Source organism: Carassius auratus, chromosome 14 (assembly GCF_003368295.1).
Source record: "Carassius auratus strain Wakin chromosome 14, ASM336829v1, whole genome shotgun sequence".
Taxonomy (NCBI): domain Eukaryota; kingdom Metazoa; phylum Chordata; class Actinopteri; order Cypriniformes; family Cyprinidae; genus Carassius; species Carassius auratus.
In genome coordinates, this window is record NC_039256.1 from 2,615,077 (window position 1) to 2,672,740 (window position 57,664).

General features: G+C 39.0%; 1 protein-coding gene across 2 annotated transcripts; it reads left to right on the forward strand.

Annotated features, from left to right (window-relative positions):
- The first annotated feature begins 5,615 nt into the window (after positions 1 to 5,615).
- Positions 5,616 to 47,833, forward strand: LOC113113425 (meprin A subunit beta-like). 2 transcript variants are annotated; one of them, XM_026279604.1, is made up of 15 exons: positions 5,616 to 6,353; positions 8,461 to 8,494; positions 11,093 to 11,123; positions 11,266 to 11,297; positions 11,386 to 11,458; positions 11,556 to 11,673; positions 38,750 to 38,928; positions 39,077 to 39,295; positions 44,723 to 44,878; positions 45,017 to 45,241; positions 45,333 to 45,776; positions 45,890 to 46,057; positions 46,611 to 46,719; positions 47,017 to 47,049; positions 47,464 to 47,833. In XM_026279604.1, the coding sequence occupies exons 1-15, from the start codon at positions 6,088 to 6,090 to the stop codon at positions 47,531 to 47,533; spliced, it is 2,157 nt and encodes a 718-aa protein (XP_026135389.1). In that variant the 5' UTR covers positions 5,616 to 6,087; the 3' UTR covers positions 47,534 to 47,833. The 2 variants fall into 2 exon arrangements, with proteins under 2 accessions (XP_026135389.1, XP_026135390.1); XM_026279605.1 differs by lacking the exon at positions 5,616 to 6,353 and adding an exon at positions 8,164 to 8,319 and having other exon boundaries at positions 8,427 to 8,494.
- The last annotated feature ends 9,831 nt before the right edge of the window (positions 47,834 to 57,664 follow it).

The window sequence follows — 57,664 nt, forward strand, 5'->3', positions numbered from 1 at the left end:
TAAGTCGCAATGGCAATGCACTGTCTTTAACCCACCCAGCAAAAACTTGTTGAAAAGATGTCATTGGCAGACGTCTAAACAACGTTCAAATTTAGATGAAAAGTGAAAGGTGAAAAGACGTCTTTTTCAGGTCGTCGAAAATACGTCTATAAAAGACGTCCAAATTACGTCTAAATGTGGTTGTGAAGTTAAAGTTTCAGAAGGCCACATGGCCATCCAAAGCACTTTACATTTTGCCTCACATTCACCCATTCACACACACATTCACACACCGACTGCGGTGTCTGCCATTTAAGGCGCCATCCAGCTTGTCGGGAGCAGCTGGGGTTAGGTGTCTTGCTCAAGAACACCTCGACACTTGGTCAGGTGGAGCCGGGGATTGAACCACCAACCTTCCGGTTTGTAGACAACCTACATGAACCACTGAGCCACTGCCGCCCATATTGACACATTTAGTGACACATTAAATACATGTTCATATTTTTAAAAAAAACGGTGGACTCTTCTCACTTAAACTGCGTCCTGTGCACTCACAATTCTCTCTATGCTCATGTGTTAGATATTAATTATTTTTGCACGTTTTTATTTCTAGCCTTTTACCGCGTGCAGTGTGAACGCTCTGATCCATTAAAGTTTTAAAATTGTGTGTCATTTCCACGTTATTCATGACTTTACAGACTAAATGCAACAGGTGCATGCTCTTAAATCAAAAATTGCGCGAATGTTCCGTCACATGCCAGATCCCTTACCCCTCTTTGTTCCGGGACCTCGCAATGTACAAATTAAGCACTGGTTGTTTTTGAAAAATGGTGTGCACCAATGGTGTGGAAATCCATTACTGAAATGTCTTTGTTGTAACAGATATCGCAGCTGATGGATGCTTAGCAACAACAGATGCCTCAGGAGCGCAACTGCCTGAGTGCTTTGGAAAGGAGGGGAAAACGGTGCGCGCGTGTGTGACATGCACAACACACGCGCAACAGACATATTTAATTCAGTTAAATTCAAGTTGATTTGTATAGCCCTTTTTACGATACAAATCATTACAAAGCAACTTTACAGAAAATTATGTTTCTAAAATATTTAGTAGTAGTTTATAAGTGGTGACTGTCAGTTTGTGCACGTATGACAGGATTTTTAGAAAAATTAATACAAGATGTAGTCAGCCAGACGATGAACATTATTAATATTATTAATAATTAATCATTATTATATGATGCAGTCACAATTGTAGCAATATTTGTTAGTTCTGTTTGTTGATTTAGTTTTAGCATCATTGGGGGTCCTCTGAGGGGTCAGCATCATCTCTTCTCAGGTGTTCTGGATCCAGACTGGAGCTTGTGTAAATCCTAGTTACCAAAACATAGAAATAAATAGAGACATCATTAGCATAGCTGCTGATCCAACAAAGTAAAATTCATTAGTTTAACCCAAGCTAAAGAATAAGAACGTGCATTTGATCAGATGCAACTACACTCACAATTTAAGAGATACATTATTTGATTGCTTGACCATGATCATTGGCCACATTGAGGCGTTCGACGAGTCAAGAGAGCAATGTATGTAGAACGTCTTTAACACTTTGTTGATGCCAATGACATTAACGTAGAAAATAAAGTGCCAGTGTTTCTCAGCGTAATGGGGCCATCCACTTATGGACTCTTACGTCGCCTCATTGCAACAGAAATGCCTGGATCTATGGAATATGATGATATTGTGAACACGCTGCAAGCACATTTTACCCCCAGGCCCATTGTGATTGCTGAGAGATTCAAATTTCATAAAATAATTCAAGCAGAGGGGGTGTCGCACAATATGTTGCGGTGTTAAAGAGATTGGCGGAGCACTGTGAATTTGGAGACAATTTAAACGACGCATTAAGAGACAGATTAGTGTGTGGCCTGAGTAGCGAGTCAATGCAGAGAAAGCAATTGACTGAATTGACGTTCACGTATCAAAAAGCTGTTGATATAGCAATGTCAATGGAGGCTCTATCTAGAGAATCACAGCATCTGAGCAATTCATTGAAAGTAAATGCTATGTCAGTGTTATCGGAATTGGCCAAAGAGAAATGTTTCAGATGTGGAAAGAGCAACCATATCCAAAACGACTGTTTTTACAAAGACTAATTGTTTCATAAATGTATAAAGAAAGGCCAAGTTGCACGGCTGTGTAAATGTAAAAATACAGAGGAGAAAATACCTAGATCTATGGAAAAAGGAAAATGGGTTAGAAGAAAAGGACACTGGAAGAAAAGTCAAATTCACAGAGTGGATGCCAATATGAAAAAGAGTGAGGAAAAGACAAATTCGGACATGGATGCCAAACTTGCACTACACAAAATGACAGCAACACTTCACAACCCTCCATGGGTGAGCATCATGAGAAGCAAAAACGATTTAGTATTGTCTGTAATAAAGGTGCAACCAAAAATTGAGGAATTACCAATCGAGTTGGAAGTCGATACAGGTGTGGTGGTTTCTATCATCTCAAGAGAACTGTACAGAGATAAACTGAGTCATGTTTGTCTACGCCATACAAATGTTGTTCTCAAGATGTATACAGGCGAAGCAATCCTGTCAGAAGGTGTCATCAAGGTGCGTGTCAAGTTAAACAGACAAAGTGTACGTTTATCCTTGTATGTTATCACAGGAAAGGCAGCTCCTCTGTTGGGACTGGAATGGCTTCGTAGAATTTGTCTAGACTGGAGGGAGATCAAAACTGTAAGAACAGTACACCATACTAATGAAGGGACATTGAACAGTCTCCTAAAAAGGTATGACAAAGTATTCATACAGCCACTTTGAATTTGAAACCAGGACCTCTACCGACATTTTTCCAAGCATGTGTAGTACCAATACCATTAGATCCAAGGTGGAGGAAGAAATTGATCATCTGGTGCAGCAAGGTATCATCAAACCTGTGTGATTCAGTGAATGGGCAACCCCAATTGTGCCTGTAATGAAAAAGGTTGGAAATGTCAGGATCTGCGGCGACTTTGAAATAACAGTGAACCCAGCTCTGTGTGAAGAAAACTATCCTTTACCCTGAATAGAAGATTTATTTGCTTCACTGGCTGGGGGACAAAGATTTAGCTAATTAGATCTTTCACATGCCTATTTGTACATTCCTGTGCATGAAGATTCACGAAAATACCTTATGATCAAGACACACAAAGGGATGTTTGTATATAACAGATTACCCTTTGGCATCATGTCAGCCCCGTCGATATTCCAGCGAGTTAGGGAACAAGTGCTACAAGTGCTACTGTTTGTCCATTGTTTTTTGGATGACATCCTAATCACAGAAAAAAATGATGCTCATCATCTGTCTAACCTGGAGGCTGTGTTGAGTAGACTGGAGAAATGTGGTCTTCGTGTTAAAATAGAGAAGAGTGAGTTTTTCAAAAGTTCGCTGGAGTATCTAGCACATATGATCGATACATCAGGGCTTCACAAGTCCACAGACAAACTGTGTGCTATCGCAGAAGCACCAGCTTCCATAAACATTAACCAACTCCGATCATTTCTGGGACTGGTTAATTATTATGCCAGATTCGTGACAAACTTGTCCACATTGATTCACCCCCTGAATGCAATGCCACACAAAGTGGTCTTCAGAGTGTGAGAAGGGGTTTCAGGATGTTAAAATGCAGCTATTAAGGCCCAACGTACTCACACACTTTATCCCAAGACTTCCACTTCGTTTGGCTTGTGATGCTTCGCCCTACAGGGTGGGAGCTGTACTTTCACACATGATGCCGGATGGGCAGGAAAGACCCATAGCCTATACGTCCCGAACTCAGAGTAAATTAGAACAAAATTACGCACACCTAGAGTGAGAAGCACTATGAATAATTTTCGGAGTAAGGAAGTTTCACACTTATCTATAGGGGCGTCACTTTACATTACTAACAGATCATTATCCACTAACCACCATACTCAATCCTAATAAAGCAACTCCGTCCATGGCTGCGGCAAGACTTCAGAGGTGGACCCTTCTGCTGGCGGCACACAATTACACAATTCAGTATAGAAGTGCTAACGACCATGGAAATGCTGATGGGTTATGTCAATTGCAAGTGCCTGCACAGCATAGTGACAGGAAAGATGCAGTGGAGTTTTACCTCATTAAAAAAATGGACGCACTTCAAGTGTGCAGCAGTGACATCAGGAAGGAAACCAGAGTAGATCCGATTCTCTGTCGTTTAAAAGAGATGGTATCCACAGGATTACTCCCACCTATCAAAGACTCCGAAAATGCACTTAAAGCATATCTCATTAGGAAGGGAACTCTCACTAATGCAGGACTCTGTGATGTGGGGGCAATGGGTCATTGTTCCACCAAATCTGATGCAACAAGTTTTGAAGGATTTACACACAGGACATCCAAGTGTAGTAAAAATGAAGGCTCTGGCATATAGCTATATTTGGTGGCAAATATCGACTCACAAATTGAAGAAAAATAAAAAGAAACTCCATTGATTTCTTTTACCCCTGGGCATTGCCAGAAGCTTCTTGGCAGTGGATTTACATAGATTTTTGCAGGACCATTTGAGGGACGAATGTTTCTAGTAGTTGTGTCACAAATTAAGGTGTCACAAACACTCTTTCTTTCGTTATTTGGGTCGGCTCGGTGTTCATCTTCAGTTCTCTCTTCACAGCAGTTCAGTCAGTGTACTGTTTGAGTGCATGCATTACTCCGGGATATTGGTTTGTTTGAACTCAGAGGGAGTGTCAGCCACATTAAAAAAGTTAACAGCTTAAGTTATTTGTGGATTAATGATTATTGGAGAACCGAACCATTTCAAATTATTCAGTTCGATTTGGTGAACTGGTTCAAAAAGATCCGGTTAAATCGAATGATTCGTTCGCGAACCGGATATCATACACTGCAGTGTTGTGAACGGGATCCAAACAGACCCGGAGGAGAAGACAATGCTGAATAAAGCAGTAGTTTTTGTTATTTTTAGATCAAATTGTATTTTCGATGCTTCAACAAATTCTAACTGACCCTCTGATGTCACATGGACTACTTTGATGAGGTTTTTCTTAACTTTCTGGACATGGACAATTTACAGTACATACATCTAAATCTAAAATATCTTAAACTGTGTTCCGAAGAAAAACGGAGGTCTTACAGGTTTGGAACGACATGAGGGTGAGTCATTAATGACATCATTTTCATTTTTGGGTGAACTAACCCTTCAAGATCACAGACAACCTCCGCAATTATTAAAATGACTGGAGGTCACCAGGTAAAACTAATGCTGTGTGAACAAGGCTTAAGAAAAGTTTGGATATTTTACCTTAATTCTACAGTTTTTGTTTGACAGACACTTTTACCATTCAATGACCTATCTGTCTTTTTATTTTTTAACAGTCTTTACCCATTATTGTTAAATGTTTAGCTCCCTCCGCTGCCATGCATTTAACAGTTTTTTTTTTACAGTGTAGATATACTTTCAGTTGAGTGACTTGTTCCACTTGTTACAAGCAGGAAGTCAGCACATTTATGCACAGAAGGAAGTTTTAGTAAAACAGCTGTACATATTTTCGTCATTCAGCCTAAGGGGCCATTCATACTGAATGTTCTTTTCCATTCTACAGATTTTTGCATTCCACTGAAGTAAGTTAATAACATAGGGTTTCGAAAAATGTGGCTGTACTACTTGCTCTAAATGGCTGCCTTTAATTTGTAAATTCCCTTGTTAACACCCCCCTGACCCTAGACTAAGGAGGCATGTAACAATTAGGAGCTTGACATCATGAATATTGATACGAAATCTTAAAATTATTTTAAGAAATCTTTTATTATTATTATTTTATTGCAAACTCCGCTGACTTGTTATTTGATCTATACTGTAAGTTTAGTTTGGCTGCTTTAAACTTTGGTTTTGTCACAGTTGGTAAACCGTGATCTCGGGTTGTTTACACTTTGTGGTGAATTCTGTGTGTCCCGCATCTGCACTGATTAGTTGTGGGCGTCTCCGTTAATTGTATCAGCAACAGCTGCCACTCATTACTCATCCACTATATAATGGCTTGTCTCACGTCTTGTGTTTGTGAGATCGTTGTCTAATGTTTGATGTGGTTCCCCTGTTCGTTTGGCTCTCAGTGTTGTTTGCGTTTGGATGTCTGTGTTTCCCTAGAACCTCATCCTCTCTCCGCACATTCACTCAGCCAAGGACACTTACCTTCGGGTCTATTCCCCGCAGTTCCTGTGCCATCCTCTCCTGCTGCCTCACGCCGTCATCATCCGGATAACTCACCTTCTCTCCGCCATCAGCTGGATTCCTCACCTCTTCACTATCCCCTCGGAGTGTCGCTGTCTCATTGTCATTGTTTGTTGATGTACTCATTCTATATCTTCTCATTAAATAAGTATACTTGCATTTGCTTCCAGACTGTCCTTTCACCCACCGTCACAGGTTTGTGAGGAGATCCCATATTATTGAAATTTTTTTATTTTATTTTATTTTTTATTAATATATAATAAGATAGTTTCTAGAAGCACAAATAAACAAGTGATTAAAGATGAGTTACCGTATTTTTCGGACTATAAGTCGCACCTTAGTATAGGTTGCATCAGTCCAAAAATACGTCATTACGAGGAAAAAATCATAAATAAGTCGCACTGGACTATAAGTTGCATTCCTTTAGAACCAAGAGAAAACATTACCTTCTACAGCCGCGAGAGGGCACTCTATGTTTTCAGTGTAGTTTACTGGAGAACTGAGCAGCATAGAGCGCCCTCTCACGGCTGGAGACGGTAATGTTTTCTCTTCGATCATTTCTCTTGGTTCATGTCAAATTAATTTTTGATAAAAAAGTTGCACCTGACTATAAGTCGCAGGACCAGCCAAACTATACAAAAAAGTGTGACTTATAGTCTGAAAAATACGGTATATGACAAGTTAATAGAGGCAGGTATCTTCCTATAGACAACATTAGAGCAGGGGGATGAAGCTGACATTGACACAGAAGCTGACTCAAGTGTTGTAGCTAGCGTTAAAAACACGGCTTCCTTAGATCCTCATGTAGCTGTACAAATTAAAAGATCTTGATCTCACTTTAAAGAACCAGGAGCATGAAACACAACTTCTTTGTCTGAGAGCTCAGATTGTGAAATTAAGTTGGGTTAGAAGTGCAAACTCCACGTAGCAGCCCAATTCTTACACCTCTTTTTAGTCCATCTTCTTCTAGTGATAGCATTGTGTCTAAATCTGAATTTGATGATGGTATGTCAAAATTTGTGCTTGTGCAAATCAGGAGTAGATTCTTATTTTATTGCTTTTGAGCATGTTACCGCAAAGGTATATTGGCCAAAAAACTGTGCCGCTGCAGTGTAACCTTGTTGGCAAAGCCAAAGAGGTGTGCGCCGCTTTTCCAAATGAAGAATTGTGAAACATTGTGAAAGCAGCCATTTTAAGAGCACACGCTGTCACGGGGTGTTTCTGTGAGGAGCACGGAGTGAGGAACGAGGAGAGGTGATGTCCAATTACATTTTTTTGAATGAATCCAAAGGAGACAGGAGAACACATCTTGTTAGATGAGCATGGCCTGTACATAATTGTAAAGTCAAATAGCACCAGATGTGCTGCCCATCGTTGTTCTGCCACTCCCCAATTTGGCCATACATTGGTAGCAGAGGGTATTGTTGTCATTAAACACTGTAAATCTAGTGTCAAGAAGGTAATCTCTTAACTTTTCTCTTAACCGACCATTTAAGGGGGGGGGGGGGGCGTAGTTAAGCGAAGTCTACAGCGGGAGAGAGAGTCGGGAGATAAACGGTGAGGGAGTGGGTTAAACGAGTATATAATGCCAGGAGAAACAGGAGTGTGTGTGAGAGAGAAGGACTGCTGACGAGAACCAATTCCTGAAGAAGCCTCAAGACTGTGAAAGTTATTTAGATAATTGTGTATATAGTTGGTGTTGTTTACATTGCGTTTAGTGAAAGAGTGACTTGTGTTAATAAAAGATCGTCAGCAGTCAAGTCAACCCTGTCTCTTCCTTTCCACCCACGAACATATTACAGCAGAATTTCCGCGGGTCATTAAAGAGCATTGAAGCCAAGTAGAAAGACTTGCTAGACTTGAATTTAGATAACAGACAATGTTTCTCAGGACATTTCAGCACACACGTTGTCTGTGATGTTGATCTTGGAGTTTAGCAAGTTTTTCTACTTGGATTAAAGGCGAGGTTTAGTGTTGCACTGTAGGGTTAAAGTATAAAAGCTTGAGGGACTCTATCTAGGCATTGACTTAAACTTTATTTTACATTTTAAAACATTTAGCCTTATTATACTGACTGGAAACTGGTATTTATCTGTATTTTAGTTTTGAGAGTTAATCACATATATTTTAATGGTCTTGTTAATCTTGTAAACTTCATTTAACTATCAAATGTGATCATTATGATTTCCAGTGACTATGCATTTATTCAGTTTTCTTCTGCTAAGTTTGGCTTTGGACCTCTGTCATGGATCACCTATTGTAAGTTGGATAGTTGACATATTATGTTATAACAAATCTGCATTTCTAAAGTGTTACAAGTGTTGATTCTCAGGCTAAATGTATGTTTCTAAATGTCTGAATATAATTCTCATATCTCATGATATATTTTTTCTTAGTACTGCACACTCACTAACATTATTCAGTTGTAAAGTTATGACAGCGATTTTGTTTACAGTAAGTGAACTGTGCATATTTTCTTGGTGATAGATTCTATTAACACTATGCAAAAACAGCAAAACATTTTTTTGTAATGAGTGTAAACTAATGAATTAAGTTTAAATAGTAGTTAAAGGGGTCATATGATGCTTTTTTAAAGATCATTATTTTGTGTATTTGGTGCTTAAATGGTCAAAAAAACTCCACTGACTCCACTGTGATGTGGTCTCTCTCTCTCTCTATCTCTCTCTCTCTCTCTCTCTCACACACACACACACACACACACAAAGGTGTGTATGCAAAACTCTGCATTTGAACAGTCAATAGCACGTTTAAACTAATAATAAAACATATTTAGAGTAGCTGATTCAGAAGTGCCAGATTGTCGTAGCAAAGTCAGAATTACCTATTCTCCTAGGTTCATGAAACAGTTGCCCACAAATGTGTTGCTGTTCTGTTGTATGTAATCTTAAAGGGTACATAACATACACAGTTTCACTTAATCTCATGTTAATCTTGAGTACCTATAGAATAGTACTGCATCCTACATATAACCAAAACGTTTTTAGTTTAAAGAAAAATACAGCTTTCAAATTCTTTCCCTTTTCGGAAAAAGGCGAGCTCCTGGAGGCGTGCCATAGGCGGAGCTATAATACTGATGTTTCGTGTTTTTTCCATTAACATATCTTCACTTATGTGCAGATTTCCAAAAAAATACAGAAATCTGATGCAATTGTACTTACCTGAATGGGGTCTTTTATCACAGGGATGGCTCCATGTTTTAATAGCAAACAATGTGCAAATCCAGCGTCGACTTGGGCCTTTTTTATAAAACATTCATCACTCAAATGTCAAAAGCACTTGCTACACTCTGTTGCTGCCCTGGAAAAACAACCTGCATCCACTGTTCATGTAACGGTGGGTTCTTGGGGAAGATGAACATGGTAAACTTTTCCTCACATCCAAAAACTCACTTATTTGGAGGCATTCTTGAACAAATCCTACGCAGCGCTATCGACAATTTTAAAGCGCGTTGATGTGCGCGGCCTTGCTCTCTTCTGCCCAACGCTTTTCCGACAGAAATGCTCATATAAAGAGTTCCGCTCTATGTTCCACTCTTGTCTACATCATTAGATCCACAATCTAAAAAAAAAAACAGTTGAAACTTGTAATAATTCGTCAAATGGGTGAATTTAGCCAGGATGCCGAGGTCACACCTCTACTCTTTTCGAAAGACATCCTGGGATTATTAATGACCACAGAGAGTCAGGACCTCGGTTTAACGTCTCATCCTATGGACGGTGCTTGTTGACAGTATAGTGTCCCCATCAATACACTGGGGTGCTAGGGCCCACGCAGACCACAGGGTGAGCGCCCCCTGCTGGCCTCACTAGCACCTCTTCCAGCAGCAACTTAATTTTCCCAGGAGGTCTCCCATCCAGGTATTGACCAGGCTCAGCCATGCTTAGCTTCAGTGGGAAACCGGTCTTGGGCCCCAGAAGTACATTTTTTTACAAGAATTCTCAGTCATTCTTCTAAATTATTTTTTACAACTTTGGCCATGTTTAGCATGAGAATCCATCTCTTTAACACTGTGAACAACTCTGAATACACAAAACACCATTGTACCCCCCCCCCCCCAAAGATTCCTAAATGCATCTACTTTCTGAACGTTAAATAAAGTGCTTTTGCTTTCGCCTAGAAACACACAGCATCTCCCTGACTTCTTTCTTTGCATGAACATTTGCGTGGCATTACGCAAATATTTCCACATCAAGACGTAGACATGTGGGGGCAAGTTTGAATAAGCCATTTTAGGGGAGTGTAGCAGAGTCTTAAATTTGATAAATATTATATCTTTGGTTTTGAGACTTTGCAACTTCAGGGATCTTATCTATGCACAATCAGTTTCTAACACTCTAAAGATAAAGGAAAACTTAATCGCATAATATGACCCCTTTAATAGTAAATAGTAAAACTCTTGATATCCGGCAACCACAAACATGCAAACTCACGTTTTCGAGGCATGTACAGTAGTCCAAAATAATTTTTTTTGTTCGTTTTTTTGGACAAAAATAATAAAACAAAACATTGTTAAAGTTTTTGTTTTTTTTAGATAAAATTAAGTCTTGTCTTTTATTGTCAAGGATATTGCATGTTGATCAAACCAGTTATTGTTTATTGACCTTGTCGTCTCATCATCATCTCATTTTAGTAATAGACAAAAGCTTGTCAATTAAACTTTTTAATCATAGATTTTGTTAAGGAAAAAAAAATGCACTTAATGTAAATAGACTGTATAGTCATTGGAATGTTTACATTTACATTGTGCAGGATGAAAGATCCTGTTTTGTATACTGTTTTAACTGGTAATTACTGCCTGATAAGTCGCTTACTCTTTTGTCATTTAATATTATAAAGGAATGGAAGGATATTCCAAACATAAACATAGGTAAAACTACTACAGTACATTATCTCAAGACCTTAAATACACACACACACACACACACATGGTTTGATATATTATTACTTTTTAACTAATGTTTATTTTATTCAAGAATGTTTACTGTGAACTTAACTCTCTTGTGCTATAGGTTTAAATCTCACAGAAGGAGACATCATGATGGTGAGTTCTGTTTGTTGTGCAATGTACTGTATAAATACAATACTGAATATTACAGTTGTTTTATAGATATACTTATTCTGCTTTAAAGCCTAAAGAAAGGAGTGCCATTCTTGGAAATCGGTGGGATATTCCCGTCCCCTATAAACTGACTGCAAATCTTAGTGAGAAAACATACATTTCTTACTTACAGCTTTTACATACTTAATTTAACTTTTATATTGTTTTCCAGCCTTCATGTGTTTCTTATTGTGGTTATAGGTTTGAACTATAAAGGAGTTATTTTGAGAGCATTTGAGCAGTACAGACTGAAATCATGCATTGACTTCAAGCCCAGAGCAGCAGAAGACTTTTACATCTCTGCAGAGAGTCATACAGGGTACAGTATGGTTCTAGTTAGTGTTCCACAATGTTAATATTATCTTGGACTATTTTATATAACCAGCTAATACACTCCCAGTTAAAAGTTTGGACACACTTTACTACTCCTTGTAAAGGCTTTTTCCAAGCAAAGTTTCAAGGTAAATATAATAATAATAATATTTAATTTTATTTATTATGTGCTTTTCTTAACCCAAAGCACTACAACTGCAATCATGGGTAACAACAACAAACATACTCAGTTACAGTAAGCAACTTTAAAAAGATATCTCCATCTCTATATCTCTTCTACTTCGTTCATTGCAGTCCTCTGATTCTCATCTTCTCGGCGTCCCTCAGTATCCACCTCTCATGTATGGGTGGCAGATTATTTAGTGTTGTTGCCCCCAAATTATGGAACTCTCTTCCCAGATCTCTCTGTCTTGTTACCTTTCCTATGTTCACTTCTGTTTATTCAGATTTATGTCGTCTTATCCATATATTATTCTCGCGATGTCTGATGTTCTCCTTACTTTACTTTCCGTATTATTATTTTTTTGTTTGTATATTATCCTCACAATTGTTTGATTCACTGATATTCATTGTAAAGTGTCCTTGAGCTCTGGAAAGGCGCTATATAAATAAAACATTATTATTATACTTATTGTATCCTTTGGCGTAATTTTTTTCTTCCGCTGCAAGTCTAAGGCAGCCCATAGAACCGCTTGCGGTAAAGTTGTATAATTCGGCACACTGATAGAGCACAGTCCCAACATTAACTATAGCATATTTGAAGTCTCTAACTTTTGAACTGTAAGCCAGAAAATGAAAATTCTTTTTTTCCTCTGAATCCTTGGCTCATGCCTATTCGAATTAACCCAAAAATTTAAAAATCGCAAAGTTTAGTTTTTCACTATTTTCAATTTTTTTTTTAAACCTACTTTTTCAAACTCATTCTAGACAGTCTGATTTTCCTGAAAATTAGCTCAGATCATCTTCAGAAAATGCTAGCAAAAAGTTATGGCATTCAAATTGATTCGTCCAACCGTTCTTGAATGACACGTTAACAAATTTGACAAAAAGCACGCAAAAGTGCATGTGAGGCTATATCTCGGCAACGGTTTGACATTTTGAAACCATACTTGGTGTGTGTTATAATAACCATGAACTGAGACTACCTGCATTGTTTCGACGCAGCGCCACCTAGTGGTCAGGATATATGAAAAATGTAAATTTTTGCTTATAACTTCTGAATGGTTTGGCCAAAAATCACACAACTGGTCTCTTTAGATTCAGTGAGTCATGTCAAGTCGAATGGTATCGAATGGCAGATTTCCCATGTCAGCCATTTTGGGCGTTGGCCATTTAGAATTATGTTTTAAAATGCTGTATTTTTTTAACGCATTATTGTATCATTACGAAAATAATTAAACAAATATTCGGCTCCATGCCCTGAAGGTACTCAAAAAGTTTGGTGGCCTTGTGGTCAAGAGTTATAATGAAATATCTAAAAAATTCGAATAACTTTTGAATAAATTAGACTATTGAAATGAAAATTATCTCCCTATATTCTTTTTGTCATGCCGAGAACATTGATACCAATTATTCCAAAATTGGCCATACGTCCTGTCCGCCATTTTGATTGATGTTGAAAATCTATATTTTTGAACTCCTCCTAGACTGTTAGTCCAATTTTCACAAAATTTGATGCGGATCATCTTCAGACCCCAATGGCCAAAAGTTATGGATTTCGTGTCGATTTATGAAACGGTTCTCATTTAGCACATCAACGAATTTGCTGGAAGGATGCCAAAATGTATTTGAGGCTGTATCTCAACAAAGCTTTGGCATATTTGCACCAAACTTTGTATGTGTCATTGTCACCTCACACTGACCATGCCACATCAATTTGGTGACAGCGCCACATATTGGCCAAGAGTAATAAACCATTCATTTACCAAAAATGCTAATAACTTTTGATTGTATTAGGCTATTGTGATGAAACTAATCTCAAAATATTCCTTGGGTTGTGCCGACAATAGACATACTGTACCATTTTATTAGTAGGATCTCTGGACTCCCTGTCCGCAATTTTGATTTATGTTAAAATCCTATCTTTTCTAACTCCTCCTCAACTGTTGGTCCGATTTTCAAAAAATTTGAGTCAGATAATCTTCAGACAGTGCTGACAAAAAGTTAAGCATTTTGTGTTGATTGACATAACCGTTTTCATACAGCACTGTTACAAATTTTAGGCAAGGTGCCAAAATGCATTTGAGGATATATCTCTGCAAAGCTTTGACATATTTGCACCAAACTTTGTATGTGTCACTGTCACTTCACACTGACCATACCTCATCAATTTGGTAACAGCGCCACCTATTGGTAAAGAGTAATAAACCATTCATTAACCATTAATAATTAAATTTATAAAAATGCTAATAACTTTTTATTGCATTAGCTTATTGTAATGAAACTGGTCTCAAAATATAAAAAAATGGTTTATGCCGACAACCTAGATACCAAATATGCCAGCTGGACTTCCTGTCCGCCATTTTGACTTATGTTGAAAACCTACTTTTTCGAACTCCTCATAAAACATTGGTCTGATTTTCACCAAAATCGAGTGAGATAATCTAGAGACTGTGCTGACAAAATTTTATGGATTTTGTGTCGATAGACAAATCCGTTTTCGTATACTACAGCAATGAATTTGAGGCATGATGCTAAAATGGCACTTGTAGCTGTAGCTCTGCAATGCTTTGGCATATTGACACCAAACTTAGTGTGTGTCAATGTCAGTCACACAGAACACACCATATCAATTTGATAACAGCGCCACCTATCGGTCACACTTGATAACCAATAAATCATGCTACGAGAGGTTGTATTTATGATTTTTTCACCATTTCGATTACAATCATCCTAAAATTGCTGCAATTGCTCATTGTTGCATTTGGTGACCAAGTCTCGAGGTGTCCTTGAGCAAGACACCTAATCCCAGCTGCTCTCGACGAGCTGGATGGCGTCTTGAATGGCTGACACCGCAGTCGGTGTGTGAATGAGTGTATGAATGGGTGAATGTGAGGCAAATTGTAAAGCGCTTTGGATGGCCATGTGGTCTGTTGAAAGCGCTATATAAATGCAGTCCATTTACCATTTATTATTATTATTATTATTATTATTATTATCTTTAAAGATTTATTTTAAAATTCAAAGAAACCTCTAATTCTGGCTGGTAAAGCATTCCACAATCATGGAGCTGAGACAGAGAAGGCTCTACGACCCATAGTTCCCTTTCAGTTGGTAACTCTAAACGTACCGACGAATTTTGATATCGCTTCGATAGACCAATTTACTTCGAGCGTAAACTAAACGAGCCAATTCACATTGCTATGCAATTATTGCACCCAGCTGCCGCTGATCACAGTGTGAGTATAATAAGGAACTGGGTGCAATGCATAACAGCTTTTCGCTTCGGAGCCAAGCGACAACATCGTTCTGCTCCATCCAAGTGTCTTCAGTGAGCTACAAGTTCAGTGCGCTCTTGAAAGCTTTTGGTGTTCCGATACGGTGCTTCAGCAGTGGTCATTCCTGTGTAGAGTGGGTTGCACACTTCAGGATGCACTGAGCCTTCTCAAACAGACACTGTGAAAAGTCCGGGAGGATGAGGAGCAAGTCTTGCTAGTGGTGCCGTATTGGCCCACTCTATCCCATTTCCCCAAACTAGTCCTCCTTGTTCAGGAAGAATGAGGTGTCCCTGTGTCTCTGTTCCCAGTGGAACGGGTATGTTTTCCCAGTTTTGTCCAATCTCACAAAGTGAGAGGAGCTACTTGTTCCTAACTCCCCGGCCTACATAAAATAGGGGCACAGGCGGCTCGCACGGGGCACTGGAAGGGGCAGCACCCATGGTGTTATCAACACCTTCATTAACCTGTTAGCCAGCACCCCCCCATTATGGGACTCACAGCTGAAAGTGCTCTACCTAGCTTATAATTGTAACAGTTTCCTACTTCAGTGTGTTACAAACATAATTTTGATGTCTTTGGAAAGAAGACCCTTTGGGCTTTACTTTTTATCAACCATATTTGATAATGCTCACAAAAATTAAAAGTTATAGACACTGAAGTGCCTTGAATTTTTTTTTTTTTACCACACTTAAATATTTTTTTTATTTGATATAAAAATAGATGAAATGAGTCCTGGTGCAATCAAGAAAAGTAATGGGTTGAAAGCCACATGTCTCATGAGTTTCTATTTCAAATCTGAAATGAAAATTCTGATATGAAAAATGAGACTCCTGCAAATATTTTTCTGAGACTATGTCTAGAACCCCCACCCCCCAAATATAAGAAAATATATTTCTCAATAGTATTGAAGGCTTCTACAAACTATTTAGTCAGTAAACATACCACTGCATAGTTTTTTCAATTATAAAACACTAGACAGAAACATCATATAAGTGATTTATTTGAGCACTAGAAAAATACAATAAGAATAATTAGAGTAAGAAAAATAAGAATAAATATAGCTGCAAGCAGCAATTACGGGGCCAAGCACTCCAACGGCAAATGTAGGAGCTAAGCATGTCTGAAGATCTGAAGATGATTCACGTCAAATTTGTGATATTTCATTATAACTCGTAACCACAAGGTGGTGCTGCCACCAAACTTTTTGAGTACCTTCAGGGCATGGAGCCGAATATTTTTGTAATTATTTTCGTAACGATACGAAACAGGTACTCTCAGGTCAGGGTTATTATAACACACACCAAGTTTGGTCTTAATATGCCAAACCATTGCCGAGATATAGCGTCACGTGTATTTTTGCCTGATTTTTGTCAAATTTGTTCACGTGTCATTCGAGAACGGTTTGACTAATCAACTTGAATTGCATAACTTTTTGCCAGCATGGTCTGAAGATGATCTGAACCAATTTTCATGAAAATTGGACTAACCATCTAGGACGAGTTCGAAAAACTAGGTTTTGGGGTTCATTTGACTTGGCTTGATTCAGGATTCAGAGGGAAAAAGAATTTTCATTTTCTGGCTTACGGTTCAAAAGTTATTAGCATAAAAATGTTTAAACTTTGGACAAGTGGTGGCGCTAGAGAGTTGGAGTTAGAGACTTCAAATTTGCTATAGTTAATGTTGGAACTGTCCTCAATCAGTGTGCCAAATTATACAACTTTCCCGCAAGTGGTTCTATGGGGTGCCATAGACTTGCGGCGGAAGAAACGGAAGAAGAATAATAACGCCAACGATTACAATAGGTGCCTACGCACCTTCGGTGCTTGGCCCCTAATAAGAAAAATAAAAATTGATTTAACTTTTTTTGCCAATTACAGAACATCCTGAGATTGCTAGAAATGCAGAATTATGATGCAAATAAGTGCTGATGTGCTGATGGCCACTTATACAGATGGTAATAACACAAAGTAAATAATCCACTCTCTCTATTCATATAGACGCGTTCACTTTGATAGCCGTGATCATACAGGAATAGCGAGCTGATTTGGGCTGATTTGCAATCAAACAGATGGTAATCATGCAGATAAATTCACATTCAACATAAAACACACTCTCACATATATAAAAACTGTTGAAAAATAAAACAAAGAAAAGGCGATTGCTATAAGTTCCGCCTCCATCAGCTGACAGGTGCGTCAGAGCGCGTCACGAGGGAGAAAATTCAATTCAAAATTCAAATAAACTATCTTTCGCCTATCTTTCATTCATTCTTTTTTTTCCGGTGGATCACCTCATTCGGTTTGTGACACTGTAAACTTGTGACAATTTTACTACAAACACGCAGTTTCTGACCGTGAGTTATTCCATAATAGAAACAAAAAATTTTGTCTCTGAAGAACTGAAACGTAAACAAAGGAATTATCATCCATATTAAAACGTTATTGTTTCGTTGGACTGAACATGCTCCATGAGATGTAATTCAGTGGACCCTTACCTTTCTAACTAAACTGGGATTTACAGCTGTGGATGTGTTTATGACTCATTATTACGATGAATCTGGTATGTACTGTGTTTTTATTCTTCATGTTTTGATGTGTACTGCTTACACAAATTTAGCAAATACATTTTTATAAGCTTTCCATTGAAAAACAGCAATCTGTCATCGATGCTTGAGGCTTAGATCTTTATTATGATATATAGTTTGTCAAGATTAATTTTGTCCCATTTCTTTTAATCTATTTGTAAACATTGACACGTGCAAACGAGGAGAGTTCAGTAAGCCGGGGTCCAGGTGCATTTTAACAGGTTAACTGCTGGAAGGTCGATGGGGTGTTGCAATGACCAAAGAGCATAGTTTTAAATTAAAAAAGGCCCATCCCTATAAAAAATGCAGGCTTTGGGCTTGCATCTGCACTTAAGACAACCAGCCAATAACCGCTCTGAGAATCACTTGGACCCAGTAATTTTTTTCAATACATTGTCACCTCGCAGAAGTTGACAATTAATGTTCATCTCATTCAGTTGCCTGAATTTAACGCAAAAGTGCCAATTGCCATCCTTCTTAGGGACCAATTCAACTGGCCCATGAGCTTTCCGGTGGATCTATAATTTCTCAAGGCAGCGATAAGCAGCTGCCTGCTTTGTGGAGAGCAACTGTCGCAGATGCTGCTGGATGGGATGGGCATTGCCTGTGTTTAGTCAATGATGTACCAGTTGCGTCTTGCTGACATCATTGGCTGAGGTGACAAAAACAGCATTTTGACGTTCCAGCATTCTCCACAGTTTCTAGTTCTACCAGTAAGACTCGGGAGGTGATTAAAAGAAATCAATAGAATTTACTTAGCAATAAACAGCAAATTGAGCAGTAATGATGGAGTTCTTTGGCATAGGCCCCATCCATAGCTCAAATCTGGAGGGTTGTAGATTCTAGCTTCTCCTGCCTGAAGAAGCCAGGGGCAGAGACTTCCCCCCATGCATGGTCAAGTGCTAACCTTATGGTGGAAGGGAGGATGGAAGTTAACACAGATGTCAGCATCTGCAAACGCAAGAAAGAGTGGGTACAGAACTTATTTATTGTGGGTGTCAAGTGATAATTGGTTATATATAAATGTAATGTAAACCAACAATGTTCCATTCCTGCAAAAGAGAAAAGACAATGTTATTGAGATATTCTTAATGTAGCCTGCTGGCTTGCAGAGGGATATTCTCCCCTCTAATGAGCCAGATAATAGCAGGCCTCACTTTAATCAAAGTAGCGAGTTATATAAATGAAGGGTATTCTCTCCAGCGGGAGAACTGCAAAAACAAGCAGCATGTCCCTGAGCTCCCTGCAAAAGAGAAAGACAATTGTATTGATTTGTCCTTAATGCAGCCTACTGGCTAGGAGAGAGGTATTCTTCCATCTAAAAGGAGGGAGAGAATAGCAGGACCCTCTTTAATTTAAGTAGTAGGGGTGTTCATCCCCAGCAAAGGGGGTTCTCTCCAGTGGGAGAAAACAGCAGGCTCTTTTTCTTTTTGAGGGGTGTTCGTCCCTTGTTGAGGGATAGAACAGCAGGCCCCTATGGTTATAATAGCAAGGGTGTTCTCTCCAGCAGGAGAAAACGGCAGGCCCTTTTCCATTTTTTGGTGTAAATGTATATTTTATACGAAATATCCACTTAGTCATCACCAACTTCCTATATTTAGCTATAGATCATGCTGTATACCATTACTCTGCCTCAGAAGCCTGTCCAAAATCAGTTCATGAGGTTGAAAACAGAAATGTTAGCCGGACACTTCAGCTCCAGTTAGTGACACTCCCGCAGTGTTTGCATACTGTAACAATGTTTGTTGTATAGGAAGGAAGACGGCAAGGTCGGCTGTTACTACTAACTGCTTTTATTTACAATTCAAACAAACAGTGTCCAAAAACCGGCAAATAAGAAACAAAACCATCAACATAAATTAGTCCATGCGTGTAGCAGCCAGCAGTCCTTCTCTCTCTCCCTCACTCCTGTTTCTCCTGGGGTTTTATACTCTCTCCACGCCAATCACTGCAACAAGAGAGAGGTGTTATCCCAGATGAAGTAAATAAAATGCAGTATTTGTCAAATACGCAGACGTTTCAGAAACGTTTTCATGAGCAACAGAAACACTTTTATATACTGCTTTATACAGCGCCATATTTTCAAGAATAAAAGTTCAACATAATCATATACGGTTTAAATAATAATACAGTGGGGTATATACGCTTTTATCTGTGTTGTATGATAAACATGACTCAATACAACAGTGCAACTACATTAAAAAAGGCTTTTACCATTCTAAACACAGATTTGTGGCCATTATTGGAACTGCAAATGTTGAATAAACCCCGTTCCCTGTTGTTCAGAGAATAGTACCCCAGGGTTCTTACACCTTCAAAAGTAAAATCCAAGCACTTCCAAGGAAACTTTACAACTGTTGTAAATTGCCTTTTTACATACATACTCTTACCTTAGTTAAAGCTCACGTACAGATACCACACAGACACACCTTACTTTGTAAATCATTTGGATTTTTTAAGGAACATTAGCAATTTGCATTTTTCTAAACAAAAATCTGCAAATTGCCAGCAGGCGGTGCATTTGGACCGGTACAAAAGTTTGTATGCACAAATAAATATCTGGCCTAATGGTTAGAGAGTCAGACTCCCAATCGAAAGGTTGTGAGTTCGAGTCCTGGTCCGGCAGGAATTGTAGGTGGGGGGAGTGCATGTACAGTGCTCTCTACACCTTCAATACCATGAATTAGGTGCCCTTGAGCAAGGCATCGAACCCCCAACTGCTCCCCGGCGCCGCTACATAAATGGCTGCCCACTGCTCTGGGTGTGTGTTCACAGTGTGTGTGTGTGTTCACTGCTCTGTGTGTGTGCACTTTGGATGGGTTAAATGCAGAGCACAAATTCTGAGTATGGGTCACCATACTTGGCTGAATGTCACGTCACTTTCACTTTCAAATGTCGAGAGCTAGAATTGTAATTTGTAAATAATAACATTTATTCATTTACTTTTTATTTAATTAAAGTTCTATTTTAAACCCTATAGTAGATGTTTTTTCCATCATCATATTTGAGGAAAGGGGGCACAACAATACAATCCTGCTTAGGGCACCCATTTGGCCAGCAGCAGCCCTGACTATAAGCAGATGACCTCTGCAATATTAAGGGACTCCATAACTGTATCACAGTTCAAGGGCCAGCTGTATCGATATTCATATAGTCAAATCTCTGTGATGATACATTGTCGTTTCAATATTTTGAACACAGCCTTACTGTATAGAGCTGAAGATCTTTGCCCGAACCCAATGGGACCCGACGGGTTCAGTCGGGTTTGGGTTTAATTTATTTCATCTCATGCGGGCTCGGGTCAGGCTTGGGCTTGCACTCCGGTCATGTGATGTGTTTCGGTGAGCGCGAGAAAGATGCGAAAAGGGAGAAAGATGTGAAAATGGATACTGAGTAGGTGTAACGGAGGCTTGCCTCTGGTGATTACATTTTTGTTGCACCAGCAACTTAAGCAAATTCTGAGGTGTGGAAAAGTTTTGACCACATTTATAATGAAAATAATTAGTGAATAATGATGCACCATCAGTGAGCGCAGGAACGCGCTGAAGCAATCTACAGTGGATTCAAAAATATTTCTCCACAAAAACATGTAGGCTTAGCCTAACTGCTGTGAGTTAAGGTTTTTCAAATGATAACTAAATATTAATTGAGTCTTAAATGTGTAACAGAAATGAGTCGAACCAGACAAATTAAAGAGTCTATCAAAGCGATGTTTGAAACACTGAGCCGAATTGCTCAGAAAGTCATAAATCAGTTCTAGTGCCACAAGAACCAAGCAAGATGACCAACCAACTTGTTCACACAACAGCTTTCAACATTTACACCACTAGAACAATTATTGACAATTTCAATTTGAATAAGAGAAATTTGGTGTCAAATGTGTTGTTCGTAATGGAAATGCAACGCTGGACATCACATGTAAGCCCATGAGATCGAGTTAAACACTTCCATTGACTTCCCCCCACCTAGCAGAACCAGACTGAAATTCCTAAGGGGGGGAAGGGGCTTTGAACCTCTTCACAGAACATCCCTATGTCAGAGAGTGACAAAGAAACTTATTTTTGTACATATATATGGACCAGAATGAACTCAAAAGGATTCATAAATTAATCAGTCCATCGCTTCACTCCATATTCATTTATGTGTAACCCACACATTTGACTATCATGTTATAATCACTTATTGTGTATGTTTTTTTTAAATAACTATGGCATAGCTTAACGATTCATAATTGTGTTTGGTATGTGTGTGATCGAATCTGCTTGCTTGATATTGTCCTGACAATCATTTATTTGTAAAATATATCATAACCTGGTAATAGGAATCATGTCCAAAATTAGACCCTGCAAGGCAGGAAAATTCGGACCACATGCTTGGTAAGATAAACATATGATTTATGATACCCCCGAGCCAAGACAATATCTGATTGGTCAAGACAACATTTGAGGTGTGGCCAACAGGCCAGTTTAAATACTGAGGACACCATAAAATCTTTGCTTTTAGTCTCTGGCTTTTAGTCTCTAGCTATGCTGCTGCTATTAGCCATGTCTGCTTTTAGTTCTAGCCTTGCTTGTGCTATCAGTCAAGCCTGCTCTTAGCTTTTAGCTTGTAGCTTTGCTACCTAGCTTTAGCTTCTCTAGCCATGCTGTTTAGTCATCACTGTTTGAGCGCGGTTTCAGCGTGCTTTGGCCTGCAAGCCTGCTGCTACTTAGCCACGATGAGAAGGAACACAACCTTGTCTCGTCAAACTTTATTTCTTTTCTTTTCCGTTTGAGAGTTTCGTGTTCTGAGTTAAGTTTTGTAACGTCGAGTCTCCTACGCCTGACCTCGGGTGCCCGTTCAACTTCAACCAGCGCACACGACTCTGAACTTTCAGCCAACGCCCAACAACCACGGGCTTTCCAAGACGTCACTCCAGCGACTGAACTTCCAGCCAATCAACGACCTCGGGATATGCCCTTTCACCGAGACTCCTTTTCACAGAAAACCAAGGCAATGTATTCTAAGACATTTGTGCTGTTAGCGCAGTGGATAAGCGCAGTGGATAAGACACACGACTGTGGTGTGGGAGACCTGGGTTCGAATCCACTGTGAGACACCAATGTGTCCCTGAGCAAGACACTTAACCCCTAGTTGCTCCAGAGGCGTGCGACCTCTGACATATATAGCAATTGTAAGTCGCTTTGGATAAAAGCGTCAGCTAAATGAATAAATGTAAATGTAAATGTGCTGGTGTATCTAATATAATTTTAACCCCATTGAGGAACTCAATGCGAGCGTTAATTAAGTGATTGATGGTTGTTCATGTCTATGCAATTTAACGTATTGCTGTAAACTTGGGATTCCATATTTCCATTCTCTTAAACTCATCTTTCCCTAACTTTCCATCTTCCTGCAACTTGTGTGAATGTGTGTGTGCGTGCGTTTATGTGTTAGATTAGTTTATATGTCTTAGATTTATCTAATAAAGCCTTATTAATATTGAAAAGAGAAGTATCTTGTGTTTTGTGCTTACAAGTTAATGTCTTAAACTGCCGATCTTGTCACTGTGCTAATTGATAGTGTTTCACTATAGTTTGGATATTAGTATCCAGCGCAGATTTGATGTTAAACGGCTCGTTCACTGAATCGCAGAGCATCTCAGTGACCAGCCGTGAAACAGTGATTCTGTTCAAATTCCCTTTAAAATCTTAAATGATTCCCTTTGAGCTAAATTGACCTGTTTGCGTTACATTTTTAATGGTGGAGAATGCGGGAAGTTTAATCTAAATTGTGAGCATAAACCAAGTTATTTAATCTTTGATTTTGCTTAAGGAATGACAGATGAGAGGTTAGCGAGACTTGTGTGTGTGTTTGTGTGACCCGTGACGTAAGCAGCGCGTGCCTCCCTCAAATGAATGAAAGCAGGTAGAACTCAGGTCCGTCTCTTCATTGTTAACAGCAGTAAGTGAACTTAAAAGTAAACATCTGAGATCGTACAATAAGGTAGAAATTGAGCGTGTTCCTCATTTTGTAATGCGTTGTTTATAGCTGTTTTGTAACTGTTTGCTGAACGGAGCTAAACTGTTAGTGTTTCAAAAGGGATATAAATCTGTGAATAAAGAATAGTCTTGAGCGTGTTCCTCAATCTATTTATCAAAGCCCCCGTATTCATATTTCATATAGTTTGATTGCCAGTGCGTGTTCCACTGCCGAATAAAATTTGATATTTGACTCCCCTAAGTTAACGTTAAACATTAGAGAATAATGTTTGCCCATTTTATATCCGTTCACAAAGTGAATGCAATCTCGCGTAACACTGCGTGTGTCCGAGAGTAATTTGAATGGGAGTGTTTTAAAAGCTTGATCAAGTAAATTTGAACTGTGTACCAACAGCGAAGGAAACCTTTTTGTGTTTATGTCCAGAGAAACTGGCACGGAGATTCAGATCTGCAGAAGGTCGCTATCGCTGTGTCCCCCTAACTACAACAAAAGCTGCTATATTTGAATTAAGATAAATTTAACTCTATACAAACTGAGAGTTTAAGTGCCACATCGCAAAACCAACTAAAAGGCGGTGTTGTTATTTGTACAGTGTTGAAATGAGCTGACATTTCATGTAACATGCTTAACTGTATTTGCAACAATGCAACAATTCATGTGCTAACGTTAATCCACTAGAGTGTGTTTTGGTTGCCCTAGTGACGACCGTGACCCGGAAGCCTTAACGTACTTCTGGAGCAACTCTGAACTCTGCACGCGCAGCGCACTAGTGTAAACAAACTCCACGGTGTTGCTAAGCTAACGAAACCGTTGCATTTACATTGAAGTCTATGCTAAAGCCACTAGCCTCAAAGGTTAGCCGTTAGCATTACAATCTAGTGGATGAATAGAGTGTGTTTTGGGCAACGCTGACGTGATTTAACCCTTTAAACATCTTAACTAACACTTGTTGGTCTCTTTCTCTCACTTATTGCTCTCTTTTCTCACTATACCACTTATTTTCATTTTACTAGAAAGGGAAATACTAACTCACAATTATTGTGACAAATTGAAATTTAATTGAAACATTAAATTTATTTTTGAATCATTTAAAATTTCCCTCTCAGATCATTTCGTATGATCCTTTATTTCTAGTATTCTCTTTTGGGCCTAATTATTTTAAGAATGAATAAGCCTTGAACTTTGAAAGTTTAAGTAAACTTATTCTACTTAATTTATTTATTACCCATCTGAATATATGCTATTCAGGCCTTTACTTATTTGATTGCGTTTTACCCCTCTTCCTGTTTTGGTTATACACTTAACCACTATTGTTTTACTTATTGATTTCCTCTTTTTAATTTCATTTTTGTATATTTTGCCCATTTATTATTATTTTATTTATTTTACTTTTTCTTACCATTTCTTTACTTTGTGTACCCTAGCTTGGGATCGACACACCTGAGCCCTAAAAGGAGACATTGTTATCCCTCACTACGAGTTCAAATAAATTAGAAAGACAACTCTCTTTCACTTAAAGTTTATTTTGTTTGATTAGTTGTGCAGCAACTAACACAACGCTCTCCTTGTAGTTGAGATAACCGCTACTGAGACTCACCATCTCCGTCCTCTCTCTCCTTTACTTTCCTCTTCTCATTTTACATTTGTAGGACATGTAAGAACCATCAATCAATTCTAAGTGAATTAAATACACAATCGTGCCAAAGACGACTAATCATCCTTATGAATTTGATTGTAATCATCCTCTCATTTGTTCTTCCTTACCTCCCTACATTTGGAAACGCAATCCAAGTTTTAGCATCGCATCCAACGTTGAGATCAATTTAATAGAGATACGTGTTGAACAACTGTCGCCTTCGCAGCCTCCCTGGTGAGCAGTCCAACTGAAAGGTTTATGGTGTCAATCCTGTCAGACTAAGAAAAGAGATATCAGAATTATCATTGTATTCTTTAGTCCAAAACAAGAATTATAATAATATTGTTTACCGTTTTGATAACGTTGAATTGGAGAAATAATAATTTTCCTCATTTGAAAAACAGAAATTTTGCTTGTCATTTAATTTGTTTTTCACTTCTTTCTCTCTTTTCCTCCTCCTCATTAGAGTGACAAAGTCTTCGCATCAACACAGTCATCACCACATTTCACTAGTGGTTCACAATCACTGATACAACACTTAGTTGTCCCACCACACATAGGCTTTTACTCCACACAGATCTGTGTCAGTCTCTCTTCTCCCTAGCGTGCCAACATGCCGCAGACTGCAGACCCCATTTCCCATGGAGAAGATGTGAACATTTGGCTGAGAGGCATGACAGACAGCCTCACTCCAAAGACATTTGAAATGTTATTATTTTTAATAATAATCCTAATCCTAAGAAGATTCCTGACACAAGATTCAAGCCAGAACAACAACCACGAGGAGCTAGTCAAGATCACGAGCTCACTAAGCTATGCCTTCACAACCCAGCTGAAACTGAGCGACAAGCACATCACCCACCTTCAAGAGGAGCTGACACATGCTCATTGTCGCATAGACAAGCTGGAAGTGAAAGTTCAAGATCAACTCAAAGCACCCAGCGAGAGGGAGCAGGAAACAACGGAACAAGTTATGAATCTCCAAGCAGCCCTGGATCCAAGGCGTTGTAGCTGCACACGGGATGACAATCAAAGACCTCAACAAGCTGTCTGAAAACATCAACAGGTTCAACCCGGACTCCACAGAGAGCCCCGACATCCAAGCTTACCTGCGAGATATCGAATTTAATCTGGAAGTGAGACCTCATGTGACTGACAGAGACTGGTTATACCTCCTTAGAGCCACGTCCAGCTCCGAGGTACGAAACTTTCTAGATCGACAGCCCAGTCAAACTAAGTCAAACTACCAGCGACTTTGTGAGGTCCTGATTAAAGAGTTTACAGACCCAGAGTCTGAACATGGACTGTTAACTGCCTTGGAAACCAAACAAGGTTGTCAAGAGACTCCACAAGCTTACTACAACCGACTCCGACAAGCCTACTTTGGTGCACACAACAACCCTGACCTTGAAGAGGATGTGAACTTCAAAACCCTCTTCCTAAGAAATCTGCACCCTGGAGTCAGTCACCATCTAGGTGTCATGGCCTGTCCGAACTCCATGACCATCCAACAGTTGCGTGACCATACACAGAAGGCCTATAACAAACAGAAGATGGCCTCAAAGAAAGGTAACAGAACCTCCACACTCTTGAACTCTGTCAACAAAGACTCAAGCCTTGCACTGGACGACACCCAGTGGCATCACAACACTAGAGTTTTCCATCAAGAGCACAGAGAGCGTGACACCCATATCCACAACCGTTTTCAGCCCAACTGCTGGAAAAATCCATGGGACCAGCCACGCTTCTCAAGAAACCAAAAGGTTAACATCTGGAAACCTAACCAGACATCCAAAGATAATCACCTGACTCATCCAAGAGCAACTCGTGTGGGTAAGCGACAACAAAACCCACCTCAGCACCACTCAGACATGCACAGTGCTGAGTATGCACAAGAACATGACCGCTTACCATTAGAAGACACGGAACAAGTCATGAAACAACTAAGAGAGTTCCTTCAAGACAATTTACATGCATATGACCACAAAGTTGAGTCGTGCTCGCTGTGACCAGCGACAGAACGGAAGGCCGGTGATCACCTGGTACACCACATCAGAGATGACAAGCACCTGTTCAACAACCACCCAGAACGAACAAGTCTTTCACGGCCAACCGTTGATGAAAAATCTGAGGTACTAAAGGACATCACCTCAGTAACCTAACACAGTCACTAACAAACTGTCAAATGAACTCCAACTCCAAGAACCACATTCCCTGTCTGTGCAACAGCAACCATCAGAGCACAGAAGATCAGAAAGTCTGCTACAGCCAGAAGGCATCACAAGAAGAATGCAACATAGGAGACAAAGTTTTGCAACCCAGCTTCACACAGCCATGCCAAACTGCCTCAGACTGTCTGCTAAAGAACTTCCTGCCTTGCTGGACTGACCCTCATTAGACCATGGACACGCCCTCATCCAAGCCAAGGATGCAGGGACCCAGTCTTCAGTGACATGCTAGAAAAAGGGGGAGACAACACAGACTTGAACAGATCTGACCACACATGCACTACACCATTAACACACAACATTACCTACACCCAGAGGTAAACACATCTACTGATAACACAGTCAACAAACATATTCTTCCCACAGGTAGAATATCCAACTTTTAGTGTAACAAAGTTACACATACCCACCATGAAGAAACGTGCAGCCATCCTCACAATAGGTAGAACACCTGACACTAAGTTAAGGTTCACGACACACTAGCTGCACCTGACATCCTAGCTCAATAGTAGTTGTAACCCATGCTTGGAAAACCCACAGCAGCCTTGTTTTGTTTTGTTCTTCTTTTACCTATCCTTCTCCTTCCCCTCTTTCCTGAGTAGGTGAAACGCCTAGACACCCTGCAAGGGTCGAAGGTCTGATATTAGGATTGACTCGCAACATCTAATATCCGCCAGCCACTCTAAACTGAATGGAAGCCAGAGAGCTCCATGCACGATAGGTCAATTCATTGAATTGAAAATGAAATTACTAGAAAACTAACGGTAAACGTGTAAAGTAAGACAACCTAGAAGAACCAAACAAAGTTAACCACAAATTTGATTGATGAATCAAAATAGAACAATTTCCAAGACGATCTAAACTATCCTCAATGTGCTAAACTACATTGACTAATTGAACTTAACCACGTGTACCTAAATAACCTGATGCCTGCACCAGTACAGTAATTGTCATGGAGGTGTTGTCTTGCTGTTTGCTGTGTTTGTCTGCTTCTTCTGCCTTTGTTTCTCCAGCGATCGACGATGTCTTCACCTAAACACCTCGCCGATCGAAAGGGGGATATGTAACAGAAATGAGTCGAACCAGAGAAATTAAAGAGTCTATCAAAGCGATGTTTGAAACACTGAGCCGAATTCCTCAGGAAGTCATAAATCAATTCTAGTGCCACAAGAACCAAGCAAGATGACCAACCAGCTTGTTCACACAACAGCTTTCAACATTAACACCACTAGAACAATTATTGACAATTTCAATTCGAAGAAGAGAAATTTGGTGTCAAATGTGTTGTTCGTAATTGAAATGCAACACTGGACATCACATGTTCAATTCAATTCAATTCAAGTTTATTTGTATAGCGCTTTTTACAAAACAAATCGTTACAAAGCAACTTTACAGAAAATTATGTTTCTACAATATTTAGTAGTAGCTAGTAGTTTGTGCACATTTGACAGGATTTTAGAAAAAATAAAAATAATAATACAAGACGTAGTCAGCTAGACGATGAACTATCAATATTATTAATTAAGTTATTATATGATTCAGTCACACATTTAGCAATAATTGTTAGTTCTGTTTGTTGATTCAGGGTTAGCATCATCTGAGTCCCTCTGAGGGTCAGCATCATCTCTTCTCAGGTGTTCTGGATCCAGACTGGAGCTTCTGTAAATCCTAGTTACCACGGGATGTAAATTCCGTGGCGAAACATAGAAACAAAATACAGACATCATTAGCATAGCTGCTGATCCAACAAAGTAAAATTAGTTTAACCCAAGCTAAAGAATAAAAATGCACCTTTGATCAGATGCAACTACACTCACAATTAAAAAGATAAATTACTCGAATGCTTGGCGAAAGAGATGTGTTTTTAATCTAGATTTAAACAGAGAGAGTGTGTCTGAACCCCGAACATTATCAGGAAGGCTATTCCAGAGTTTGGGAGCCAAATGTGAGAAAGCTCTACCTCCTTTAGTGGACTTTGCTATCCTAGGAACGACCAAAAGTCCAGCGTTTTGTGACCTTACGTACGCAGGAGCTAAACCATTTAGGGCCTTATAGGTAAGTAATGATAATTTGTAACTGATACGGAACTTAATAGGTAGCCAGTGCAGAGACTGTAAAATTGGGGTAATATGATCATATTTTCTTGACCTGGTAAGGACTCTAGCTGCTGCATTTTGGACTACCTGTAGCTTGTATATTGAAGAGGCAGGACAACCACCTAGAAGTGCATTACAATAGTCCAGTCTAGAGGTCATGAATGCATGAACTAGTTTTTCTGCATCAGAAACAGATAACATGTTTCGTAGCTTGGCAATGTTTCTAAGATGGAAGAATGCAGTTTTTGTAACATTGGAAATATGATTTTCAAAAGACAAATTGCTGTCTAATATAACACCCAGATTTCTGACTGTAGAGGAAGTAACAGTACATCCGTCTAGTTGCAGATTGTAATCTACAAGATTCTGTGTAGTGTTTTTTGGTCCAATAATTAGTATCTCTGTCTTATCTGAATTTAATTGGAGAAAATTATTTGTCATCCAATCTTTTACATTTTTAACACACTCTGTTAGCTTAGATAATTGGGACGTTTCATCTGGTCTCGTTGAGATATATAGCTGAGTATCATCAGCATAACAGTGGAAGCTAATTCCGTATTTTCTAATAATATTACCAAGGGGCAACATGTATATTGAAAATAGAAGGGACGGATCCTTGTGGCACTCCATATTTTACTGATGATAAATGAGATGACTCCCCATTTAAGTAAACAAAATGGTAGCGATCGGACAGGTAGGATCTAAACCATCTTAGAGCCTGCCCTTGAATACCTGTATAGTTTTGTAATCGATCTATGAGTATGTCATGATCTATGGTGTCGAACGCAGCACTAAGATCAAGTAAGACTAGAAATGAGATGCAGCCTTGGTCTGACGCAAGGAGCAGGTCATTTGTAATTTTAAAAAGTGCAGTTTCTGTGCAATGGTGGGGCCTAAAACCTTACTTAAATTCTTCATACAGATCATTTTTATGCAGGAAGGTGCTCAATTGAGCAGACACAACTTTTTCTAAAATTTTAGACATAAATGGAAGATTTGAAATAGGCCTATAATTTGCCAGTACACTAGGATCTAGTTTTGGTTTCTTAATAAGAGGCTTGATAACCACCAGCTTGAATGGTTTTGGGACGTGACCTAAAGATAACGACGAGTTAATGATATTGAGAAGCGGTTCTTCGGCTACAGGTAACAGCTCTTTCAGTAATTTAGTGGGTACAGGATCTAATAAACATGTTGTTGGTTTAGACACAGTGATAAGTTTATTTAGCTCTTCCTGTCCTATGGTTGTAAAGCACTGCAGTTTATCTTTGGGTGCGATGGATGAAACTGAAGTGTTAGATGCTGTAGAATCTACATTTGCTATTGTATTTCTAATGTTATCTATTTTATCAGTGAAGAAATTCATAAAGTCATTACTATTTAACGTTGGTGGAATATTTGAATCAGGTGGCGTCTGGTAATTTGTTAACTTAGCCACTGTGCTAAATAAAAACCTTGGATTGTTTTGGTTTTGCTTAGTTTGTGTATATGCTCTGCCCTAGCAGTTTTTAGAGCCTGTCTAAAGCTGGACATACTCTTTTTCCATGCAATTCTAAAAACTTCTAAGTTAGTTTTTCTCCATTTGCGTTCAAGACTACGAGTTACTTTCTTGAGAGAGTGAGTATTACTGTTATACCATGGTACAGTATGTTTTTCTCTAACTTTTTTCAATTTGATTGTGGCAACAGCTTCTAATGTATTAGAAAAAAAAGTGCCCATGTTGTCAGTAATTTCATCTAATTCATGTGTATTTTTTGATACAAATAGCAGTTGAGATAGATCAGGCAGGTTATTTGCGAATCTTTCTTTGGTGGCTGGAACAATAGTTCTGCCCAGACGGTATCGCTGCGACATATAGTTAATATCAGTTATACGCAGCATGCACGATACAAGGAAATGGTCTGTAATATCATCACTTTGAGGTACAATATCTATAGCAGTAAGATCGATTCCATGCGATATAATTAAATCTAGTGTATGATTAAAATGATGAGTGGGCCCGGTGACATTTTGCTTGACTCCAAAGGAGTTTATTAGGTCAGTAAACGCAAGTCCTAAATATCATTTGCATTATCAATGTGAATATTAAAATCTCCCATGATTAGCGCCTTATCAACTGTAACTAGAAGGTCTGAGAGGAAATCTGCAAATTCTTTTAGGAATTCTGTATACGGCCCTGGTGGTCTATATAGAGTAGCCAGAGCAAGAGATACATTTGATTTCTTTTGCATGTCTGACAGAGTAACATTTAGCAGAAGTATTTCAAAAGAGTTAGACCTGTATCCTGTTTTCTGAGTAACATTGAGAATATCACTATACATGTAAGCCCATGAGATCGAGTTAAACACTTCCACTGACTTCCCCCCACCTAGCAGAACCAGACTGAAATTCCTAAGGGGGGGAAGGGGCTTTGAACCTCTTCACAGAACATCCCTATGTCAGAGAGTGACAAAGAAACTTCTTTTTGTACATATATATGGACCAGAATGAACTCAAAAGGACTCATAAATGAATCAGTCCATCGCTTCACTCCATATTCATTTATGTGTAACCCACACATTTGATCATGTTATAATCACTTATTGTGTATGTTTTTTTTTTATAACTATGGCATAGCTTAACGATTCATAATTGTGTTTGGTATGTGTGTGATTGAATCTGCTTGCTTGATATTGTCCTGACAATCATTTATTTGTAAAATATATCATAACCTGGTAATAGGAATCATGTCCAAAATTAGACCCTGCAAGGCAGGAAAATTCGGACCACATGCTAGGTAAGATAAACATATGATTTATGATACCCCCGAGCCAAGACAATATCTGATTGGTCAAGACAACATTTGAGGTGTGGCCTACCTCTTGAAGCTCATCAAGAGAATGCCAAGAGTGTGCAAAGCAGTAATCAAAGCAAAAGGTGGCTACTTTGAAGAACCTAGAATATGACATATTTTCACACTTTTTTGTTATGTATACGTATAATTCCATAGATAATTGCACATGTGTTAATTCATAGTTTTGATGCCTTCAGTTTGAATCTACAATTTTCATAGTCATGAAAATAAAGAAAACTCTGTCCAAACTTTTGGTCTGTACTGTATATATTTATATTTTATATACGTGCTGTCAGGGGAAGGGCTCTGAGCTCGGGAATGGCGCGGACCTAGAGTACCCCCGCTTCCCCGTTTATTTATAAAGTGAACTCAAAGTGAGGAGATGGGGTGGAGGAGGGATGCTGATAAACCGTCAATGGATAGAGGTAAGTCAGCGATATTTATACTATGGGATTGATTACTTGATTATGGTTCACCTGTGTTGATAAGGCTAAGTATCTGACGCACTCCTCCCGAATCTTATTAAAAAAAGTTATACAATGTCATACAAGTAAGCTTTGCTGATAGTTGAACGGAGAAGGCAAAGGTTGGCTCAACCGGGAGCACTCTTGCAGCGCCTGACAGGAAATTCAATACTAAGGATGATTTGGTTGTCTACGAGGGTAGACGCTGTGAGGCTTACTTGAATAATTGTTTAGCAAATCCAATGAGCTGCTTCCTATAACAAGTCAGAAAAATCTTGGTGCAGTCATTTTATTCGAAATTAAGCGTGCAAAAAATAAATTGAATTTCCTCTGCCAGTGTACCCAGAATAGGTGCCATGCAATATGGACATTGACAAATCATCATTTTGTCAGCACGTTAGATCGATTGGTACATATCGACGATGTAATGGTGCATGGGTGGAGTAATAGAAAGATTCTTTATTCTTGTCAGAGAATAGCTTGCCATTTTAACCATGCAGGTGCACGAAAAAGCCTATGGAATCACCAATAATCGAAAAATATACTTTCGGACGTACTGATAAACTGGCATTAAATATAAAAAACTATATTTAAAACAGCTAGTTCATGTAGTCGGCACTTCTGTCATCTCGCTTGTCCTGTGACAAATTTTCTGCATCTACGTACGGAAGTTATCAGTGTAAATGTTCTGCAAAATCAGTCAACGGTGCAAAAACAATAGTAGATTTAAAGTCCAACAATTTAACCCTAATATGGACGTAAACAAACGCCTTAAACATAAGGTATTCAAAAACAGGTAAGTTCATTTATTTGGAGTGAGTTCGGTTGAACTGATGCCTTGGTCATACGTGGGACCCACGGAAACAACAATGAGATGCATTCTAACGTAACTGTTGCATTAAACTCCGTTAGTGAGAGCTTGTTTAAAATATGGCATGTATCGGATTACCTGTTAAAGTACAATAGAATACCTTATATCTGCAAACGATGTATGTCTATTTGTGGATGGAGACTTCTTCACCGCCTACAGGCTCAAATCATCCTTTGAGAGCACGGGCGAACATGAAATGCAATGCTGAGATAGGATAACGGAGCAGTTTGTTTTTTTAAACGATTAATCTAGCGATTATTTTTTCCGATGCATCGATTAATCTAACGATTAATTTTTTCAGACCAATTCGATTTCGATTATCTCCCCATTAATTGACTACTAACAATTTATATATGTTGATTTACATATCTGAATGAAAGAAAACATGAATTCCTTAACATTCCAATATATGTTTATTGCTCTTAAAATTACAAAATAAAAGACTGACTAAGAATGCATTACTTTGCACTTGTATAGAAATAGCATTCAATAAAACCTTGAAGCCTTGAAAACACATAGCTTACTGAAACAAGCTTACTGAACACATAGGGCCTAGCTTACTGAAAAAAAGTTCTTCTTTCAGATGAAAATAACAACAACTTGATGTCTAGCATTCAATAACAAAGGTCACACAAAATACTTGTTTAGAGCAATTGAAAGAATACAGTAACCAATGTAAACTTGAGGGCTTTAAGCTAATACAGAGAGTGCTTTTCCAAAAAAAATAAAATAATAATAATTAACAATGGGAGCTAGCAGCCTGTCATGGAGAAAAAAAAAAAAACTCTGAATGCTCCACGTGAAACTTTGGCGTTCTGCCCTTTTTCTATCGTGTGTCTAATGATTTTGGTTAATATGCACGAGGGGGAGAGAGAGAGAGAGAGAGAGAGAGAGAGAGAGAGAGAGAGAGAGAGAGCGAGCAAGACAGCGCTCGTGTAGTTTGAAGACTGTGAGTGCGTGAGTGGGCGTGAAACTTTGGTGTTTCGCCCTTTTTCTATCGTGTTTAATGATTTTGATTAATATGCACAAGGGAGAGAGAGAGCAAGAAGCGCTTGTGTTGTTTGAAGACTGTGAGTGTGCGCGCACAGCTGGGGCTCTCTCTCGTACGCGCCGTCAGGCACAGCAGTCATACATCACTCACCGATCAAATAAGGCTTTGATCAGCCTCCAAAAATAAAGATCAATGCAGAAAAACCCCTGGATTGGTTAAATAACATTGGACAGAATGTTGATCCGGCCATGCTTGCAAGCAAATGGGTTAATAGCATTTATGTGCTATTCGCTTCCAAGTGGTTTCTAAAGAAATTTACTTGCCTGTTTTTCGTATTACGGTCCTAAAAAGGCAACAGAAATTTTACTCACACTTGCTGTCCTGCGTCAAAACAAGAGGGCAGTTGTGTTTTAGATGAATTTTGAGTGATCATGCCAGTGAATGGTGAAATAGGTCCCTAAATAAATTGGTCCTGCCAGAATACTTGCATGGAAATTAAAATGTAAAATTAAATTAATGCGTTTAGCAGACGCTTTTATCTAAAGCGACTTACAGTGCATTCTGGCTATCGATTTATTATTATTTTTTTTACCTATCATGAAACTTATGTCTGTATCATTTCAGTGAGGTTTAAATGTGCGCGGTAAGGTGAATGTAATGTCTTGGACATTTCAGTGTGGATGAAGACTCTGGAAATAATGCCTTGGCTTCGTGGTTAAAAGTGGCATCGTCATCCGACGGAACTACGTTTGTGTCTGTCTTCCAAATCTATGCGCACTCCACACTCCAGATCAGCAGGTGGCGGTAATGCACCTTTACGCTGGTTTGCCAAAACCGCCATAAAACACTAGTAGAAGAAGACGGAACTGTGTCATGACGTCATTTAACAAATTTTAGCCGCGAACCTGCTTTTAGCGTCTTCGCCTGAAAATGTATTGGTTTACGTCACGCGGTCTGCACCGCTAGAGGAAGTGAGAGAGGCTTGCTGCGGTGAGAACTGGGGTGCGGCCAAGGCTGGTTGAATGCCTGCTGCTGCTGCTGCTGCTGCAGTCCAGCGCTCGAGGAGAGCTCGGTGCTTGCACAGTCTATTGGCCACAACGTGTGGCTTGGCGAGGAGAGCAGCTGTCGCGATGACGCTTAATGGTGCTCAACGGCAGTGTTTGGCTGGAAAGGAATGACCGCGGGTCCAGCAAAAGCAGCAGATCGGATAAATCCCTGGTATAGCTCTCTTCGTTGGTAGGAAAATTGGGTCTGTGATAAGGTGACAGACAAAGCGAACCAGCATGCTGATAAACCGCCAATGGATAGAGGTAAGTCATATATACTATGGGATTGATTACTTGATTATGGTCCACCTGTGTTGATTAGGCTAAGTATCTGACGCGCTCCTTCCGAATCTTGTTAATAAAACATAATTTAATGTACATTTCAACTGTTTGGGGACAAGTATAAAGGAAGCTTGTATCTTTATTTTCCAGTTCATGGAATCTTTATATTCCTTGTAAAGCTGCTATGTTTAACAGCATTTCTATCAATGTCTGCCATAAAATTACCATGTTTTGGTACTCACCGACTTCCTGTTCTGGGTCAATGCACTGGTTGCATTCAGGATCGCGAGCCTCCTCGATCGGAGTGTTTGCTGACTGTGGTCTTGTTTTAAGGGAATGTTCTTTATCAGATGTATCCAACAAAAGCAGCATAAAAGGGTTAGTGGGACGATAGTGTGCTTATCAATGAAACTTTCTCCTCTAGTGTTCGCTCTCCCTTGAAATGACTGTTGTCCCGCCCATACCGGGGCACTTCCCTGGTTTGCCTTGTCTTTTCATTTATGAAATGGAGCGATCTTACTGTCGCTATGTCATGCCATGCTATGCATGCATAAATTTGTATTGGTGATGGACTGGAAATGAGAATTTATTGACTGTCATGACATGTCACGACCAACTCGTGAGTGGACATTTCGTTAATGACAACCCTGGCTTTGCATCTATTAACAAGCACCATACAGCATCCCTTAGCCGCTTTAAGTAATAGACTTGTTTACAATAGTCAACAGATTTATAGCAGGGGTCTAACAACCTCAGCACTACAGTATATAAAGCACATTTTTAATGCATCATGTGTAAAAGCATCAAAAGCTTTTGAATTTGCGTTGAAAGAATGGTCAAGGTATCTAAGCACAGACATTTAATATTTTTGAGACTTATTAACTGAGATGGCAAGCACCCAAGCAATCACCTAACACTATTTGAGCAACAACCCAGATCCCCCAACTGTCAGCTATCCATATTCTGCAAATGATTTAAAAGTGTTATATGATGCTCTTTTAAAGATCTTTATTTTGTGTATTTGGTGTAACAGAATATGTTGACATGCTTTAATGTTCAAAAAACATTATTGTAGTTCTACTTTGGCCCACCTCTCTCATATGCCTCTTTTTCTACAAAGCCCCTCCCTCTGACAAGTACAGTCTGCTCTGTTTAGCCAGCTGACCAAGTGCATTGTGATTGGCCAAACACCTAAAGCACGCATTAGAAATGTAACATCCATTTGCAAAACTGTGAGCTTCAGCTTTGAACATAAATGTAAAGACAGTAAATAATGTCCTTAGTTTGTCCATTAATGCAAGCCAGAAAGAGGAACAGATCATGGGGCAGACACAGTGATGATGCTCGGATGTATTTGCAACACAAGTGGTCAATAAGAAAGCTGACTCCACTGTGATGTGGCCATGTCTCTCTCTAACTCACACACACGACGTGATACTCTACACGGCGCAAAACTCTGCATTTGAACAGTCAATAGCAAATACTTAAACTATTAAGAAAACATACTTACAGTAGCTGATTCAGAATAAGTGCCAGATAGCCATAGCAAAGTTGGAATTGACCCATTTAGAAATAGCCTTTGCACAGCCAGCCTTGTAGGCTACTCTCCTAGGTTCACAAAACTGTTGTCCATAAAATGTGTTGCACAAATTCGAACATCTAGGTCGTGCTGTTCTGTTGTAAATAAATCTTAGCCAATGCATCTCCTTTCGTAAAGCTAAATAAAGTGCTTTTGCTTTTACACAGAAACACGGTGTCTACCTGACATGGCTGCATCAACACTACTTACAGTTCCAAAAAACAACGCCTTATTTCTTTGCATGAACATTTGGGCAGCATTACGCAAGTATTTCCACATCATGACATAGAGATGTGGGTCGTGTTTGGTCTGGATCAGCCTCTTCTTTTAGATAGAATAAAGTGGCCTAGTGGTTAGAGAGTTTGACTCTTAACCCTAGTGTTGGGGGTTCAAATCTCAGGCTGGCAATGCCACGACTGAGGTGCCCTTGAGCAAGGCACTGAATCCCCAACTGCTCCCCGGGCGCAACAGCATAAATAGCATAAATGGTGTTCACGGTGTGTGTGTGTTCACTGCTGTGTGTGTGCACTTTGGATGGGTTAAATGCAGAGCACGAATTCGGAGTATGGGTCACCATACTTGGCTGAATGTCACTTTCACAAATAGCCACATAACACACTAAAGAAAAATAGAAATGACATCATATGACCCCTTTGCAATTTTAAGAAAATACCTTATCAAGCCAAATATGTTTTTTTAATGTCCAATTAAGTTTAGATTTCTTATTCAGCTCTGCTAATAGATGCTGTGATTCTGATCTTCCTTTTTTTCTGCTGTCAGATTATGGTTATATCCATGATGAAAGTGGAGCAGACAGTATGGAACGCATGTCGATATTAAACCGAAAATCTTTTTATGTCATTAACTTGTACCGCAGCTGCTAAAATTCAGTACACAAAACAAGGCTTACATTTATATTTTAAGCTGGGATAGATCTTGGGTGGCATGCTTTTACTTAGTGTGGCAGTTACCAACAAATGCCACCCTGGTTGATCCACCCTGTATATAAATGAGCTGTTATATTATTTTTCAGGTGTTGGTCATATGTCGGTCGCATATCTCCAGGAGGTCAGACTCTTTCCATTGGAAATGGTTGTGGAATAAAATCCATTGTTGAACATGAGTTTCTCCATGCACTGGGATTTTGGCATGAACAGTCAAGATATGACAGAGATAATTACGTGACCATCAACTTTGCAAACATCATTAAAGGTTGCTTTATCTTTGTTATTATTTTAAATGTTGTAAAATAGTAATTTGATCCATCTGCTTTACTGATCCTGATGCTGAAATGGAAATTCAAATAAACAGCATTTACAGTCAATAAGCAATTCATGTCTGCAATAGTCTTTATTTTCAGGGCAGGAGAGCAATTTCGTAAAATACAGTGAGAACCAGACCACCACCCAAGGCACGCCCTATGATTACTACTCTGTGATGCATTATAATAAAAACGCCTTCAGCAACGGTAATGGAAATACAATCATTACAAAGCTTCCTGAGTTCCAAGATGTGATTGGTCAACGCCTGGACTTCAGTGAATATGATGTGATTGAGCTCAACACCCGCTATAAATGCAGTGAGTAATTTCCACAATATTCTTTGGTCTTAATGTGTTCTGTAACATCACTGTGGAATTGTGGTTGTTAAATATCTCATTGTTTGGATTACAGTTTTCTTTTTTTTTTTTTTTTTGTTTGCTCAACCACGATTTTTGAAACTATGGCTCCTTTTCTATTAAATTCATCACACAAAATCACAAAACATCCACACAGCATGCAAGGCATGATGCATCTCTTTTAAAAGCAATCACTTCTTTCAATCACAGTTTGGCATAGCACTCGCACACATATATGTACAAACATACACTGCATATACAGCATGTATGCACCTGATCAACTTCATGGTTTTTGATCTCAACTGAGTCTACACTTAATGGCTTGAGATCTATAATGACACTATTGGCTTGTTAGAGGTGCTATACAGCAGAATTGGTACTTTATAGCACCTTATAGAAATATTTCTATTTTTCCATCAGCTACTGTTAGAAACTTAGGTGTCATTCTAGACCCATCACTAACCTTGGATAACCACATTAGCAAACTCTTCAAAGCTGTTTTTTTTTTTCAACTACATCGAATTGCACAACTTCGTCCTTTTCTCAGTAGAAAAGATGTGGAATCATTAGTGCATGTCACGGTGTCAGTCTCTGTTTTCCTGGGTGTTCCCTAGTGAGCTCACTTCTCCTTAGGCACTTCACCATAGGCACTTTAATTCCTCTAGTCTGGTCCTGTCTTCACAGTAATTGCACTCCAATTAAATCGCACAGGTGCTGACAATCCTTTGTCATTAGTCCCCATATATATAGCTGTCCTTCTCTGTTGTCTGTATGGAGTCCTTACCCTATGTGTATCGATGTTTCTCATCTCCCGAGACTTCCCCTTACCTTCTCGTTTTTCTGAGTTCCCGATTCATCCGGTTCCCTGTTTTGTTTTGTTGGTCTTCCAAGATTGTTTATTTTGTATTTCCCTTTTTGTACAATAAACCATACGTGCAATTGGATCCACCCTCACCTTGTGTTTTCCTAAAACCCAGTCGTCACAGAAGGACTCCATCCACAAGGATCCAGCGGTATGTCTGCTGCCATTTTCTCCCCAGCAAGCGGGAGAAAGGTGGCTTTGAGGGCTCTCGCCTAGTGGTGTTTCGGGGGACCAGGGGAGGTCGCTCCGGAGCAAACAGTCGGGAGGAGGTCTGGCAGCGATCTCCACTGTGGGCTCCCGTTGATCGGGGTTCGGTTGGGGGCCGCCATTTCCCCAGTCTGTCCCAAGAGGAGAAGGGAGACGCAAATCGGCCGAGCCAGCGCCGTGGTACCAGATGCTGTTCCGGAGACCGAGGCGATGCTCAATGCTGTTCCAGAGGCCGAGGTGGTGACCGATGCTTTTTCGGAGGCCGAGGCGGTGACCGATGCTTTTCCGGAGGCCGAGGTGGTGACAGATGCTGTTCCGGAGGCCGAGACGGTGCCAGAGGCCGTTCCCGATGTGGTGCCCGATGCTGTTCCGGAGGCCGAGGCGGTGCCCGATGCTGTTCCGGAGGCCGAGGCGGTGCCCGATGCTGTTCCAGAGGCCGAGGGCGTTCCCGAGGCAGTGCCCGCTGCTGTTCCGGAGGCCGAGGCTGTTCCCGAGGAGGTGCTCGATGCTGTTCCAGAGGCCGAGGCGGTGCCCGCTGCTGTTCCGGAGGCCGAGGCGGTGCCCGGTGCTGTTCCGGAGGCCAAGGCAGTGACCGAGGCGGTGCCCGAGGCCGTTCCAGAGGAGTGCCCGAAGCAGAGGTGTCTCGCGTCTCCACAGGCAGTCCAAAGTTTAGTCAGGTGCCCATTGACTGTCCAGAGTTGAGTCAGTTCCCGGTTGTTCCCTCCATGGACCTATGTTTTTGTGTTTGTTTTCTGTTTATCTCCTTCTTTGGACCTGGCCCTCCGTCCCTCCCCTTTATCCTCCGCCGGTCCACCACCCTCCTGGACTCCTTGTTTTTTATTCCACCTCTCCTGCCTCTGCCTTTCTATTTTACCTGGTTGTCCTGTCTTTGTCTCTCCATTCCACCTGGTTGTTTGTCTCTGTCTATCCATTCTATCTGGTTCTCCTGTCCCTGTTTCCTGTCCCTCCCCCTAGTCCGCCGCCGCTCCTACCTCTTTTTCTGTTGGGTTTTCCTGGGTTTCAGGTGGAGCATCTGGCAGCTGCTCCGTAGGGGAGGGGGTAATGTCACGCTGTCAGTCTCTGTTTTCCTGGGTGTTCCCTAGTGAGCTCACTTCTCTTTAGGCACTTCACCATAGGCACTTTAATTCCTCTAGTCTGGTCCTGTCTTCACAGTAATTGCACTCCAATTAAATCGCACAGGTGCTGACAAACCTTTTCTCATTAGTCCCCATATATATATCACCAAAGACGCCCTGTTTATGCAACGAATCCACAAGCAACACCTGAAGTTCCTGTTTGGACTGCGTATTACGAAAACCAACCTTATAATGTGCAGCAATCTTCATAAGATCAACCCTATTAATTTGGAACAACTCAGCTTGCGTCGGATTCGCAATGAAATTCGTTAATTCAAACATGATTTATAAACGTCTCAGGTTAAAGAGAAAAACAATAAAGCACTACACAATCCAAAAAAAATGCCCATCAAAGTCTGTGATTCAACAAAGTTACAAAGTAACAAATTCAAGTGTGAACAGATCAAAAAGATCACACGAAGTCACACAAAATCCAGATCAATCCCGGACGAGCCCCCAAATATGTTACGGCCCATTACCATTTCAAGGCTCGTGAATTCTAAGGACACAGGCCGAACATATAACAAAGAAGAATCACAACCCCTGATGTGAATTCCAAGACGTCTCTATTTAATTAAAGTTCAAAATCAAACATTCACAAATAATATTTATAATAAAGAAAACAATCTAATGGATGATAAAGAGAACAAACAGTTCACGGGTAGGAAAACTAAGAAAACAGTTCCCTAACTACACCTGCTCTCAGAGTAAAGTTCTTACCTGGCTACCGAAAAATAAAAACAGGTGAGTCTTCCGGACATCTGCTTCCCTCGCTCAGTTCTTACTAAATAAGCAAACGTGAACTAATAAATAAATACATACACCACCCGCAAATGAACAATAAGAAATATACTAAATATCAAAACACAGCTTTATACGTTAAACCTAAGCTTAACATAAGACAAACAAAAACCGCCTCCAAGAGGCGATAAGAGACGCTGATGAATGGGAAGCGGAGAGAAAGAGAGCACCGCCATTGCCGTCTCGGAGCCTTTTATCCGGTATCCCCGATGACGTCACATAATTCTCGCATAAGAAATCCTCCCACAACGCCACCTACGGACTCAGAAATAATTAATCACACAGATACACATAACACTGTCCTTCTCTGTTGTTTGTATGGAGTCCTTACCCTATGTGTATCGATGTTTCTCATCTCCCGAGACTTCCCCTTACCTTCTCGTTTATCCGAGTTCCCGTTTCATCCGGTTCCCTGTTTTGTTTTGTTGGTCTCCCAAGACTGTTTATTTTGTATTTCCCTTTTTGTACAATAAACCATACTTGCAATTGGATCCACCCTCACCTTGTGTTTTCCTAAAACCCAGTCATCACAGTGCATGCATTTATTACCACTCGCTTAGACTATTGTAACGCTCTTTTCTCTGGCTTACAAGCTCAGTTCATCGTTCGTCTGCAGTACATTCTAACTTCTGCTGCCAGATTATTAACTTCCACGAAAAAATGTTTTTACATCAACCCCCCTTGTTATCAATGTTTGTTGCTTTGGTGTACCATGTTCAGCGTACTTGAGCTCGGGAAAAGTTTTATATAAATTAAAGGTCCCGTTTTACGCGCTTTTTTGAAGCTTTGATTGTGTTTACAATGTGCAATATAACATGTGTTCATGTTTCGTGTGAAAAAACACAGTTTTTTTCACACAGTTCACCTATCTGTATACTGCTGTTTTCACTGTCACAAAAACGGGCTGATGACTTCCTTGTTCTATGAATCCCCTCCTTCAGAAATACGTAACGGGTTCTGATTGGGCCAGCGGTTCCTGTGCTGTGATTCGACAGCAGCTGAGAGCAGGCTGTCCTCCTGGTAACGCGATTGGGCTAGAACGCACGTGCTGGAGATGTATTTATAGTCACAGGAGCGTTTTTACTGACGAGATGTGCATGAAAACCGCATTTGTTTTTTTGCACAGCCCTAACATCTAGTTAACAAAGATAAACAGCGTTGCCCTTTGTGTAATAAGTTACAGAAACTGTTAAACGCACCAACTTAAATAATAAAATACACTTACCAGTTGTGGTCCATAAACAACGCCTTCTCCAGACAAAGAGGGAACTGCTCCATCTTTTCCACAAGTTGTCCTCAGCAAGCTGTCCTCAGCAAAATGAGCTGCACATAGTTTTACAATGTGCATTATAATTTTCGGGAACCGAGTTAAACATAAATTGTAACCATTAATCTCACAGTACAGCGTTCCTGGGAAGCCCAAACAAAGGTGATTGGACTCAGAGACGAAAAAACTGCGTTTCAACAACATGGCGACAAAAACAAACAGCTCTTCCTTCTTCTCCGTCGGAGGGCAACAAGGCCACGCCCCCTGTTTGTGAATTCATGTGGGCGGTGGTTAGTCAAAAAAACTGTTTTAGTGACGTTATTACTACAGGAACTAGAAGGCTGTAGTCCAAACGGGTCGTTTTTTGTAGGCAAATTCTGTTAAATCAAATATCTCGCTTGGCATTGAACTTTGAGCTTTAGAATTTTACAGATATTATTTATACTCTAACAACAACATTACACACTAACTAAAGTTTAAAACATGGAATCACGAAGAAGGGGACCTTTAAACATATTATTATAACTTTAATTGTATGCATTTTCATTATATATGTACAAGATACTGTAAACCGAGATTAAAGTGTAAAGATTTATTTGTTTATTAAAACATTACATTTTTGATTTCTAATTAATTAAAATAGATATATTTACACTAACGTGAAAGGCAAGGGAGTAATTATTTCTTCTTTAAAACTCTGAGTTTTTAAATAAGTGTGGCATTTGAATGTCACTGTTCCCCAAAATCAAATGCGAGCTGTTCGTTTTCAATGATTTGTATTATGAGAAGAGTTCAAGCATTTTGTAAAACAAGAATTTAGCAAAAAGCTTGTTTTACAATTGCAAACTGAAGGTGAAGCAGATAATATGCTTCAGTTCAGTTCAGATTTTGGATGTAAAGTGTGTAAGCAATTTTAAATCTTTGTACGAAAGAATGCTGACTGGCAAATGTAATGAATTACCATGCAAAAACATTTACATATATCAGAGCCCCTCACTCTGTCAATTTATTTTGGAATAGTAAACCACTGACATAATCTCTTACATATATGAAAAAGTTATAATAAATGTAGTGTACAAAGACATGATGATTTTGATTGTTTGTGTGCATTACAGCTTCATCAATCTCTTTCCTTGATCACTGTAGTTTTGATGATGAATCTCTGTGTCAGATGAGTGTCTGTTCTACTGGGGATTATGGCTGGCAAAGATTAAATTCACTGAGTGGCATCAGTGTGACTGACCACACTTACCTGGGCAAAGAACAAAATGGTGAGATGTGTTACAATCAGTGAATGTGACATTTCTGTTTTGATAAAGTTTCTGATATGTGCATTTGCATAGAATGAATGATGAATTAGAACTATCCCAAAAAAAATGATTCATTTCCATCTACCCTCATTACTGCAGGTGCGTCGTTCTTCATGCACTTCAGCACTGAGGGCAAAAACCAGTCAGACACAGCCAGACTAGAGAGCAAGACAATGACCCCTACAAGAGACTGCAAAGTCCAGTGCCTGCAGTTCTACTACTATCACAGTGGCAATGAATCTGACCAGCTCAACATCTGGATTCGAGAGTACCAGAATGATATGGACAGTAGAGGAACTCTCAGTCTAATGGATCAGATTACAGGTCTGCCTCTTTATACTTACCAAACATGTAAGCCTGTATATCAAGATGTTCCTTAAATTTTCAAAATCACTGACAGTTTAATTTCTCGCAGGACCCCCTGGTAATTACTGGAAATTCCATCATGTGCCACTGAATGCTAATAATACCTTCCAAGTTGTATTTGAAGCACGTAAAAGAGCTGGAAACAACAGTGGAGGCTTTTCACTGGATGATATCAATATTTCAGAGACTGAGTGTCCCCACGTGTGGCAGATAAGAGACTTTAATGTTTTGAACAATAGTGAGCCATCCACTTCAGTGTACAGTCCATTGTATTACTCCAGTGATGGTTATCGCTTTCAGGCTCGCTTAATGATGTATCCAAATTACTTTTATATATCTGTTCGTCCTGTATCTGGTACATATGACGAACAGTTACAGTGGCCTTGTCCATGGAGACAAATAACCTTCCAGATGCTTGACCAGAATCCACACATACAGAAGCAAATGTCCTTGGAGCTAAGCCTCACGACTGAACCTGATTCGGCTTCTTCTAGTGAGCTCTAATGCAATTAAAAAAAAAAAAAAATGATTATTTTTACATAGTTGAAGATCAGAGTTGTTATACAAAGCTTTAAGTCTTTTAAAAAGGCTTTTTCTCCCTAATAGGGTATTATTGGGCCAATCCTCGAAATGGTGGAAATCAAGTCATAATCGGCAGTGAGTCTGTATTCGTGGGTGCTTGGGTTGTTTATCCATATTCCATAATCAAATATGATCTGACTAGAAGAGAGTTTGTAAAGGGTGATGACATCATATTTCTATTCAGCATGCAAGGTAGGTTTTATAATGTAGCCACAGAAAACAAGATCGACTTCTTAAGTGAAAGTTCTTAGATAGTTCACACAATTATTTTTTTTTTAACTATATGTCATTGAAAATTCTGCCATGTATTACTCACCCTCATGTCGTTGCAAAGCCGTAAGAGCTTTGCTCATCTTCAGAGAAAATATTATGATATTTTTTATAAAATCTTCAATAATTCTTCTCCAAGTCAAAATCCTCTGCCATTATGGAGAGTACCACGAGTCCATGACACATGTGCGTGATGTTGCTGGTACACGCATGTGCTGTGCCTTGTTTACAAGGACTTGAATTTCATGACAGTATCTTCATTTGTTTTCTGAAGATTAACAAAGGTCTTATGGGTTTGAAATTACATGAGGGTGGATAATTAATGACAACATGTTCAGTTTTGGGTGAACTATCTTTTTAAGAGCAAACTACACACAATTAGAATGATGATAAATATTCAGTTGTATGCTGATATTTTTCCATTGTGTCTCACTTTCTGAGAACCAATTTACATAAATGTTGTTCACCAATCCAGATATCTCAGGGCTACTTGAGAAGGACTCTCTACCCTGCCCTAAAGTAAGTGTGGAGAAATTAAATGTTTCTCTGGATGCGACTGCCCAGCAGGGACCATGTGTTCCAAGGTGAATGTCCTTTTAACCATTGTTGTATCATCATTCAAAACACACAAAGCTATAATAAAATATACATAATTAAAAATATAAAAAAATATAAACAATATAAAAATACAGTCACCATTGTATTTAAGAAATAATGTATAAGAGTGTAATGTATGTTGTGTGAATATATTTACAACTAAAGGGCAATGTTTTACCATTTGTATGTCTAATTTATTTTGAAATTATACTACAAAATTAATTTAGCATGTGATGATAAAAACCTAACAGTTTCTTTTTCTTTTCTTTTTTTTGGTTTACCAGAGTTCTTCCTACAGCTTCACCAGGACCCACTGAGTAAGACATAGTCTCATAGTAACAATTTTTCATAAGGTTGAGGACCACTTCTTTATTGTTTCATTGTAATATGTGACACTAAACCACAAAATCAGCCATAAGGGCCCTTTTCATATCTTAATGGAACATGATATTTATTTAATATCCTAATGATTTTTGCCATACATGAAAAATCTATAATTTTGACCCATACAATGTTTATTTTTATTTACTTCTTGGTTACGGCTAAAATTATCCCAAAGCGATTTAAGACTCTTTTTTTAAGGTTCTGTAGTCCAGGGTCACATATGTGACCATAAGTAAAATGCTGTGCAATACTGTGAATATAGTCAAAGGTAAAGTGTGCTGTTAGACACAACACACACTATATTATTAACAATATTTATCTTACCATGTGTGCTTCTTTTCCTTTAGTGAATGTGCTGGCATCATGGCTTCCTCTCTGATCATCGTTGTGGTTTCCTTTCTTTTGCTAATGAGTTAAAAATGAGGAATCACTATTTTTAACCATATGTCTGACTACACATGAGTTCAGTGCCAAAGAACAGCATCTATCTTCAGCTTCCTCCTTCATGATCATTAAATGTGAATTGTTAATTAATACATTGTTTATACATTTTTCTATATTCATTTAACACCAATCAATATTACATTTTATTTTTTAATCATTATGTTTACAAATTTATTATCAGACTTTCATAATGTATGATTATACATTCTTTGTTTAAAAATACTAATCTAACCTTTTTTTAATTGGATAAGTAATAAAACAATGCTGCAAGTACTGTAACTAATTAAATAAATATTACAAAAATGTTCAAGTTTATTGTATGATTTATTGAATGTAAGACAAATTGTTTTATGAAAAGGGGCATACAAACTCAACCTGTAAATGCAAGATTTTGGTGGCATTGGCACATGATAGAGCTGCCACTGTGAACAAAAACTGCAAAGGCCAGGGTATACTTCAAACTAATTCATTTTCATTGTTCATTTGGGGGCAAAAAGAAGTTCAAAAAGGCTGAGTGACTGTATACTGTTTTCAAAAATTCGATTAGCCCCATTTCAGCACAGCCAAAGAGCTCAGAGACAGCCTCCATGACCGTTACTGGACAAACAAGAGTTTAGAATTTCCCTCAAAGTCATGAAGCTACAAACTTAAAAACAGCCTTGGATTAAAAGAGAAGTTTGTGTATTGTGGAAGGAATGTAGAAGGGCAGAAAGAAAATGTAGAAAGGGCAAATTACAAGTTTCTTATCAGTTATTGCAAAATATTTGGTCAAATTTCAAGATTCAGTTGCTTTGCAAAGTTCTAAATATTTGTCCGATCTGATTTGTCCAAATTCCCAAAGCTTATGTTCTCTAGCATTAATTCTGTATTAAATCTTCCTTCTTGGATTGGTGTTGGTCATAGCCCAGAGTTGTGTGAGAAGTTTTCAGCGTCTTCATGAGTAAAATTGCATGTAATAAATCTCAGAGTAGTTATGAACTCATTACAGCAGTTTTGGTATTTACCTCCTATCTCGCACTTGCTCTCTTGGTGTTATACCAACTACACTACTAATGGAAGTGTTGGACGCAGTAGCACCAAATATTATTTCCGTTATCAACATTTCCTTTCAGACAGGTTCATTTCCATCCTGTTTTAAAGACTGATCAATTAACATATAACACTATGTGGTGATGACGTAGAAGGACTACATGAGAACCACTATAGATAAGTTCACTCTGCTGCCTTGTTATTATTTTCATACACACTGCACTATAATGCGATTCATGCAAAATACATAGATTTGGCCGTTACAAAGTCTCTATATAAATATGCGTACATCATCTGCAGATATAAGGTATTTCATTGCACTTTAACAAGTAATCTGAACGTCATACTGTATATATGTGCAGTGGTGGACGAAGTACACAAATCAAGTACTTGAGTAAAAGTACAGATACATAAAATAAAATATTACTCCAGTAATAGTAAAAGTACTCCTTTTTCAATTTTACTCAAGTGAAAGTACAAAAGTACTCTATTTTTTATGTACGTAAGTAAAAAAGTACTGAAAGATAGATGTTTGCAATTTTATATAGGTTACTTAATTTAATTTTATATTAGCACATATTTTTTATAATCCTACTGCTCAAAATACCTGGGATTTTTTCCAAAATAACCACTATATGGAGTCAAGATATATTTTTGTTGTTGATATGGACTATGTTGATGAGAGTGATGTTAACTGTGAAGTTTACACTGTGATGTACTTGAGCGAAAACAGAGAAAACCATCTGATTTTCACCAGTAAGAACAAAGTATTTTAAAATTTGTTTTACGGAACATCAAATTTACAGTACAGACCAAAAGTTCGGACACACCTTCTCATTCAAAGAGTTGTTTTTATTTTCATGACTATGAAAATTGTAGAGTCACACTAGCCACATTTCCACTGTCGGGCCAGTGCGAGCCAGGGCTTATAGCGGGCCGGGCGGGGCTCATAGTCTTGAGCCAGTAGCACCGAGGCCAGAATAGCACAGTGTTTCCACAGTCAGGGCCTGAAGCTCCGCTGCGCGTCACTAAAACACGCCCTTTACACGCCTCTCAGAACAACGTCATGCAACCTTATCATTTCACCAACAAAGAGAAGTTATCAGAAAACCAGTTTTTGGAATAACGGCGTTTAAAAGAACGGCGTTAGGTAACGACGTTATTTTTTCAGTAACGCGGTAATCTAACTAATTACTTTTCCCGTCGTTGCAACGTCTTTAACGTTACTGAACGTTAAATGCGGTGCGTTACTATACTTTGATTTAATAAAATATGCAATCCGAACGGACCCCTGGCTCACATAGCGAGTGAGCAGGTGGGTTAATGACGAGATAAGCGGTTGTGATTGGCTAAGGCAGAGTCGTGTGTTTCATGGTAGCCAATCAGAGCCAGTGTTTTTGCACACATGCCGGCACACGCGGCCAGCAGCGCCAAACACACACACACACGCAACAGCTACACAGAGATTCGCAGCAGAGATGGTGAGTCAGGAGCAATCCGATGAAAAGTTGGCATTTTCAAGGTGAAGATATAAGCACTACTTCAAATTCATTGTGGTCAAAGGCAAGAACGTGCATGTAATGTGTGACACACACATCTACAAAGCTAGTGGCCAAAAACACTTTTCTTACAAAGATAATACTTGAAGTGCAGGATAAAACTCTTGCTGTCTGTTGACTTGCAATAAATATTGAAAGTTATGTACCTGTCTGTTCTACTCATTTCAACTGACTTGTGAAAACTGCGGAAAAAAAAAAACTACAGATTCTCTGACATGTAGCAACTTTTTTTTTTTTTTTTTTTTTTTTACAGCAACGCAAATAGTTACTTTCCCTGGTAATGAGAAGCCCCGGCGAGGCACAATCAAGCCCCGGAAGTGACAGTGGAAACGCGACTGGCCCTGCCACGCACTAGCGCGCCCGGTTTAAGCTCGCCAGTGGAAACGCGGCTACTGAAGGCATCAAGGGCTATTTGACCAAGAAGGAGAGTGATGGGGTGCTGCGCCAGATGACCTGGCCTCCACAGTCACCGGACCTGAACCCAATCCAGATGGTTTAGGGGTGAGCTGCACCGCAGACAGAAGCCAAAAGGGCCAACAAGTGCTAAGCATCTCTCGGGGAACTCCTTCAAGACTGTTGGAAGACCATTTCAGGTGACTACCTCTTGAAGCTCATCAAGAGAATGCCAAGAGTGTGCAAAGCAGTAATCAAAGCAAAAGGTGGCTACTTTGAAGAACCTACAATATGACATATTTTCAGTTGTTTCACACTTTTTTGTTATGTATATAATTCCATATATAATTCCACATGTGTTAATTCATAGTTTTGATGCCTTCAGTGTGAATCTACAATTTTCATGGTCATGGAAATAAAGAAAACTCTTTGAATGAGGCTGTATCTGTACTGTATATATGTCATGATAATAAGGCCTTAACTTAGGAACAACATTAAGGAAAATAGAATTATATTTTCATAATGATTCTTTCCTTCTCAAACCTTGTCTGTGGTTTAAAAACACCCCTGGCCAAACGGGGCTCATCTCTTCCCACTTTGATTTACTGTAGTTACCATGTTCTGAACATCACATCCTTTCTTTTCTACCCAGATATATATATATATATTAATCACGGGGAAGTCGTGGCCTAATGGTTAGAGGGTTGGACTCCCAATCGAAGGGTTGTGGGTTCTAGTCTCGGGCCAGACGGAATTGTGGGTGGGGGGAGTGCATGTACAGTTCTCTCTCCACCTTCAATACCACGACTTAGGTGCCCTTGAGCAAGGCATCGAACCCCCAACTGCTCCCTGGGCACCGCAGCATAAATGGCTGCCCACTGCTCCGGGTGTGTGCTCACAGTGTGTGTGTTTGTGTTCACTGCTCTGTGTGTGTGCACTTCGGATGAGTTAAATGCAGAGCACAAATTCTGAGTATGGGTCACCATACTTGGCTGAATGTCACTTCACTTTTTTTAATCGCAGCATGCGCAAAATTCAATAATGAAATCAAAAGTAGTGTATTGTGTAATTTTATTCTTTCAAAGTTCTGCTGTATGAATAAAAGTGCAATAAAATGTTGTTTGTCAAAACTTTAAACAAAATAAAGTGCTTTTTTTACAGCAGTTAAAAGTTAGTAGCAGTTAACATTTCTTGTAAATCTTAACTTAAACATTAATGTAATCAAATTAAATATAACATTAGTATATAAATAAAACATTAAAACATTAATGTTTTATTAAATAAAACATTAAAGTTTTGTTTAGTTTGTAAAAAAATAATAATAATTATGTCCAGAACCTCGATCATAACATTTTAACTGGCCCCTTCCGAACAACAACATCAATCTCCTTTAAGAGACTAAGAATCTCAGTCCAAAAAAAAAAAAAAAAAAATCTTTCAGTGGTGCAGGTTGAGTGGGCAAAATTAACTTCATTTATCCATTCTTCCAACTTTACATTTACTTACTCATCTGCACCTAGCCAGTTGCTAAGACACACAAGGTTATTCACATTTTCAGATGATAAAGAGAGACATTTTGCTGAAACGTGCGCTAAACATTTTATTCATGTTGCACAGCAGTGGGACATTTCAAATAAAGTCAGCACACTTAGCACAGATAGCGCAAGAAATATGATCACTGCTGCAAGACATCTGCCTTTTGAACACGTCCCCTGCGTCGCGCACAGTCTCCCGCGTTCTGTCAAAGTATCTCTGCACAACAGCGCGTTTGACAACGTCCTGGCCAAATGCAGAAAGGTTGTGGGCCATTTTAAGCACAGTGCAGCGCGCTGCAGAATTAGAACAAAAACAAATTGAACTTGGACAAAAGAAGGAGTCGCTTATACAAGACATTGCAACCAGATGGAATTCGACTCTGGACATGATTTTCTGTTTTGCGCAGTAGCTCATCCCAAGCAGCCAGTAGCCTATTGATAAACATCTCACCCCTCCTGTGACCCATGGTTTGTGTTGTATTCGGTTGTTTTATTACAGTCTAGCTATGTGTATTGAAACGCAATGAGCAACGGACTTTCAAAATAAAAAGTACGTTAACGCGCGATAAACTAATTGTCGGCGTTAATTAATTAATGCGTTAACGCGATAAAAACGTGTTAACTTGCCCATCCCTAATATATATATATATACAGTATTGTTCAAAATAATAGCAGTACAATGTGACTAACCAGAATAATCAATGTTTTTAGTATATTTTTTATTGCTACGTGGCAAACAAGTTACCAGTAGGTTCAGTAGATTGTCAGAAAACAAACAAGACCCAGCATTCATGATATGCACGCTCTTAAGGCTGTGCAATTGGGCAATTAGTTGAAAGGGGTGTGTTCAAAAAAATAGCAGTGTCTACCTTTGACTGTACAAACTCAGAACTATTTTGTACAAACATTTTTTTTTTTTTCTGGGATTTAGCAATCCTGTGAATCACTAAACTAATATTTAGTTGTATGACCACAGTTTTTTAAAACTGCTTGACATCTGTGTGGCATGGAGTCAACCAACTTGTGGCACCTCTCAGCTGTTATTCCACTCCATGATTCTTTAACAACATTCCACAATTCATTCACATTTCTTGGTTTTGCTTCAGAAACAGCATTTTTGATATCACCCCACAAGTTCTCAATTGGATTAAGGTCTGGAGATTGGGCTGGCCACTCCATAACATTAATTTTGTTGGTTTGGAACCAAGACTTTGCCCGTTTACTAGTGTGTTTTGGGTCATTGTCTTGTTGAAACAACCATTTCAAGGGCATGTCCTCTTCAGCATAGGGCAACATCACCTCTTCAAGTATTTTAACATATGCAAACTGATCCATGATCCCTGGTATGCGATAAATAGGCCCAACACCATAGTAGGAGAAACATGCCCGTATCATGATGCTTGCACCTCCATGCTTCACTGTCTTCACTGTGTACTGTGGCTTGAATTCAGAGTTTGGGGGTCGTCTCACAAACTGCCTGTGGCCCTTGGACCCAAAAAGAACAATTTTACTCTCATCAGTCCACAAAATGTTCCTCCATTTCTCTTTAGGCCAGTTGATGTGTTCTTTGGCAAATTGTAACCTCTTCTGCACATGCCTTTTTTTTAACAGAGGGACTTTGCGGGGGATTCTTGAAAATAGATTAGCTTCACACAGACGTCTTCTAACTGTCAAAGTACTTACAGGTAACTCCAGACTGTCTTTGATCATCCTGGAGGTGATCATTGGCTGAGCCTTTGCCATTCTGGTTATTCTTCTATCCATTTTAATGGTTGTCTTCCGTTTTCTTCCACGTCTCTCTCGTTTTGCTCTCCATTTTAAGGCATTGGAGATCATTTTAGCTGAACAGCCTATCATTCTTTGCACCTCTTTATAGGTTTTCCCCTCTCTAATCAACTTTTTAATCAAAGTACGCTGTTCTTCTGAACAATGTCTTGAACGACCCATTTTCCTCAGCTTTCAAATGCATGTTCAACAAGTGTTGGCTTCATCCTTAAATAGGGGCCACCTGATTCACACCTGTTTCTTCACAAAATTGATGACCTCAGTGATTGAATGCCACACTGCTATTTTTTTGAACACACCCCTTTCAACTAATTCAACTAATTGCCCAATTGCACAGCCTTAAGAGCGTGCATATCATGAATGCTGGGTCTCATTTGTTTTCTGACAATCTACTGAACCTACTGGTAACTTGTTTGCCACGTAGCAATAAAAAAATATACGAAAAACCTTGATTATTCTGGTTAGTCACATTGTACTGCTATTATTTTGAACAATACTGTATATAGGTGGTTGAATAAAAATATTTGGACATTATTTATAAAAATTACCTCAACTTAGCACCAACAAGCTTGTTAGCTAGACCAGTGGTTCCCAAACTTTTTTCAGCATGCACCCCTTTAAAGTGTTTGGCACCTGTCAAGCACCCCCCAACACCTTACTCTGGTTAGATTTCACATTTTTAATTGCAATAATTAAATACAAATATTCACTGTAAATTAGAAAACATAATAATAATAAAAGATCACTTCCTTTTTTTGTGAGATGGATGGGCCTGCATGTTTGCACACAGATCATATACATTAAATATATATGATATATACATATAAATATTTAATTTCTTTAAAGTGCCCGTTTTTAACCTGGATTCACGAAACATTCTTAAGAAGAAATTTCTTCTCAACTTCCATTTTCTTCTTATTTTTTAATTTTAGAAAAAACTTAAGGGTATTTTGTATTCCCAAAAAAATTCATCTTAAGAATATTCTTATCTTTTCTTAAGATTGTTGAAGATAATCTTCTTAAATTTAGGACAGCCCCAGACTTGTCTTAAATCCAATTAATAATAATTATTTAATTAATTTATTGGGTTATTTGAAATTAATTGTTATATTTGAACATTACAGCAACAGCTACATATAATACATAGGAGGACTAGAGATGTGCACAAGTTTTCTGAAGGGACAGCGATGACTGTTAATGTAAACATGATCGCTCATGATTAGCCTGTGTGTGACGCTGCTTTTTGCTGACTTCAAAACTCATTAGCAACCCTGAAACGAGTCAGGGTTAATTTTAGCTTATTAATACATCATCTTTGGCAATATTCGGTGCATATGAGTGCGCAGGATGCATTTGCTGTAGAAGCGCGGACTAAAATACCGGAAGCGTTCACTCAGATGAAAGTGCAAAAACACGACACAAAAATTAATGAAACATATTGCTGCAGCTTAAGACAGGCTATTTTAAAAGTAACTGTTCAAAAACAGGCCGCATTAAAAGTCGCAACAAAAATATACAGTCTGGTGCGTGCTTATGATTATGATTATTAGGGTAATCTACAGGAGTGAGTTTAGCAGCAACATGTATTTATTCAGATAACGGCTGTTCATTTCTTCTTAAGAAAAAAAATTAAGATGTTCTTAGGAATATATTTGAGAACGTTTTAATATTTTAATTTATTTCTTAAGAAGATTTTTGTGAATCCGGCCCCAGGTTTCTATTCTGTTGAATGTAGTAAGTGAAAAAATGAACAAATTATCAGTTAGCACCTAATATGAATTAAAAGAACAGGGCGGGGCTATTGTGACACAAACGTGCTTGTAAAATGAAATTAAATCAATTGTAATTTATACAGTAATGTAGTGTGTAATGTGAAATGTTAAATTTAATTTCTTAACAAAACCTTTGCATGTAAAGTTTACCTCAGTTAAATACATAAAAATAATAAAGAGCGATCTTTTTCCCCGCCATTACAAACATTCTCTTGCGCACCCCTGGTGGTCAGTCTGCGCACCACTAGGGGTGCACGCACCCCAGTTTGGGAACCACTGAGCTAGACAGTTAGCATCAGCTAACAATATTTACTTATTTTCAGTACCGTTATGAATAAACATTCATGTCTGTCTACTCGTCTAGTTAATCCAAACAATATACATATGTATAACGTTACTGTTGATAAACAATATAAAAACAGACGTCACATAGAACATTTTAATAAAACTGTTGATATTACGACAGCAGGGAATTTGAACGTGCATGAGTTATTGTATTTAATCTGTGTTATTTTTTTTTTACCTAAAATTGATGTGTCTGCATCGTCTGCACTCGAGCATTTCAGTGGGCTTAAACAGATCACTCTTTACAACGGATTTAGTTCCCAAACAACTGACAATTTTGACCTAAATATGATTTTCAGTTACAATAATTCATCAAAAATTTAGACATTAATAACTTACTTTTATGAACATCAGAAGAACGTGCGCTCACAAGATCTCCCGGTTCTTACTTCTGGAGACTCGCACTAAACGGTTCATTTGAATCAGTGAGTGGTCGACTCCAGAACAGCTGCAATCAGATAACTCTAATTCGTAAACAAATCATTTGGTGCGATTCGCGATCCGATTTAAACGTTTATTTTGAAAAGACTCAGTTCATTCATGATGAATAAGACACCACTTCTGCGTGTCGGAGCACGTGATATATTATAGGGAGTAACGGTATGTTTTGTGAAATGTAGTGAAGTTAAAAGTACGATTTTATTCTTTGGAATGTAGTGAAGTAAAAGTAAAAGTTACTCAAAATAAAACTACTCCAGTAAGGTACAGATACTTGAAAAATTTACTTAAGTACAGTAACGAAGTAAAGCTACTTCGTTACTGTCCACCACTGTATATGTGCAATATTTTAAAGAGCCCCCACTAACTGAGTTTAAAGCCACAGCTATGTTAGAATGCATCTCATTCTTGTTTCTGTGGCGGTGCGTCGAGCTCGTCAAAAGGCGCGTGGTCCAGAGTGCTATATGACTGATGCATCAGTTCAATTACACTTTACTCCAAATATATCAACTTACCTGTTTTGAATACTTTTATATTTAACGTGTTCGATTATGACCAATATTAGTGTTAAACTGTTGGACTTTAAAATAAATCTACTATTGATTTTCACCATTGACTGACTTTGCAGAACATTTAGATTGATAACTTCCGTGCCTAGATGCTGCAAATTTGGCACTGGACGCGCAACATGACAGTTGCATCCGACTATATATGATTTAGCTGTTTTAAATACAATATTTTTATATTTAATGTTAGTTAAATAAGTCAGTATGTTTTAAAGATTATTGTTTTTATTATTGGTGATTCCATAGGCTCTCACTCGCACACCTGCACAGTTTAAAACACCAAATAGTTCTGCAATGACAAGAACAAAGAGTCTCTCTCTTGCTCTACACATGCATGATAATATCGTGTATCATCGATCTCACGTGCTGACGATATGGCGATTGGAAAAATGGCCATATAGCCCAACACTAGTAGTCAATTATCAAACCACCTGCTGCTTAAACTCCCATCTTCTCCTTTGTCTAGTCCACCAGGTACTGGAAGCCTCGTCCCCTCCGTCTCGAGTCCAGAATACGATTAACCGAATAAGTCAGTTCCCCATCTACGAGACGTGGCGGCGGGCGGACCGGAGTAGGCAGATTAATATGTCCATAAAACACGGGTTTAATTTTGGACACATGAAAGGCGGGGTGTATCCTCCTGTACGCTGGAGGTAGTTTGAGGCGGACTGTCACTGGACTA

Bases quoted from the DNA above. Each gene is read 5' to 3' on its own strand.
- LOC113113425 (XM_026279604.1), top strand. From the start codon at position 6,088: ATGTGGTTCCCCTGTTCGTTTGGCTCTCAGTGTTGTTTGCGTTTGGAT. The intron at 8,495-11,092 runs GTAAGTTGGATA...AATATTATAAAG, and splicing joins TCTGTCATGGATCACCTATT to GAATGGAAGGATATTCCAAA. The intron at 11,124-11,265 runs GTAAAACTACTA...CTTGTGCTATAG, and splicing joins TATTCCAAACATAAACATAG to GTTTAAATCTCACAGAAGGA.